Source organism: Drosophila erecta, unplaced genomic scaffold, assembly GCF_003286155.1.
Source record: "Drosophila erecta strain 14021-0224.00,06,07 unplaced genomic scaffold, DereRS2 tig00000021-arrow-pilon, whole genome shotgun sequence".
Taxonomy (NCBI): Eukaryota; Metazoa; Arthropoda; class Insecta; order Diptera; family Drosophilidae; genus Drosophila; species Drosophila erecta.
In genome coordinates, this window is record NW_020825198.1 from 12439 (window position 1) to 81435 (window position 68997).

Consider the following 68997-nt stretch of genomic DNA (forward strand, 5'->3'; position numbering starts at 1 on the left):
TGCGTGTTGCTTTTGCTACAAAATCAATATGATACCCGAGGAATCAGCTACAACAGCTACTAACAAAGATGGAAATCAAAAATTGGGGGAAATAGTGCACCAGAGGATAAAAGAAAATAAACATCAGCCAATTTCTATCCGGTCTCCCTGTAAAGTCAGATATTTAGTTTCCTTTTCGCTTTCTGTTCGCATGGGATTCGGATCGGTTTTTGTATGGATCCAAAGAAAGTTACACCGAACAAACATACGATTATGACACTTGAGCTTGGGATTGCATTTTGTAATAAAATAAATTAAAAGGAAAGCAAAAAAAGTTTTACAATCCAGTGACCGAATCCAAACAATGCTCAGAAGGAAGAGGTGCAATTGGTCGGATACCTCGGGTAAAACTCAAGGAGATTAGCTACTAATAATAACGATGCAAGCCGTATAAACACTATGATCTCGAGACCTGTAAAAGCTAAAAAGCTTATATTAAGCAAGCAGATTCCAAAAAGGTACAGGTCTATTAATATGAAAAATGTTTTTTTTTTTTACTATTTGTCTTGTAAATTGCTATCCCTATGTAAACAAAATGTAGCAATTTCTACCTATTGATCCTATTTTATAGTCAAAGAAATGGACTATATCGTTTTCTTTTCTGTCTGTCATAAAAAATAATTATGTATCATCATTGAATACTCCATTTTATAAACTTTTCCTGGACGACATTCCTGTGGATTGTTTCATCTGGCAGACACTGAAGTCACCGGAAATGGTGCAACAGTTTGAGTTGTTGTTTCCGCTCCGCGGATGTGCGGTCTAGTGGGTGTGCCACTGAAATGTCTAACAATATTGACGGCAAGAACACTAACAGGAGTATTCGATGTGTAACACTCTGAATCTCCTTCATATTACTCTCGATTTTGGCATGGACCCGAAGGAATGGCGTACTGCACAACTCAGAAGGTTTCGCCTTATAAAAATACGTTTTATGGTACTAACAATATTTTCCAAGCCTTTAAATTGTTATGCAATGTTAAGGAATATTTCTAAATATGAAATATGGTTATTAGATATATTCAACAATTTTTTAATTTTACATTTTTTAATTTTCTATGTGAAGTAAAATAAAGCCAGAAAAGAATTCGTTTCAGTTCGGTTTCGGTTGGTTCGCACATAGTTCCTTCAGTCACCATTTATGGTTTTTGGACCATAAAAGGGAAAAGGGCAGCATAAAAGTCACAGCCGAACAAACATATTTCAATCAAAATGCCCGACGGACAGGGACATAGCGATCATGTGGATGACCCCAACGTGGCCAGGAGTTATATTCAGAGGAACTCGAGGGGCGAAGCAGGCAAACCGTCGGTATAACTGGTGCTGAACGTGGACGAGGGCACAATTGCCACAGTGTGGCACTTGCCAGGCAAGTTGGCCTGCCACATGCCAACGCAAGTTGGTGCTGCTGCAAGTGCCACATCTTCATGCCACATGCTACAACATCATGCTTGTATTGCAGCTGAAACTGCAGCCCAACTGATTTTGGCTCTATTCGAAATTAAGACATTCGAAGTGCCTTTTCACTCTGTGACAACTTTGTTCTTGCATTGCCACCTCATACAACATGACAGCATGAGGTTTGACAGGCGAAACAAACCGAAACTGTTTGCAACAATGCAAAAATATTTTGTGGCATTGGAAGAGAAAACGATTAAGTTCATTTCTTTTAGCTCGAGGGTATTTTCACAGCCTTCTCTTTAGCTGGCTTCAGGCAAGTGATTCCTGAGAAAATTTTTGTTATGGATCAAAAATCAAAACGGAAATTTGGAAAGCCAACTCTAAAGCCCACAAACCGCCTAAAATGGTAATTTTATTGCGTTTTATTGTCGTCCGCCTACGATTACATTTGTTTTGTTATTATTTTGTTTTTAGACCAATTTGATCCGATTTGCCAACATTTTTCAATTTCATTTTAGCACTCCCACTCGGAAAGTCGACTATAGCGTTTATTCTTGTTATTATTAAGATTACTGTCATATACATAATTTCTAAACCTACTGCTATGCAAAACTTCAAAATTAGTTTAAGACAATTTAATCAAAATTAAATTCGCTTGGTTTGGTTTCTGCATTCCTGCCGTAAACTATGCCAATGTTTTATTCCTTTGTTTTTTCGCGTTCCGGCAGCAAAAATGTTTAATAAAAATGCATGTGCCTGTCCAGTCACGCCTTTTTCCGACTAAAACCCAAAAACAAACGGTAAAATTTGTAGAACGTACATAATTACGGGGAGCAGAACAAACCGCTTTCTTTGGTTGAATCGTTTATTTTTGGGTTTCCTCGCAATTTTTTGTGGTTAATTTATTTTCATGTTTTAAATTTTGACCATTCCCATTTCCCCTCTCAATTGACTCGTTTCGTTTCATTTTATTATTCAATTCAACATCGAGAATTCTAGTAAAATGCTGGCAATGCAACATGCGGCATTAAAAGCGGATCTCCACTCTCTCTCGCCACATCCCCTCCTTTTCGCCACCTGAGTCTATTTCCACTTTTCATTCGCCACTGATTATTAGTTCCCCATCCCCTGATTTCTGGACTCCGGGCTGCATGGGACACCCAAAAATACATTAAAAGTACTAAAAAGCGCAACTCTTGTAAAAAGGTAACCTTATCCGTCCCATGACTTCGATTCTTTCTCCACCTCTAAGGCCTTGGACAAGAAAAGCACTGCAAAAAATGGTTGAGTTCTTAACTGAAGTTTGACTTGTAAACAGTTTGTGATCACAGACTTATTGCCCGTGAATGCAGCACGTTTTTTGAATATAAATAATCTTTGATATAATTTAATATAATGGTAAGCTTGCTTTTAAGTGAATACCGAGTGCAGAGAGAAATAATGAAAACATTTTTGGCACACGAAAAAAAAAAATAAAACAAGAAATAACGATATAATCGCGTTCTTCGACACTTAAATACCCGTAACTCAGCTAGAGGGATTGCAAACTGACAATCTTAACATTATTTGTGGCATATCAATAAAAATGTACAAATATAATAATAAAATGAAAAAATTAAAAACTTTTTCGAATGTATGGGCGTGGCAGTTTATGGCGGTATGTGGGCGTAATATCAGAAAACAAACTTGGCTGCGTCTATATTTCTGGAATCTGGATGCTTTATTTCAACATTCTAGCTTTTATGGTTCCTGAGATCGAAGCGTTTATACGGACGAACATTATCAGATCGACGGGGCTAGCGATCCTGATCAAGAAAATATATACTTTATAGGGTCGGAAACGCTTCCTTCTACCTTTTACAAACTTTTCAACGAATCTAGTATACCCTCTTAATCAACGTGTGACGGGTATAGGGTATAACAACAGAACGAAAAGCTAAATAAATAGGAATAGAAAACGAGGGAAGAGATGAGAAGACTCTACAGATCTACAGGTACAAGGAGAAACATAGCCTAGCTAAAATATGCAAGTAAACAAAATGCAATTTCCAAGTGCATTATCTCAAACCCCCTTCTTCACATGAGAGCCAGACGGACCGGACGGTGTTCCTGGAACTGCATTCGATGACTGATTTCGATAAGAAGTGTGAGTGTATAGAGCTTGAACTGTAGAAACTGACTGCCAAATATCAAATATCTTTTCAAAATCCAACTGACATTGACTAGCGGGGAACTGTGATCGTATCTTTGTGTCCGCCCCAAGGCCAAAGTGGGACAAATGGAGGTTACACGGTAGTTAGGATCGTGGGAGTAGTTCGGATTTTAGCAATCTGTGTGTGGTATATAAGATATCAGACATTAAAGCTTCCCATTTCGGGATGGTAGCTTACTCCCAATAATTCTCAGAACAACTGCTTACTTGGATTCGTCTTTTTGATGACACACTATTTATTGCTACAGGACCACATTATATAATTTTATAACTTTCCACGATTCGTGTATGGCACAGCATTATTTTCCTAGAATAATGCAACCGTATAGGTGAATCTGCGGTCCCCGAAAAGTGATGGTTTTCCATTCAAACACAGGGTTGGTCCCCGATTTTTACTGCCTTCCATGAACTGCAATACAAGGCATGAAAACTCAGAACGTACAATGGAGCCGATAATCAGAGAATCCGTCGGCCGATTATCACATTTTCAAGTCTCGTGCTGTGCTCTCCAAGCCTCGCCTCTTAGTGACCCCTTGAAGAACCCAACTTGTTAAGCTGTCTGCCTCAACGTGTAATGGAAACTTTTGTAAACTTTTCCATATATTCGCGGCAGGGGAAAACTACCACAAAAGTGACATAAGCCATATCAATTGAACAAAGGTGAAACGAAGAAAAGTATTTGCTCGAAAAGTGCCAAGTGGGTAAAATTCCATTAGACCTCGAGTTCAACAGATATTCGTATTATTTGCGCTGCTCATTAGTAAGCCGTTTATGCCAGTCCTAAGTCACAATAACACATATTTTTTAGTCGCTTAAATGAACATTTAAGCAAATTGAATTGTATTTCAAGACAACTGCGCATTGACGTCAGTACAGTCTGTTTGTATCTGATGGATGCATTCAATGACATTTAGCCGAGACAAGAAACGCACAAATCATAACTTAATGATCAAAACAACCGGTGGGAGAAAGGGCTGAAATCAGAGTTCTATACGAAGACATAATATTTTACCTGTTTACATTTTTTAATACAATAATGCTAATATTTTTAAGTCCAGAAATTCAATTACTCGGCATTATTTTCATTATCCTTTTTTAACTAGTTATCACAGTAGTCCGAGAATTAATAAAAAGAGAATCTAAAACATCGCATAACATAACATATATACATATGTATATATGTATGTATATTTTAGTGGTTGAGTTAAATTTCATATTTATGCCCGTAGAGTAAGTACAAAGATTCGTTGAAAAGAATGTAACAAGTAGAAGAAAGAGTTTCGACCCAATACAAAATATATATAGTGCATTTTATTTTTCAAAATAACTGAACAATTTCTGCCTTGCGTTCCCACTACCTGAATAACGGGTGTCTAATATTCGAGTAACTCGACTATAGTGATCTCTCTTGTTCGTTTCATTTCCTTTTTGACGCGATTTTTTTTTGCGAATTCATTCACCTTAGCAAACCAGTTGCGTCTGTTATTGTTTTCGTCTTTTTCGGGTTCGTTTTCGTTTGGAATTTTAGTCATTGCTAAAATGTGTTTTCCCCGTTTTGTGTGCGCCACAAAATTCGTAAAAACAACGGGAAGTAAAAATAAAAAACAATAAGTAAAACAGTAAGTAAAAATAAAAACAATGCTACGATTAATTTCAGCCAAGAATGCGAGTGACAAAGCAGAATATCTGTACTATAATTGGAAACGGAGAGGGAAATGCTGCATATGCACACAAGTGAATTAGCTGAAGTACATATGTATTGCGTGAATATGTTCAGGCATTAAAAATGCCCGCAAGTTGTTTTAGCTTACAGAAAACTTTTAATGAATGAACCGAACCGAATTTTGTTTGCATTGTACGTCGTTCAGTTTACTTGAATTCGATTCGAATGCGATTGCCCCGCGGCAGGTAACACAAGCAACACCCTATAATGTAAAAACCGCGAAGTGCCTGCCTCTATACGTGTGGGTCTCTCGAGTACGTGGCTTGAATGAAAAGTTATGAATCCATGTTGGTTCCCCTCTTTTAGCCAACATGATTTTTTTTTGCGAAATTATCTCGGACTTCTGATCTACAGAAGCACACAGAAACAAGACAAAGTCAACTCAATGAATGAGCCACGTCAAGTCAAGGAAAAAAATGGTAATACCAAAAAATAATAATTTTGTTTTTGCTTCGCAAGTACAGGAGAAGTTCATACGTTTTCGTTTTTGAATTCGTTATGTTTTTGAATTCAATCTGGTTTTAAAGTGAGCAAAGCTCGAGTACCAGCAATGCAATTCAATGATGAGAAAGTTGATTAGATTTCAATTGATTTAATTTTTTTGATGCTCATTATTAATAGGTAAGTCATTAGGCAGATATCAAAATCATCAATTTTATTCAAAGTGGCATAGTTAGTTTCACATTTAGACGTCTTCATAGCCACATTTAAGACATCATAGTGAACTATATGGGTTAACTCGACTTACCTTCTCCTATCCGCATAGACAATCTACGAGCTGTTGGGCAAGTTTCCGGTTTCTGTTTTTATTGTAAAAGCCAAGCGACGGCATAGACGACAAAAAAGTCTTTGTACGTTTCGGTATTTTTTGTTCACACGTGCTCGGTTAATAAACTTCAAATTACCGAAACTGAATGAAGCTCTCCTCTTCGTAAGCATTAAAGTGGGCAAGTCAAGTGTTGAGGCCAAACACTGCGACATAACACCAACGAGAACAGAACAACAAAAACAAGAGCAAATGTTAAAAACTGCTTTCGTACCCTCTACGCTTCTTACTATTTTTATCGCCTGCCTTGCCTTATTAATGTATCTTTTGTGTTTATCATTGTCGAATTTGAATTAAGCCGAAGTCGGTACATGCGTATGCCTAATGTCTAATGTCCAACAAGTTCAATGCCTTCTCGCCAGCCCTTTTCACCTAGCCTTCGTTATTTAATTGGCCACCGATTTGTTAATTTAAAAATTTAAACCTACTTTTACCGGAAAACTCGAGGTTCCTGAAAGCAATACGGGTGGTGCAAGGATAAACAAAATTGTTGTTCTTAAATTGTGTTAAATTAGTGCTACCGCTCATATGCTGTCCAAAGCTAATAGCAGTAGTGAGAAAGTAGGGCTAATTTTGTAAAAATTTTGGTCACTGTGCGTCAGGTTTCCGTTCCCATTTCTGCCGTTGTGTGATTAGTTGTGAAGTTTGTTTACCATTCGTTTTCGATAATAGACATTACAAATGTTGTAGAATAAGGAAGTTGGAGCCTCAGCCTCCAAAGGTGTTAAGTTTAGTGTTATGGCCATCCAGGGTGAAGGTGTATCATCTACTGGGACATGTCCCGCTACGAACCCCGTTGGACCTACTTAAACTGAAATCAGGTTTTTGGAGCTTTTTTTTTTGCAATTTCCTGCCGCAGACAGCTGTCCTAAAATAAAATGTCTATTTTACTTGGATGCGGAATATTTTTTCGTTTTTGCTCCAAGTTAAATGACGAATGGATGAATGCACGTAAATGTTTCGGTTCTCACTTCAATGTCGGGATGTAAAATTGTATGCACAAGTTTTTCTTCCTACTACTGCTGTTGGGGGCGCATAAAATTTGATGGTCTACTAAAATTTCTATCAAAGTGTATGCATGAAATTTTCCCCCTGATATTATGGAGGTGGCCTTTGTGTTGTGTTGTGTGGAATGAGTATTAAAACTTTATATGCATTATAAAATTGGTTTTTATGTCACTCCTAACGTTGCCATTAGCCGTGGTCCCATGCTTTAAAAGTAGAAAACATAAAATGTTTTTAAAAGTCAATTGCATACCAAGGAAAGTTTCGAATTCGAGTCCTTTTTTCAATTGCATTGAAATATTTTATTTATCTTAAATAAAAAGTATCAAAAAATTAAGAGAGAGAATTTTCCTTAAAAATCGTAAACGACTTACAAATTACCCCTCTAAAATTATTGACTTTAAAATCGGCATAGGATTTTGTGACTTAATTTCTTTTCATTTTTATTTCTATTGCGATGGTCTGAAAAACTTAAGTGCTTTGGTTTCATATCAGTAGATCATATGCACCAAACATTTTTAACAAATATGTATATATTGAAGCAACCCAAACAAAGGACAATTTTTTTTTCCTAGCCTTTCTAGTTCTCATTGGGGGTCAGACCAAAATCTGGTTCATTAAAAGTATTGGGCGTAAGAGTTTTTGGCGGTTTGTGGGCGTGGCAAAAACTATTTTGGCAAATCTGTAAAAATTTACAAGATACATATATTCAAAAATAAAAAAATATAAAAACATTTTTAAAAACTGTGAGCGTGACAGTTTTTTGCGGCTTGTGGGCTTAAGTGTGAGCGTGGCAACATTTGGAAATAAACTTGCGCTGCGTCTATGTCTCTGGAAGCTGCATGCTTAATCTCAACATTCTAGCTTTTGTAGCTGGAGATCGGGGCGCTCATACGGACAGACGGACGGACAGACGGAAATGGCCAGATCGACTGGCCTATTGATCCTGATTAAGATATACTTTATATAGTCGGAAACGCTGCCTTCTGCCTGTTACATACTTTTCAACGAATCTAGTATACCCTTTTACTCTTCGGCTAACGGGTAGAAATATATTAAAAATATCACATTTCAATGTGCAAAATTTGCACAAAAAGTGACATAAATATAAAAACGATATAAGTACAGTAAGAAAAATGCACTTGATAGTAAAGCCTCGTATCAGTGGGCTGAATCATCCCGCATTCGATTTTTTTGTAATTTTTATTGTTTTAAAGAGGCAATAAAATTATCTGCAGCAACATTCTATGCACAAAGGAAGGCAAGTGCGGCATGGAACGACGAATATGAGTACGAAAACAAGTGCAGCGACCATAACTCATGAGAGCACTCAGATAGGCCGGGGCCATTTGAACAAGTCCGAGAACCGGGATGGCACCGAGCATGTGGATGGATATGAGGTTAGAGCTGACTAAATTAAGCACTTTAGCAGACTTCAGTGCCGCCAATTGCAGACCGATAGCATTCCTTTGAATTATGGGGCCGCTCTTGGAAATGGGATCGTGAAGCGTTAGTCGGCGAAGGGAAGTATCGAACAATATAAATACAATACAAATATTACAAAATATTTCCATTTGCTTACAAAAATAATAGTACTAACTCGGTTCCGCATATAAAATATATTAGTCGTGGAGAATCTTAATAATTCTTCATCTTATTCTACTATCGCACAGATCTGTCCATCTCAGTGCGTTTGCCGCATTGCATTGACTGAGTGTGTTGAGGGAAAGAGATGCGGCGGAGTGTTCTATTTATTATGTTTGGTCAGGCCAGCCAAGGCCATAAAATTTGATTACCTTGCCGGCGAAAAAATAAAACCACAAAGTCAGGAGTGGGAAGAGAAGCAGAAGTAGACGCCAGCCATGAGAAAATGAAAACGACGAAAGCGTGCTTCCTATGGGAATACAAACAAACCGTTTTGGTCATATCATTGGCTGCGACCTGTTTTCAGTGCTGAGTTTGCAGACAGGTGCATCGCGGGACGAATATTTTTTATAATATTGTTTGGCTGATGCCGGCTGGCACCCCGCCCTTGCGCCATTGCCCAGAGGCAAAGCGTCGTCATAATAAACCAATAAAACGTTGCTGCTGCCGTCGCTGTAGGCAATTGCAGTTCCAATCAAGTGATTTTTATTAGTAGCCGCGAGTCTAGGGGCACTATGGGGTATAAATGGCCATAGCCATGGTATGTAACCAAAAAGTGAACTACTGCTTGAGAGCCTAAAAAACTAACTTAAGTTTTTTTGCAATGCTTAAAATTAACTCGAATTTTGTTTGCTCTAGGAGGGTATCAGGAAATTTTTTCCAAAATTAAATGAATTGACCCAGAAATAACTGGGTACTACCTATAACCTGAGTACCCAGAACTAGTTTGCTAACATGAGTGCCAGTTTTAGTTGTAACTCAATTTTATTTCTAATTCTTTAAATTTATATACTAACGTTTTAAGCTGTGATTTAGCTTATATCCCATAACAGGCAACAAAAAAACACTTAGTACCAATTCTTGCATGGCCGATAAGTTAGGGTATCACCCCTGATGCAGTAACAACACTAAAAACCACATCGGCAACGTGTAATGAGCCGCTTTCTTCACTCGCGGGTTTCCCCTTTTGCGCTGCTGCTGCATAGTAAAAAGCTTTCGATCGCATGCCTCTTTGTCTAAGTCTCATAACGGAGGCGAAGTTGCGGTAGAGTTCGAGAAGGGGCTGAGGTTTATACACCATATAGGGGGCCGCTGCAACTGCATGTCTGAGATGGTCGCGGCGCGATTGCTTTAGTCATGGTCTGTGGAACACGTGCGATAATTATGGTAATATTTGCATTTGCGTGTGGCTTCGTTAAACAGTTGAGTGAGTTGCTGGGCGCCAAGACGCGACTCGATCGCCGAAGAAGACCACTTCCTAAGAATTGGCCACGTTTTCGAGGCTAGCCTTCCAAATTTCTTCACAGGTGCTCCTTATAAATTGTTCCTGATCCCCTATCGCCGGTTTGTGCTTAATGGTTTCTTAAACAGCCAGCACAGCCCCTTATTTGCCTGATCAGGCTCGCTGATAATATATTTTATTATTATAATTTTATTATTTTACATCAGACCTCGTGAACGCTGTGAGCTCGTGAACTAGATTCTATATCCTCCATTTTTTCCCCTAGCTCAGAAACGTGTATCTGATAGTCTGATAACATAAAAATGGGCCTAGAGTTGAGCATCAATAAAGGTTTTACTCAGTTACTAGTTATTAGTAGAGTAAAAGGATATACTAGATTCGTTAAAAAGTATGTAATAGGCAGTAGAAAGCGTTTCCGTCCATATAAAGTATATATGTATATTCTAGTCAAGTCGAACTTCTATAAAAGCTAGAGACTCTAACACCCACAAGCCGCCCAAAACTAGCACGCCCACACTTTTAAAAAATTGTTAAACTTTTTTCATTTTATTAGTTTTTCCAAATTATTGTGTTACAAAATTTCTCAACATGAAGAGCTAAAAATTAAAAACCTTTAAGGACAAAACAGATGTAAAAAGATGTAAAAATAAACATTTATGTGAAAAATGTCTTTTTTTGAGAAACTTTATAATGCGCCCACTGCCTGGAATTAATATTACATTTGTTAATTGATTTGCTAAATGAAGTATATGATAAATAAAATATAGTTTATGGATTATCGTACAATAATGGTTAATGGTTAATATCTGTTAACTCCGCAATCCTAACACCTTTTCTATTTATTCATCAACAAAGAATGCGCTAAAAATTGCAATTACAGTACAAACGGATCAGAAACTATTCAAAATCTTGGTTGACGCCATTTAAACGCCAACAATCGAAAACGACAATAATTTCAAACGAGAATTCGCGAAATACTTTTCGATTTGGATCCTATTCTACCTGGTCCAGGTCATTGAATGCAGTTCTCCCTGAATTCTCATTCGCAGATTCGCAGCTCTCTGTTGAAGTCCACTTCGATTACGAACTGTTGAATAAATCCACGCTGTCCTCATTTGCTCCCTGCATACAAGTATGAGACGATTCTTGGTTTTAGAACCGAAAAATTCGATTCTGCTTTGATTCGCCGCCATCGGAATTCCAAGAAGGATATCGTCCCTTCTTGTTCGCTTTCTGGCCTCGGGACGCCAAGCTTTTTTTATTGCTCCGTTCTCATTTAAAGCATTTTAAGGCATTTTGTTTAAGTTGCCGCTTTATTATGATTTTTATAGCCACTTTAGCATGGTCCCTCCAAAGGAGTCGCCATCTCTCAATTTTTCAGTCCTAAGGTGGGAGGAGGCATTGTTTAGGCCTCGTTGTGTTTGAATACTCCGAGGAGGTTCAACGTTGTAGCTTGGAGCCGAGACACAAGCTTAAAAACCGCTTTTAAGGCTCGTTATAATTTTAATTTTTTCATTTTTTATTTCTCGTCTTCTTCGCGCGAATTCACTGTGCATCTCGGCCAGGTGATTGCCCTTTCGGGAATCTCTCACGTGGTATTCACTTTAAATCCTTGGGACCCAAAATGGAACTGTTCTTGGCGGCATCACCTTCATTCCATCCTGCATCTGATTTCGACCTTGTTCTATTTTCAACTCGAAATGAAATCGCTCCACTTATTGCAAACCATTAATATGACGCACTATCGCTGATCAATGGTCAGTTGCGGCTCAAAAACCTTAAAGGTTTTGAGCTAATTGGAAAGACGTTTTGAATTTTCATTCGTGCTTCAACTATTTACAAAATAGATAAATATAAATATATAATATTATAATAAATATATATTCCATTAAATTTTACTACAAGTCTGTTCTTGTGCAGTTTAATGAGCTGTTGCAAGATAAGTTTTCCGAAAGCCCAAATTCCTCAGAAACGAGTAAAATCAGATCGCCCCACCGCAGAAACAGAATTAAAAATACATAAATGTCTCTTTCGAATAGCTTTTTGTTTTATGGAGCATCCTTTTCGAACCAAAAGTAAACCCAAAAGAACTGTGGACGAGCCAAGGGTTTCCCCTTTTTGAGGGGCGGCGTCTGAGCCACAAATTTGACGCAAGCGCGACCTATACACATATGAATATATAGACAAAGATACTTCAATGCCAGACGTTGCCCGGTGAACTTGACAATGAACTCGCGGCTGACCAAAAGCAAGCACAGCAAAAGGTTCTTTACCTATTTCCTGTCCTGTCCCCGACTCATTGAGGAACAAAAGATGCCTACTTAACAATGAAGGCCACAGCTTCAAATACAGATACAATCACAGAGCCACACATTTCGGATGAAACTCATTCAGATGCACTTCGCACATCAACGCCCTAAATTTTGGATCTAATTCTGAACCCCTGGATCATGTCCTATATTCTTTATTGTCCGTTCGGTGTGGGAATGTCTACGAAAGAGAGCAATAAATACAGTAGGGCTTCCACGAACTGAACGGCTGCCGGTCCTTCAAAAGGATTCCGTAATCTCTTCCCGATGTCTCTTCCTATGAACCCAGCAGCAATCTCACACAAAATTAATGCACCGTCGTCGGCCTTTATTTATATTTTAATATTTTACACAATATAAATTAACTTAGATTCGGTTAACTGAACTCTGAAGTAAATCCACCGAAGTCCTCCCTTGGTGCCAGATTCCATTCAATTTCACGCACTGACCAGAGAGTCAGATCGAAAAGATGCATACAAAAATCCTTTATAATATCAGTCTAGTTCCAACGACAGCTTCTTGGGCAAGCTTAATTTTCTTGAATCATCTGCCAATGGCTATTACAATGACCCCATCGCATCCAAGTTTGTTTACCAACTACAAAATACGACTTCTGCCGTTGATATATTGGAGCGTTTTGTGTTTTTCGAAAGCCATCATCTAATTTTCAATAACTTCTTTTTTAATGATTCGCGTTTCAAGGGTTCTTGAACTCAACACAACAATCGAACTTATGTGACTATGTTATAAAACAGTGATTTAAAATTGGAAGTTAGACTCTAAAATTTAAAATAAAAAATAAATATTTAATTACCTAATCCAACTACTAAAAAAAATTGTCTTTAATTCTAGTCTATTTTGTGTATCAAAATAGTGCTATAACGGTATATGAAACGTGGAATCGGCCATTCATTTTATCGATACTGACGTCAATGCTGCAACATGGGGAAAAATTAGGGGCAAGAGAATACTTTTCCACCCATTTGGACGCAGCATTATTAGCCAAGTTTACAGACACATTTGTCAATTTTATGGTGCCAACAGGACGATGTATGGCTTTTGAGCTTTCGGGACGAAACGATGCCGCATTGCAATTATTATGAATCATTTCCGGACAGCTGTGGTGAGGGGAGTTCAAGTGGTTGAGAAACTTCATTTTGGAGGGAGACTCAAAAAACTTGAAGGGAGATGTGGCTAAGTTAATTAGCGTCAACTCATCGCGACGATAACTTTTTAATTCATTTGACCAATTTGGCATACATTTTATACATAGTTAATTCTTTTCAGTTGTAAGACATTTTTCCAATGTTTTTGTTTCTATTTGATGGTCGATCACGGCATTGGCTTGACCTCCCTGAGTACGTTTAATTTTTCTTAAAAAAGTTTTCTCAGCGGCACCCTTTTTCACAACACCCTCCGATCCAAAATGTGTAAATCATATTTTATGACCATCATTGTTACATAATTTGTATGCTCTGCGAGGGGAAAATGCGGCTGCAGGATATGAGAAGGAAAACTTGGTCCTGTTCTCTTGAGCGAAAACCTTGTTGCTACATTCGCCAGCCCAGATACATTTTCCTCAACTGCGTTGGCGTTGATAAAAGTTTTTTCCCTAATTCATGTTTTCTCCGCCTTATTCTTCAGTTTTTTACATTTTTTCTAATTATTAATTTGCATTAAAGCGAGCATGACAGACAAAAGCGATTGCTAATTTTTATGTCGGATAATTAATGATATATTGATTGCAACAATCTGGGTTGCAATGGGTTTTATCGCACTTTTTTTTAAACAAGGACGATCTGCAGTTTTTAGTCATTTCAATTTTTTATGCCTGTACATTTTAATCGATTTGCCACGCACACATTATTGAACATAAACATGTATTCACTTTTTATTATATTATTTTTTTCCCCAATTTATATCGATATGCCCAATAAATGTATTTATGAGTCGAAAAGTATAGAATATAACGTCCTCTCTTGTTTTATTTAATTATTTACACAACACTATTACCCATTCTGCTCTAATACCACCAGACCTTCATTAAAGACATTAAATACCTTTATTATTTAATTTCTTTCAATTACTGTGGCCACAGTAAAGTCACTTTACCCAACGTCTGGAAATGGTGACGATAACTTGATCCTTGTTCCTTTCCCACAATTTTAACTTCAAAGTTATAGCCCTGAAAAACAAACTTTCAAACGGTTGAAAGCAAGCTTTCAATTTTGTAATTTTCGTGCGGTATTTTGACCGGGGTCATGGAACTGGCCGGACATACATGTAGTCACGGACATAAAGTAAATACATAATCGGCTAATATATGATTATGGCAAATAGTACTCTAATATCAACACAGGATCAGGAAAGGCGAGGGGGGGTTTTTTAACATTTTGCACATCTGCTTGAATCCCTTTTGGTGGTCTCTTTTTTCGGCCAGACATGGTTGAGGAAAGAAAAAAAAATACATATCGAAATATCAGCAGGAGAAAGGGACAGGGGTGAGACATGTCACCATACTTACAGGGATGAGGCGAGGGGTAAGCAATGGGCAAAGGTTAGTAACACTGCGCGCATATTGACCTTGTTGGCAGACAACGCTGATTTCTAAGCTCTAAGAATCGGAGCTGAAATGTCGCAACCGGACATCAAGAAGGACTCAGGACAATCCAGATAGTACAAATCATATGCAAATTTATTTTTATTGCCAGCCTACCGCATTGTCACATCGAGAGTGAAACACAAAACTGCCAATAATTTGGCCTAACCCATGAGAAGCTAAAGGGCCGTTTACACGATTTAAGTATGTACACCGGTCTATATTTATGTTTGCTCGAAATAAGCGTCTTCAAATATAAAAATAATTTATTTTATCAACCTTATACCACATATAATATATTTTAAATATATTACTATATTACTATTTTAAATAAATAAAAAAAGGAATATATTAAAATTTAAAATATTAAAAACGAATTCAAAATTGGTTGGTCTATATTTACGTTATGCATAATACAAAAATCAAGGTCAATTTCCATTGGATTCACCAGCCCTGAAAGCCAATCGTATGGTTCCGGATGATAATGCTAAATATTCCTCTAAAGAAAAGAAAACACCTAGAATTAAACCTGAACTGATATGACCTATGCACATATCAGTGAGGTGGGCAGTTCAAAACCATCACGATGCTCCAAAATATTATCGCGGTGCAGCAAAAAATTCACAGTCACCGTCGCCAATTGCCAATAAAAATCGGTAATTATACAACAGTAACGCGTTGGAGACGATCAACGAGGTCGTGGGTCTTATCTGCCCCGGAATGATGCGGATGACAGCATCCGAAGATAACGTGGCCCGCTATTTTCGGCTGGGACTGAACCTATGCGACGACCTATGCTGATGACGGGAGTCTGCCGCTGATATGGTGCAATGCAAGGCTCCAGTCGGGGGTATAAAAGACCCAGTTTAGGTGCAGTCTAGACAACAGACTTTAGGTGTTGGTCTTTGAGCGAACCAAAGCCGGAGCAGTTGAAGAAGAAACGAATAGGAGCGAAAGGACCAAGGATGAAGTTGACCCTTGTGATACTGGCCCTCGTGGGCTGTGTAACCGCCTTCAGCGTGCCCACACAGAAGGTGAAGATCGCCGACAAAACCTTCCTGGAGAAGCAGAAGTTCCTTTTCGAGATCGTTTACCGCATCGATGAGCCCCTTATGTTTGAGGAGTGGATAAAGATGGGCCAGAAGCTGATCACCGACAAGGCTCAATACGAGGTGAGTGTATCAAGAACTCCTGTTTCTTTTTTGAAACCATAGTCATGTCCCTGTACTACCCCACAGACTTTCGATTTCTACATGGAGAAATTCTGGGAATCCTACAAGCTTGGAGCCCTGCTGCCCAAGGGAGAGTTTTTCGGAGCTCTGGTCAAAACCCACCACAAGCAGGCATACGGTCTGTTCAATTTCTTCTACTACGCCAAGGATTGGGAGACCTTCGTCCGCAACGTCGCATGGGCCCGTATCCACGTAAACGAGGGTATGTTCGTCTACGCTCTGACCCTGGCCGTCCTCCACAAGCCCGAGTTCGAGGGTCTGATCCTACCCCAGATCTACGAAATCTTCCCCCAGTACTTCTTTAACAGCAAGTTTGTGTACGCGGCTGAGAAGTTCGACTATGAGGTTTTCAGCAAGCTTACCATGTACGAGAAGGAGTACAAGGATATCCTCTACAAAGACTACAGTGAGTTCAGCGGCAACTTCTATTTTTACACCAAGGACTGGAAGACATGGCAGTGGTACAAAATGATGGGTCTGGACCAGGAGTGGTATGTCGAAGACAAGTACTTCCTGCGCGAAAACTTCGCCCAATTTGTGAACGATCCCAAGTACGTTGATGTTGTCAAGGGCCTAAAGAAGTATTACATGCCTGTGGACTACACGCGCGACATCTATTTCTTCAACGATGAAACCAAGATGACCTACTTTACCGAAGATCTTGGCTGGAACGCTTACTGGTACTACCTAAACATGGACTACGCTTTCTTCTTAAACGGCAAGCAGTTCGGATTGGACAAGGACCGTCGCGGCGAGTACTGGATCTACAATGTGCAGCAGATTCTGGCCCGTTACTACCAGGAGCGCCTGGCCAACGGCTTTGGCGAGATCCCTGAATTCTTCTGGTACAAGCAAATAGAGTACGGCTACGATCCCCAGCTGATCTATTACAACGGCATTGGCTACAGCTACCGCAAGAACTACTACGAATTTTACACCTACGGACAATTTGAGATGTACAACCAAATCCAGAACTTCTTCAGCCGCATCTACAAGGCCCTAGAGACAGGATTCTACAAAACTGTCGACGGTCAGGTGTTCGACCTCCACAAGCCCGAGGCCATTCAGATTGTGGGCAATTACCTGCAGGGCAATGCTGACACCTTTGACAAGTACTTCTTTAACTACTACTACATGCTGGCCCATATGTACTTCGCTGATGTGGACTACACCGACATGGAGGTGTTCCCTAACATTTTCCTGAACTTTGAGACCATGCTGCGGGATCCCTTCTTCTACACCTTCTACAAGAAGTTCACCGATGTGTTTTACACATTCAAGTACTACCTGAAGCCGTACACCCAGAAGGATCTCTTCTACGAGGGCATCACCATCAAGGATGTGAGCGTCAGCAAACTGGTAACATACTACGACATTGTGGACTTCGATGTGACCAACTTGCTCAACGACAAGATGACCTTCGTCGACGGCCAGTATGTATGGGACAAGGCTCTGTTGGCTCGTCAGGCCCGCCTTAACCACAAGCCTTTCAACTTTGAGTTCACCATTGAGTCCGAAAAGGTCCAGAAGGGAGTTGTCCGCGTCTTCTTGGGCCCCAAGTTTGACGAATACGGCCGCGTGCTCCCACTGGACTACAACCGAAAGAACTTCGTGCAGATCGACAGCTTTGTGTACCCCTTCATTGCCGGCACCAACACCATCAAGCGCAGCTCCAAGGAGTTCAGCTGGACCGCTGAAGACAGGATTACCTACACCGAGCTCTATAAGTATGTGATGCTGGCCAGTGAGGGCAAATACGACTTCCCCTTGGACATTAGCGAGCCCCACAACGCCTTCCCCGACCGCCTGGTACTGCCCAAGGGATGGGAGCAGGGCATGCCCATGCAGTTCTACTTCTTTGTCTCGCCATTCGCCGAGGAGTATGAACAGTTTTCTAACTTCGATTACACCTACTCCTCGGGAGTTGGCTCTGGCACCCGGTTCGTGGATACCAAACCCTTCGGCTATCCCTTCGACCGCCAAATCGATGAGACAGACTTCTTCGTGCCCAACGGCTTCTTCAAGGACGTCAAAGTCTACTACGTCGACACCTTCGCTAAGTACTTTGAGAAGAAGTACGCCCAGTTTGGCACCTTCGACTACTCCATCGAATACTAAGCAACGCTGGATCTAGCTCTTAGCACACACATTAACTTTAACGAATTGCAAATTTCGCAGGCAAAAAAAAACCAATACAAAAAAAAAAATATGAAAACGAATGAAAAATAAAGATATTCTTAATTATTAACACTTCACTAATTTTTATTTTGCCTTGCATTTTTTTTTTAACGATCTTTAGCTTGTTTGTAACAATAACAATCCGTGTGCAATATTAAAGCGTAAACTGTATTATCCTAAGCAAAGAATTTGCTTTATCAAGATTTGTAATATTTTCGGATCACCTAAAACACAAAATGTATTTCGTACTAAAAACAAAGTAAAACCGCCTAGTGGCATAACATGTAAAGTTGAAACCGAAAACTGGACACTGGAGTTCTATATTTTCTTCAGTTCTTCTTGTGTTTTATTTGGTGGAAAAAAAAGAAAAAGTGTACTAAAACGCTCAGCCCTGGAAGCTAGTGGTAATATACTGAAGGCATAAGGGCGAGGTCCTTGGGCAGAAAACAGCAAGGGTTCGTTAAACTTTCAACGCCAGCTAAGCCTGAAACGAGTCCTGATTCCTGTCTGCCTTATCCTTCTCCGCCTTTGGTCCTTGTCTGCGGCTCTAAGAGGCGTATGGCGATGGAAGAGAGGCCAGAACGTGCGTTGTTTTCTGGCCACGCACAAAATATCGACGCACTTTTGAAAAGTCTCTGGGTCCCCCATTTGTATTTGGTGCGTCATTCCTACCAGCTTGTGGGTATCGTCTGGCGGTGCGACGCAGGAACAACGAAATGTAAAAAAAAGAAACGCAAAAAAAAAACTGCCTGAAGCAGCAACCACCACAAACAACATCAGCATCGAATGGTGAGGAGAGGGGAAGGCTATGAAGTGGTGGCAACCCAGTCAAAAGACCTAAACAAAAAAACCCCAGACTTTACCTCGCCATTTCTCCATCCTCTCAAGAGTTTTGTCTAAACTCCTTGGACTTCCTGGTGCGTAAGCAGGCAGTCGCGCACTTCATTCAATTCAAATTACTTGAGCTTGTCTTGGCCCCAGCTCCCATTTTAATTGCCTGGCGGGTGGAGGTAGCTTAACTCATAAGTTATAAACACTTGCCGAAACTTCTCCCCCGTTTTGTTTCCATTTTTTAAAGTTTAACTTATATTAATCAAACTATAATTAACAAGATAGAACGCTATAGTCGAGTTCCTTGACTCTCAGTTACCCGTTACTCAGCTAGTGAAAGTGCGAAAGCTAGGGGAACTCCACTATAACGTTCTCTCTTGTCAAATTCTCGTCAGTGAAAAATGTTTTTGAAGTTCTTAAAGTAAATATCGTTATATCAACTGCCAGTTCATCACCATCCAGCAACGATTAAGTGTGCAGCACATGTGGCTTCTTCCACTAGAGTCCCCGTATCCCGCTTCGACTTGCTGCGTTACTCTGCACGCATTTTGTGTTTTGTTTGCTTTCCACAAATTAGCAGTCGACGACCCCAATATCAGTTTACGACCTGAGAATGGAAAAGCAGGCAACCACTATCTCAAAAAGCACGAGTCCGGGTTGCAGGGGGTACCGGTCCGATTCCCGTTTTATTCTCACCTGGCTGGCTGGCTGGCCAGACACCAATGAACTTAACTGAAGAGCTGGCGTGCTCAAATACCCCAGAGGGCAGTCCCTCGCTATTCGCCTTCTTGCTCGGAATGATGTTGCTACAGTTTACAATCCTATACGCCACAACCTGGCTCGCATAATTTGCAGCTCAAACAGTTTGAAATAATTGTGCATTCAATATATAATAATTATTCTCCTACTCGTATGCTTTCCCTACTGAAAATTTTAATGATAGTGCTAGTATTTCAACCGCATCTATAGACCCAACGAGAGATTCGCAGCTCCTCTTATTCTCAGGGGCTTCGGATTTCTAGTAGGGGAGTTTATCTGACTTCGGCATCTGGCACTTGGCTTTCCACATCCTGTCGCGTCTGTTAGACTGTTCCTGTAGCCCTGTTCGTTGCCGTTATAATTTTTTTTTTGCACTCTTGCCTGTGGTGCGGCCCCTGGTCGAAGCTTCAGCACCCAATTGGTTCTTGCCCGTTCTGTTTTGCTAACGAAGCTCACAACACAGAGGAGTTTTCCCGCCAAATGCCTTGAAATGGGGGAGCGAAAAGCTAAATAAACCAAAGAGAGCCGAACTCAACTGAGCCGAGCCGACTGCAGCAGACAATGCCACATGGTAAGTCCTAGGTCGGTTACACAAACACTTCTGGCAAATGGTTCATGGCAATAAAACTGACTTACCTCCACCATTAGCAGCGCCACCAGACCAGAGGCTTCGTCGCATTGGAGGGCAGGAGTTCGAAATCCGGGCCCAGACAGATGCGGGCCGAGGATGAGGTTGCGTTGAGGTAGCTCGCTGCCTCATTGTTGTCCTGCTGTTCCGCCGTTTCAATATTAAAATCGACAAACGAAAATCATCAGCAAATTGTGTGCACTGTACAAAATAAGGAATTTGAAACATCATTTTAATTTAGTTTATCTGATGTTATCTTCACATACGTAAAAAACAAAACCATAAAGAAAAAAAAGAACGTCACTGTATAACATATACAATTAAGTGTTTGTTGCTCCGCCACATACAATTTGGATATCAAAAGCATTTACCGCATAATGGTTATACTATGGGAATTTTTGTTTTGCGTGCCTTTCCATCCGTTCCATTCTGCCCCCGCACCGAATCCGTCTCATTCCCATGTTCCCGCTCCATTTTAATGTGAATGAACCCGGCCAAGGACAATGATCTACGACAGCTCAGACTCACAATCAGAACATCGGGGTTTAGAGCTCAGGTCCACTTCGAGGACCACGCCCCTACCCAGCCAAGATTTTCGCTTTTATTTTCGTGTGCGATTTATTTGGCCGAGGGTTGATTTTTTACGACTGCGGCACCGGGTAGCAAAAGAGGAGGAAGCAGCCGACGTCATTGACATTGCAAATTTGACGAGGGCAAAGCGGCAGAAGCAGAGAAAGCACGAACGGCAGACAAAACAAAACAAATCGTAAAATTTGTACCACTCATACCGCTCCACCGCAGTCTGTCTCGAGCTTAGAACTTTGGGTGGAATAGATGTCTGGATGCTGCAGACGGACAGAAGGGGGCACCCAAAACATGGACAACAGCATTGTCAAACGAAAGTGAACGATTCAAGTATTTGCGGCGTTTCTTCAACTGGGTATGGGGTTAGTATTGGGTGTTACAAAAAGCGTGCGGATTACCATCAACATTAAAATTAAAATGTATTTTTTTCATGCTACATACATGACACATACAAAAATTCCGTAATTAATTGTCAGTAACATTTAATGAAAGGATTCAGCTTTTCCAAATTCAAAAGCAGTTCAGACTCTACCTCTCTATAGGATTAGGCGACTGATTTCAATGTCCTACGCCTACCTGCAGCTGGATACTTTACGATACTAAATATTTAGTGACTAGACCGAGCCCGAAAAAAGCACCCCACTCCCACTGGGATCGCAAGAGAGCCTACTTTAACCCCTGTAAACCGATCCATTTAAACGCAAAACATCTACCTCAAAAGGGTACAAATGAGAACAAAGCTAAGCCCTGACTCGTGTGGTTGTTCATTAAATCCGCTGTTTGTTGTAAGACCAGTTAGTGTCTCTCATTCCCGTTGGTCGTATACTTTACTAAAATTTTGCACCTGCCTTCGATGTGTAGTTTTGCACCTGCCCCACTGTAATCATCATGAGCGGCACAGGCGATTTAGTTGAAAGCATCGCCGAACGCCTCTGATTGTTGGTTTGTTTTTCTATTGTCGAGATTATTTAATGTGTGATGACAGGGATGCATTTCCGACTATATAAAGTATATACTCTAGATCAGGGTCAATAGTCGGCTATTGTGATATTTGTGATATTTCTCCTCTAGAGTCTAATTATATTTTAATTTGCATGCTAAACTATGCTTTAAGCAAAAAACAGAGCCAGAAGAAACAATCGCAGACGACTTCCAACAATTTACGCAATGGCACCTTTTAAATTTGCGACGTTTAGCGAGCGATTGCCACAAATCAAAGCGACCCAGCCGCTTCTCCGATCCGAAACACTTCGCGCCCTTACTTTCCAGCCAACGCTTTAGTCGAGTTCTTTGACTATCAGATACCTGTTCATAAGTAAAGGGAGATGTGCAAGGGAGAAATTTCGCTTGGAATAGTATAATAAACCAATTTAGCGTAGGAGTGGGCGTGGCCAATATTTTTTTTCCATATAGAAATTGGAAAGAAACAAACATTCAGCATAGGCGTCAGTAGCGTCTGCATGGCCAATCCTAAATTTTTTTTTAACGAACCTAGTATACGTTTTTACTGTAAGTGTAACGTTTATAAAAATCCCTTGAAATCCCAGAAGCAGTGGAAGCAGTATATGCTCTCCAAACAGGAGCAAGCGAAACAAACGAAGACCAATGACAGACAGGCGAGCACATGCAGAGTGAACCAAATGCCAAGAAGACAAAGACGCAGACAAGTCGCAGCCGAAAGTACTTTAACTACAGCGATAAGAGCTTATTGAAAGGAAAAGTGAGCGATTACGAAGACTTTTATTCCGGATTTAATACACCTTACCAAGCCAAATTTCTTAAGCTGTGAAATATCAATACTGAATTTAACTTTTAATAAATAAGAATCAGTTTGATATCCTTGAAAAAAGCCCGCGTGGGACGCATATTGATGGCTGTTTTACTTATTCGGTGCGTAAAACTAGACGACGACTGTATTTAACTTCTACTCCAAGTGATTTGTGTGGGAGCAAAGTCTTTCTGCCAGACGACAGCCATCAAATTATTGCTCTTTGGCTCCGTCCGACCCATCCACTCAATAAAAGTGCACGTGCCTCTGAACTTCGACCCTTATATGTTGCTGGCCTTGCGGCTATGAATGTGACATTTGCGAAACTGCCCACCGTCGCCTACATGGCACGTTAAATTTTATGGCGCCTGTGTTGTTGGCATTGTTTGGTCGTTTTTATGCGAAATTAATTTAGAAAACTTTTGTTTAAAACCGAAACAAACCCACTCTAAAATAGAACGATACGCAACTTTTATTTCTAGCGATATCGGGAGTGCCACATATGGTTTTAAGGGTTCTCAACGGTCAGAGTTCACACGCAGCGGGTAAAAAACCAAACAAATGCAACAAGACAGAATGCTATAGTCGAGTCCTGGAATACCCGATACCCGTTACTTAAATAAAAAAGTGTTTTAAGTGTTAAGTGTTTTTGTCATATCATGGTACTTTTTACTCAAAACCGTTAGTATATCACTATCGCCTTATCAGCCCTCTTGAAGTAAATCAATAATATATTTAAGGGTTTCCTTGAAAATTTTTACATTCGCTTGGTATGTATTTTTTTGAAATTACTGTACGTTGGTGACTCATAAAAGAAGTAAGTCATGCCTTGGCTGTGTGACCCACCAGCGAAAGTCCATATTTCTCCCATTCCACGATCGCGTACCACAAAAACCTCTCCATTATACCATGTCCGCCTATTGTGACCGTATTCTGATCGCAATAAAGTAGTGGCATTTGTTAGATATAAAACCATCAACACGAGACGCAATTCTTTATCTTCTTCTGCGCGCCCTTCCACTGGAATATCTTCTGGTAGTGAATCGCACTTTGATTCTTATTTCTTCTTGTTGTATTCCGGTTTGCTTGCCAACGTTACCCATATGTATCTAAAAAAAAACATTAATAATTACGACTCTGCTAGATCCCAGTTCGCGATTCCGTATCTTCCTAGCATATTTTTTTGCACATGATTTGGCGGGCGGCGAAAAGAGATAGACAGAGGTTGTGGGACCGAAACGGGGAGACTGGGAACGTGGGATGGCGCAGAGGCGCATAAAAAATACCCAAGCCGCAGACAGTGCAAAAACAACAAGCAGGAGAATGCAGAAGGGATGGGCGAAGAGACGAGAACAGAAGACCTAAGGCAGAGGTCCAAAAAACAAAACCAGATGGAAAATGGAATGGAATCGAAGCGTAGTTAAAGGAAATTCGCTCTGTACGTTTATGTGTGTTTGTTTTTGTGTCTGGGCAACAAACACACTCATAAACAATGATGAACGGGGTGAATGGACGCAAGGTGACGTCGCGACGCAGACGCAGACGAAGCCGCTGCTTCTGCTTCCTCATGGGGTTGGCGAATTTGGGCGCCAACAGCATTCCCTTTCTAAAATAGCTTTTTTGAATTTCCTACCGTAGGATTATAAACTATACATATGTAGATATGATGCAAGTAAAATATTTATTGTTTTACTTTACTTTACTTTAAAATAACAACATAAACACAAAACACAACAAAGAAAATTTAAATACTGATCCATTAAGTAGAATACGTCGAACTGTACCACGTTTTCGCGAAAAGTTTTCTCCATAAGCGCATTAAGCGCCACAATGGGCGTGGCACTTGATGGAAAGTCAGAGGGCGAGAATCGAGAGTTGTGGCATAACAAATGACGAAGGAACGAAGGTACCAAGGAGAGAAATTTTGGTTCAATTCAGTTCATTTCGTTTTATTCTGCTCTACTGGCGTCTTTCAGTGCCTCTTTGGGTTTTTGTTTTTGGCTATATTGCTTTGAGCGCCTCATTCTGTCTGGAGGCACATTCTTCTTGTTTTTGCACTTAATGCCATTGCACTACACTTCGCCCGCCATTTGACATTCCCTTCTCCACGTTCTCAGTACTATTCCATCAAATTCCGCACATAAAAAACAAGAGAGAATGTTGAGTTTCTCGACTATATGATACCCGTTACCCAGCTAGTAGGAGTGCTAGGAAGATATTTTAAAATTTTGTTGGCATAGCGATAGAAATCGAGGAAAGAAATAAGTAAAACAAAATAAATTAAATATTTTCAAAACTTTGGGCGTGGATTAATGCTTTTAGCTATCGATATATATTGGCAAGACTAATAATAAAAAACAAGATACGACAACAACAACGACTATCAGATACACATTGCTCAGCTAGTGGAAGTGCTAAATAGAATTTTCAAAATTTTCTGGAATATCTATAGAAATTAGGGAAAAAATAATAAAATTAAAAACCTTTAAAATGTTTTAAAATTGTGAACGTTACAGTTTTTTACGGGTTGTGGGCGTTAGAGTGGGCGTAGACGGACAGATGGACGGACATGGCCAGATTATATGGTCGGAAACGTTTCCTTCTGTTACATACTTTTCAACGAATCTAGTATACCCTTTTACTCTACGAGTAACGGGTATAATAAAAACGAAACTATACATTTTTCAAAACTGTGGACGTCACAGTTTTGAACGGTTTGTGAGCGTTAGAATGAGCTCGGCAACGATCTTAAACAAATTTGCACAGTACAACCTTTTCCGTATTACGTATTCATAAAACTGTCACTTAAGGAAAAAGTGTACTGCGATTGAATTGAAGTCTGAATATTCCAGTCAGAATTGCGGGATTGCACTTTATTGCATTGAAATTTAACTTGTATTTTTACATTGACTTGCTCTAGTATATTTTTAAATGTGTAAGTGTACTCAGATTCCCTGCAGCCTTTCCGCGTTTTATTTGCTCTTCCCTCTGTATTATGTCCTTTTCCATTTTTCCACGTAATAGTAGAGCACTAATTCCGTATTTTTTACGGCAAGCTCGGTGGATAAACAAGCGCACAGGAATTCAAAATGCGCGGGATTTTTTTTACAGCTTTCCCTTATTTTTGTTATGGTCCGAGTGCGAACGAAAAAAAAATTACGAAAGTATGGTATATCTGCTCTGAATGTAATTTACAAGCTACCGCTATCAATGATATGGCCGCCGAAGATATCATGAGCTGTAATTAATTAATTGCCATTAATTTGGGCTAGGTACAGCATAGTGCATCATCGGATTCAGAATCTGACTCATATTCGTCAACCGAATATGTGTGACAAGAGCCTGAGAAGGTCGACTGCAATTCTGTGAAGAAATAGGTCTGCTCGTCCTCTGTGACTTCCATTTCTACATCTCTGTAGCGCCTAGGTGAACCGAAGTTTTGGAGGTACATGGCTCTATTGACCAGGACCTTCAAATGAATCTCCTCCTGCTCCTGACAGACCCTAAGTCGTTTGTATTCCTGCTTGTCTCCATAAGTCTTGCATTTCTTGCACATCAATCGAGTGGATTTTGCCTTAAGCTCTTTTATAATCGTGTTCTGGACATCAATAGCTTTGACCACGTCCAGATATTCCTTGTACATTGCCTGCTGCTCTTCATCGTCCTCATCGCTCTCATTAAGGATCTCAAAGAGATCCTTCTCCTCCACCTCTAACTCATCTTCTACTTCAACGTCCTGTTCGTCGTCTTCGCCCTCTCCCTCAAGATCTTTAGCGGCTTCTTGTCCTTCATTTTGTTCATCATCAACGTCTATAGGGGCTTCTTCTTCCTCCAAATCAGCCATTGTATCAGGTGTTAGGGGTAAATGGTATTATAAGCGGAGCAGGGGTATTAAATTACATAGTTATGATATACTTTAATGAAACAATTTTGATATATAAATCGAATATAAATTGTTGCTGTAGATTTATCATGTGGTCGACCAAAACGTAAGCCTAAGCTCGCCTCCTCACCGCCAGGCAGTTTGCTGCACATAACATTTTTTGTACCTCTTATTGCACGCATTTCCGTTTCCCTCGTTACTCTCTTTTCGTACATATTTTTTTGGTCTTCTTCACCATGAAAGCTGTTGCGCTGTCAACGCCCCTTTTACTTTCCTTTTACAACCTCCTCTCTGCTATTTCACGCTTTTATTAACACAGTGATTTCTTGTGGCTGAATCCGGTGGATTATGCTTCAGGGCGCACCACTCGGCTGCTCCTCCGCGTTCGCATTAATCGTAGAAATGCTATGCGCCAACTACAGAATGCAATTTAATTTGGCATGAAGTGCATCTCTCAGGGTCGTTTCATCATTCTATCGGTAGTTAAGAGGTTTATAACCGATAGCAACCTGTAAGCCAGTAAATCCACGGTACGTACATATTTGATGACTGGCCCAACGACACAAGTTGCTGTTTTTATGGCGTCATATTTTTATGGCTGCATCCAAAGCAATAGCATCAAACTGGTGCATTGAATGGCATAATAGGTATGCAAAATTTGTACGCAAAATGTTGCTACAAAGTTGGCATTGTGTGCAATGACAGGCAAAAATGTCACGAACAATGTACAGCATAGAAATGGAATAGTTTACGATAAAGAGTTAACCAAGTTTCATTTGAATTTACCGAATTAAGTTATATACCCTAAAATAAGCAGCTTGTTTGGTCCAAACTTAAGCTTCTATCCCAAGCTTGGTTTAAAGTCGGTTTAAGTTTTGTTTGTTAACCCTACGTTTCTGATTTATTTTTGGCGTGATTGGCGCAGCCAATTGCTCGCGAATTCCTGAAAGTGACAGTTGGATTAGGAGCGAACTCATATACATGTCACCATTGTCCGATCCTTATAATCCTGGCCAAGAACGACGTCGAGGGGATACAACATCACTAGCCTCTGGGCTTTCTCGCCCATATCAATGTGTAATGGAACGCTTTTTGATTAGCTCCATGTCAGATTACGCATACGTCACGTTAAACGCTTAAAGACTGCGCCGCCCATTTTAAATTAAATAATGGACACAATTTAATTTACAAAGTTGAAAGAAAGCGTAGGCCACCCCTTTCCCGGTACACACATCCTTCAATTTTTTCGGGACATTTTATTCTTGTTTTCAAGATTTCTTTCAGCCCGTGCAAGTTGCATCAAGTTTTTCTTCCGCTCAGACTTTTGTTTTCTTTTGGCTTGCAGCTTTTTTGTGCTATTGTTAAAACGAAATAGGGGCTGTTTTTTTGTTTACGCTTCTACTGCATAAAATGGTTTCATTAAAAAAGTTGTAAACTTTTTCATTTAATTTAACTGCAGCAAACAACATCTTTTGTGCAGCATTTTTCCTTCTGCGCTTTTACTTGCCCACTCTATCGCCATTTTTCACTGCAACTATTTTTTAGAAAGCATCTGCTGCCAGCAATCAGGCTCAGAGACAATCGACCCGCAGCCCTTTAAATTCCTTTAATTTTTTTTGAATGGGGTTTCAATTAAACTTTTCCATATCTATTTATTGTGAATTTTTCTTCCACATCAGGTGGCAAATAAAAGTCTGATTTGTCACAATAAGGGCCTGACTAAAGTATTGCTGCGTACTGCAACTGCAATTTGTTTCCTTTTCCATGTTGTTGTGTGTTTACCCCCCATTACCTCTATATTTTTTGTTCAACTTTTTCCATTCGTCGAGAAAAAGGGAATACTAGACCCTATACATTATATATACATAGACGAGTCGATCTAGCCATATCCGTTTTCCAGTCCGTATGAACGTCCATTTAAAAGCTCTAAGCCGTATTTTCAAACAACTTTTTAACTTCGTGTCTTCTAGCGGGGCTTGATTTCCCTTTTTGTTCATTTTAAACATTCACAGAACATAATTCAATAAGGGAGATAATAAAAGGCTCGTGTGATATTTGTAATATTTAACACAACAGTTCAGCAGTGATGCATTTTGACATGCACAGGGGAGGAGGTGGAAATGTGGGCGGGGCAGACTCAGAAAGAAATTAAATTTTCGCACAAAGGGGCAAACAAAAAAACAAAGACGTCGGAACAATAATAATAACAACAATTATAAGCTGCTTAGAAGCTAGCGATGCGAAAGTGAAGAAATGCGTTGTAATTCCACATGATGAGCTGGGAGGTTGGGGCCCTCCAGGTGGAAAGGGTAGTTAGGTAGAGGGGTGGCAATAAGCCACTTTGTAGCTTTAACATAAAGGTATGCGGTTGCATGTGCCACAAGCAAGATTGCTCTTTTCCAGAGACGGCATTCCCCGCAAAAAAGCCCTAATACGACATGGCCGCTCACAAAAGAACGGTCTCGTGTTTAAATTGATATATAATATATACATTCGCTAGGCAACATATATAAATATCATCTATTATGATATGTTGAATATTAATAAAAAATAAATTTTTTTTCTGTACTATTTTGGTGAGTGTAAGATAGTCGGTGTGTACCCGTGTGTGTTGCGTATACCTTTCTATGAAATGTGTCATGTTGACTGCTTTGAAATGTCATTCATGCGGCATAGTAATGAGTTTTTGAGCTGAGTGTTGAGATGCAACAAATTCTACAACAACTACAGAAATCCCCCAGAAAGTTGTTACTTTGGTGGCCAACAGAGATGTGCAGAAAAAATTCCTTTGCTACATAGTTTGTCCAATAGGCAAAATGAAATCATAAATGACGTACAAAAATGAGGCTACTTAGAGATGTTAGACCAGAAAAACAATCGGTAATATATCTTAACTTAAGTGACAACTTACTGGATAAATAATTATGATTATATACAAAATCATTGCATCCATACCAGCTCTTTTTTCGATGAATGTAACTTTAATCGTGATGAATCGATGAATCGTAAAATTACATTTTTGCCGAAACATTCGATATTCGAGTACCTCGGCTATCAGATACCCGTTACTGGGCAGGGTGGAGTGCTGGAAAGATTTTCAAAGTTTTGTTGGCATACCGATAAAAATTGGCAATACAATTTTTTTTCTTAATTAAAAATGTAATAATTTTATAAATTGTGGGCTTGAAAGCTTTTTGCGGTTTGTATGCAAATTGGGCAAATTTTAGCCGACATATTGATTGAAAATAGCAAGACAACCAATAAAATGATGAACGGACGTAAAATGTAATAGTAGACATAGACGTAACCGTAGACCGGAACCGATAGGAGAGAAGAATTCCATTGTTGTAGTAAGAGCCCACACAATAATATACAATAGTTGTCCTATGCTCTATTTACTTTTCCGTTTTCGGCTAGAGCGAAACAGCGATGGAGAGAGTGGAAGGCGAGAGTGATATAAAATGTAGTAAGGGAAAAATCGATTGATTTTTAAATGAATTTGGGTCACAGCAACCCCATAGTCCCCAACCATTCAACCATACAATCCCCTCTCCCTGGGGCAACTGCATTCACCCCCGAGGAACGCAGTGTGTAAAAGTGTCTCTGTGTAAGAAATGGGTTTGCATCTGGAGATACAGCCGAAATGAAAATGTCAGCTGCCTTGTGCTCACGTAACTTATTTAATTCAAATCAAATAGGGAAAATAGATTGAAATCCCTCCTATATTTTCGTTTTTCGGCAATAAGTGGGTAGTGTTGAGATACTGAAAGAGCAATTCTGATACGCATTTGGCTTCTTATATTACCATCTCATGGCGGAAGGGGCAAAAATAGTGTACTAAATTGGGGCACAGGATACTACAATATTTGAAATGATGATATACTAAAATTGTAATCGAGTGGAACATATTTAAAATAAATGCACAATGCAGGCTCGAATAAAATGAAAATGCAAAATAAGTTTTAAACCAAAGTGGTTACATTTGGATATTTCCTTTCCTTGGACCCGCAGGCCTCTATCCCCATGGATTGCCGATGCTGGACACGAGTCAACAACATGTGCATTTTACGAGCAAAATGACAACGGGGAATGGGAAGAAAGGGGCGACACATTGTTGATATCTTGGGAAAAATCTAATGTATATTACTAGCTACCGCCGCTGAATGATGATTTTACCCAAACCAAAGTTCAAACCTACGTTGCAACTAATTTTACGTTTTTATTACAGTCCTGCTACGTGACGCGATGGGACATGGGAACATGGGCTAAATCATAGACTGAATTCAATCACGTGTGGCATATAAAATATTGAATACGAATAACGAGATCAGCGCAGTATCCGGCTTAGTTTAGTAACTTTAGAATATACACAGGTTAAATAAATGAAGTTAAAGCGGTCTCAGCAGTGAAAAACCAGCAAAAAAAATTCCTGCCTATGTTTATCCTTCCTCGCAAGAAACCATGCTCGCTTTAAATTTATGTCTTTCCCCACGACTCCAGGGTAAGTGGACACTTTATTCTGTCGTAGAAGCAAAATTCTTAATTTCCTTAATTCCGTAGCTTATAACTTTTTAATTAAGAATTTCTGTATTGATTTTCTGGCGGCAAGTATACGCATCAGGGCCACCTACCTACAGTAGTCACTGTTTTCCCATCCTTCTCTTATGATCCCATTTCATTTGATTCCTATTCTAATTATGCAATATCCTTCAGGGACCCGTAAACTGCACCTGTCACACCTTGAGAAGCCGCCTTTGCTGCATTCGGTAACTGGGTTAACGATAAATTACAAATGATGTCAGGTCCTTGTTAGGGACCTTGCCACGACCCCGCCACCTCAGAGACATCGAAGGCCAGCTGGGTGCATGAGCCCCGCCGAGCTCTAGTTTCGCTCGTCTCTAAGCGCTCGGTGTTCGGTACTCTGGCTGGCCAAGGTCTACTACTGCAAATGCAGTTTCCAATGCTGCCTGCTGCTCAGCCTCCTCTACACGAAATGCAGAGCGCAAAAAACGAATAAAGATCAGGGGCATCGCAAAAACAAGAGAGAACTATCAGATACCCGTTACTAAGCTAGTGGGAGTTTTCTTCAAAAATTGAAAAATTTTCTTGGTATTGCAATTAAAATTTGCCAAGAAATGGTAAAATATAACAAAAATCAGTTAAATTTCAAAATTATGGACAACAGTTTTCTGCTGTTTGTGCGTGTTTAGTTGACAGTCGACTCGTCCAAATTTGGCACATTGATCGAAATTGGTAAGAAAAATAATAAAATAAATAAATAAAAAATAATACAACTTAAACATTTTTTAGTGTGGGCGTGGCAACATTCTGAATCAATCTTGCACGGCGTAGGTGTCACTAAAATCTATATTTGTAAACTCAACTTTCTAGATTTTGTAGGTCCTGAGAACACAGCGGTCGACTTATCTAGTGATTCAGTGAGACTTTATAGCGTCAGAAACGCTTCCTTCTAACTGTGTAGTAGTTATTTACTCTTTTACTATACGAGTAGCGGGTATAATTATAGAAGTCATGCAAAACACTTCCTGGAACAATTAATCATTGGACTAATTTAAAGTACTTTCTTAAACTGAAAATCAATGCAAATGCAATGAAACCGCAACAACACATTTTATAAAAATATTGATATGTCTATCGACTCGCTGTGCACGGGTACTCTTATGCTTACAATATTAACTACGTTGAACGTTGTTCCTCCGTTCCTCTATCTTGAAAGCATTCGGCTGGGGTGAGCCTTACTAACGTCCAATGCCCGGCCAGACCAAACAGAACGCCCTGTCGCCCTACTTTACGATAGCTGGCAAGTTCCGGCCTTGATTTTCAGCAGTGACCCGCTTTCGTGTTTGTTGCTCTTCTTTATACACTTTCAGAGCGTTTATTGATTTCAGTCAGAAGTTTGAAACGCAGTGAAGGAGACATTATAATATAATAAAATTGTTAATATAATTATAAAATCGGTAATAACAGCCAAGTCAAAATAGCCATGCCAGTTTCTACGCAAACTGACCTAGGAGTTTAAAAGGTTTAAAGAATATAGTTGCCATAGCAACAGTCTGAAAATTACTAGCTTATTAATGGAAACGAAATCTTAGTTTCGTTGTTTTTAATACTAAAGTTTATTTTTCCATCGTTTGGGCAACAAAAGACAAACTTCCCTCAAGAACAATACAAAATAATTCCAACTCTAGCCTTCACCACTTATTTGGGGACATTCTTCTCTGGATATAGTCGGTTCTGATAGATAATGCGGCAGGTCGCAAATATATGTATAGGCGCAGGCACAGCACAGTTTAAGACGATGGATCTGGTAACTCCTTTAATCTAGCAATATTTTAGGGTTTTGATTGCTTTAAAATAACTCACGAAAATAAATCTTCTTATTCGCTTCTTATTTGAAATATTTTGCATTAAATAGGTAATAAGATTTGGTTCCGATTTAAGTACGACTACAAATAAATATGCTGATATTACCCTTTAGCGTCAAAGCAAAAAAGATTAAGAACCATTCAAGAACCATTTTCTCCTCAACCACTTTAAAGTGGTTTAAAAATTTAAAGGCCTTAAATAAAGTCTACTTTAAATACTTCATATTTTTCCACTTGATACTCAATCTGGGCTGCCTACAAAGAGTTACATATTCAGTCAAAATATTTTGAGCACTTGGTGAGTCAAATTTCTTTCCAAACAATTACTTTGATTTCGATCTCCCTCTGACTCAGTAAATCACTTGTTTGATTATCTCATTTCTTGGCTATCTTACTGAAAAGTCCTCACACTGCTGGCAATAATGTCCTCAAATGCAGAGACTGCATTTTGGCATTGAATGCCTGAAGGCAGTCCAAAGTGCGTATGAGTAATATCCACAGATAGTACAACTTAGTACAACAAAGTTCAAGGGTTTTTTTTTTTTGGTCGGGAGGGATGACGACTCAGCCGAAAAGCGGGCGGCAGATTGGAACTGTCATGAAGTAAATGCAACGTCGCCAAACGCCAACGCCATCGACCAGTTCCCATCTTCATCATCATTCCAATCATCATCCCTATCAACATCTTGTTTTTTGAAATGTCTTACCCTGTTATTTTATTGGGAGGATATACGCTATGTTGGCATGTAAATGCAAAACAAGGAAAAATTTTGTTTATTCTCATTAAAGAAAACCACACAAAATAAACTAAAAAATATTTTAAGAAACCTAATAATACATTTTTTGATTACTTATAGGATATTATTAGGCGTAACGTTTACCTTTTCGATTGCACTTCTTTTATATATAATTTTTCCAGAAAACACAGACATAACGAGGAGACTGCGCTGAAAAGGGAAAAAGCGGACACGCAAAGTAAATAGTAACATATGTATTACTTGGCATTCATCTCGACTCTGAGCACTCTCCACCCTTAAGCCCCAGCCGCAACCCATGTTTTCCATCTGTTCCACATTTAACGAGAATAATTGCAGCGACAGTTCGGCGCTACTGCACTTACCCCGGCAATGGAAAAGTCAGGCAGTAACATTACCCCACTCCCTGGCGATGGGAAAAGTCTTTGAATCTCTTTGATGAAATATTGAAATTGTTGGATGCTGATGTCGAGTTACTCGGATGGTCGAAATACTTTGGGGTCTGGCCAACATTGAATCTTGATTGGGGGACTGGACTCGGATTCCAAGGGGTCTGTCACGGTGTGCCCATTGGATGGTCCGAACTTTTAGCCCGGCGCTTGTTACGGCGTCAAGCAGATCGTTATAAATTGCTCAATTTTAGGAGAGCAAAGAAAATGCATTTCAGGGTAAATAAATAATGACTGCTTGGTCTCAGGCTCCACATTATCTTGTGATATATGGGCAGTGACATCTAAACAGGAATCAGGCTTGAAAGGCTGTCAATGGTAAAGAGAACAACTAGTCTTAACGTCAGCTAAATGAAGGCTGGCCGAAAATAGGAAAACACGGATTCTGTATTTTTATAAACTGTGTCAACATTGTATGGTTCCATATTTTTGTGGGACATCTCATTTTTGTTGTCGCCTCTTCTTATGCTTTAGTTGTTATTGTTGCTGAGTAAAGAGAGAAAAACTTCGACCTTCTCAAGGGATGTGTTATAGGACAGTATAGTGTGATAGTCTCCAAGGCATTTTTTGATATTTTTTCAAACCACTTTATATTTATTTGTATATACCAATTGACAATGGGAGTCTTCCGTTGAAGAAATTTTAAAATTGGATTTTCACAGTGTAGTGTTATTTAAAGCATATATTTATAGCATATAGTACTCCGGATAGGTGATAACACTGCATACAAAATTTACAATTTGTCAAAATACAAATTTATATAATTTGAGTACTGGTAATTTAGCTATAAATTTATAATTGGAATTATGTAATTCGCACTGTGTGATCTTGTTGATGATGTTGCCGTTTCTTGTTTCCCTTTTTCATTTTCGTTTTAGCTTTTTTGCGAGTGCTGTTTTTTATTATTTTGCTGAGCAGAACCGCCAGAGTCCAAAGTCCATAAAGCATCACATTGTCAGTGTTGGTGCTGCTGGAGCTGGTGGTACTTATTCTTTGCGGCTTTGATTTTGTTGTTTTGGTTTTAGTTTTTTTATGAAAGTGGTAGAGCCACAAACGAAGGTGGAGCTCCCCTTTTCCCCCCGACAAAGTCAAGGGTGTGCTGGTGCGGTTGGTTGTTGCACACAAGACAAACGTCGCAAAACGTGAAAGAATAACAGCAGTAGCAGCAAAAACAGAAGAAATAAAATTTAAAGAATAAAAATAACTGAAAATAAAATACAACGAGTATCGGGTATAAGTAATGAGTTAAGAGAAACCCGTCCGTTTGGTCGTTCATATGGGCAAAACCCTTGAGCTCCATTGGTATTCTTGGGGTTGTTGGCTTTTATCGCCTCTTTTTTAACTGCAGATGTTTGGCTGTTAAGCATTTCCCATTGAAGGTGTCCCCTTTTCAAAAATAATTCAGTGAAAGCAATTGCACGCCTGGTAAAAAAAAACGGTATACTAGATTCGTTGAGAAGTAAGTAACAGGTATAAGAAAGCGTTTCCGATAAAGTTCTATAAAGTGAAGAACCAATTTGCAGTTCACCTCCTTGATAATATATAATAATACTTAAAAATCCATGGTTTGGTAACATAAGTCTCATTCAAAACAAAAAGATTTCAATATAATTTATTAATTAGTTTAGATCCCCGTCTGTGGGGATGCGAATGATAGCGAAAAGTTGTGGATGTGAGAACTTTGAGGGCATTAAAGTGGGCATAGCCAAAATATTTTTTCAAATAGATAGAAACGGGAAGACCGTTTTAGGCGCCTAAACATATACATAGCTTTGTAAATACAGCAAAAGATCGAAATGGATGGAAACAGAAAGCGAATATGGCACGCTTTATATCAACTCCAGAAAGTAGGTTTCTGCCATTGAACGTGACGGAAATTGAATTTCCGGTTCTTGGTTATGACACTTTTGTGACTTTAAAGGCTGAATTGTGTCTTCATATCATTCCATTTCGTATCTCGAAGATATTCGTATCCAATTAATTATTTTTAGTTTAATAATAAAATTTTAGTTTAATATAGTTGTGTTCTAGTTAGGGATGGATTTTTTAAAATCCATTTAGAATGAAGTATCTTTCAATTCTATTTTAGCTTTTTTTTACACGCCCTACTTTTCTCCTCTTTTTGTTCTGCATATCGGGTGCCTCCCACCGTGCTAAAAGTTATATGGGTGTAGGGATTGCGGACGGAGATGGAGAAATGTAGAATTAAAATGAGGTGACGGTCGATAAGTTGTTGTTGTTAGATGTTGGTCGCGTTGGTGGCTACAATTTCCTGGCAACTTCTTTCTTTTCCCCAATCAACCTACACCACCGCATGCTAATGTTATAAACTTTGCAATAATTGCATATACTCTCATTTACCACTGTTTTGAGTTTTTTGTTGTTGCTACCGCTCGTTATTGCCGGCGCACACGGTCGCTTAAAATACGAGGAAAAAACATAAAATCAAGGTGAAGCGAAACGGGAGTGCGAAGGCGAAAGGGCGGAAAAAAAGAATAAGTTGCAATTGAGAACATTCACTCCTGGCACCACGTAGCCCAGCCCTATTCTCAACCACCATTTTCACTTCACAAATCCAATTCACAGTTCCATTCTAATCCCAGATTCGAGAACTGCAGCACCATAAGAGCTAGAGATGTTTAAGAGCATGGAGCATGAATTAGATTACTAAAAGAGAAACTATTACCCTAGGTTAGTAATGGCTTTAAGCCAAAGACTAACGTAGTACTTTAGCTTTTGGAATTCCACCATATTTGCAATTGTTAAAATAGGTGCTTTGAATACTTATCATAAAGTAAAGGTGAAAGAAAAATAAAATAAAATACTGAACCTGCGGAAGCTGAGTCGTGATCTCTAGGCGCCACGTGCCCAACTCCTGGCCATTGTTTGGCACCAGTTCTCCCACTCAATTTCGACAGCCAACACAATTGACTTATTAAAAAGTTATTTGAGTGAAATACTAAAATAAACTCAATTGCAAACATTTTGCTAGCGGAGAACCCAAACATATTATCCGAATCGGATTACCAGGAAATTATCAAGGACTATCCTGAATGTACATAGTTCTTTAAGAATATGAAATAGAAATGTTAGCAAATAGAAAACTACACAGGGATTTGTCAGCGTTGCCAAGAAATCGAAACAAATTTGGCTAGTTTAAAAGAAAGTTTAATTAATTCTATATGAACCAAGTGCATGAACCGTTTTTGTAGATTTCGACATCTATATAACATTTTCAGGAATGTCGAACCTATACTTATCAGTAACAAGATAAATCACTACCTTAATGTTACTCTATTATACTCTAGAAATGAATAGGCAGCGGCCCTAAATATAAAAGCTTCACTAATCCCTGAATGTATTTACAGCGCCCAACTCGGATTCAAGACTCAAATTTATTCAAGAGCCCGCAACTCACCTCCCACCCACATCTACTACTGCTGTTGACAAGTGCAACGGTAAATTACCATTCGATATGCAAATGGCAGCCGCATTCAAAAAACGCTGCGCTTTTCAATTGCGTTTCTTTGCATAGAAATCCATTTAACTTTCTGTTCAATGCCAATCATTGGCACGTTATATACACTCCAGTTCCGGTTTACTGGATAGGTAAGGAAAGAGGATGGGGAGGGAAAAACTGAAAAAACAAACAATCAAAAGCTTACTTTAAAATGCATTTGTAATTTTGTGACAGGCGAACCAATAACGACCTTGAAGAATTATTGGGTGGAAAACTCTTTCACTGCCAAGCCCAAGGCACTTAACCCGAGAGTTTTAGATAAAAATGTTCGGTACAATCATGCCCTGGCTTAACGGAAAACACCCTTTAATCAAGCTCCTTTAAAAAGCATTCCAATATTATATGTTAGGTTATGTAACAGGTAGAAGAAAGCGTTTCCAAACCTATCAGGTATAGTATATATGTATATATTAACGTTAATCTGGATATGTGTTGACTTATTTCGATATTTTTATTTATTGAACTTCGTACAGTGCTGCAGCCTTTTTTTGCACCGGTACATTTTACCGTCATGGACCAGAGCAATCAGGAAGAAACACAACGGTAATAGGAAAAGCATCGACTTTATTGGACTTATTTGCAAAAGCCCTTTCTCTACCACACTTCGTCCAGTTGCTATTTGCTTTAATAGTTCGCCCTACTGTTTTTACGCCTTCCCGCTACGTAGCTTCACCCACAAAAAAAACTTGGTTTAAGAGCGGTATATGTGGGAAGAAAAGGTAATAAATTTTGGAAATTGTGTCAGAAAATGTTTCTCTGTCATACACACAGACAAAAACACCCACACAGAGGGGTCAGGGGGGCCATCTGAAATTAGAGGCAATTCCGTTTGGATATCCTTGTGTGTATGTGCTCGTTTGCTTTTTACGGTTCCTTGTGTGGGTATGCGAAACTAAGTGCTGGAAAGATATGCGTAACAAATTCCAAAAGAACAGTCTGTGGAAGAGCAACCTCCTCTGATTTCAGACCTTGCGAGGGAGTCCCCTTTTTATACACGTTACTCCTAGAGTAAAACGGTATACTAGATTCGTTGAAAAGTATGTCCCAGGCATAAGGAAGCGTTTCCGACCATATAAAGTAAAAAATACAGAAAACCGCCCAAAACTGTCAAGCACACATTTTTGAAAAATGATGCGATATTTTTTGGCTTTTTTATTAGTCTTGTAAATTTCTATCTATTTGCCAAAAATCGTTTTACTACGCCCACTCTATCGCCCACAATCCGCGCAAAACTGTCACGACCATACGTTTGAAAAATTAAAATTTTTTTTTTAATTTTTTTTACTTAATTTCTACCGATATTCCAGAAAATGTTCAAATTTCACGTTTGCACTTTCACTAGCTTAATAATATTTTAATATTTTTGTAATTTTTTTGATATTATAATATCAAAAATTAATTTTGTAAAATTACAAAATGTCCTAAGGCTGAAGTTCTGAACTCCATAACTCAACTTATCCTAATCGGATTTTATAGTCGTATACCTCTAAATTTTTCTGGGATAATTCTTTAAAAATCTGCATTCAAATTTAGAATTTTTTTTTGTTTAATTTTTTTGTAATTTTTCTGATGGTATGATGTTGTAGAAATTTAAAAATGTGCCAAGGCTGAAGTTCTAAAGTCCATAACTCAACTTATCTTAATCGGATTTCGAAGTGGCATACCTCTAAAAGTTTCTAAAGCAATTCTCTAAAAATCTGCATTCAAATTTAAAATTTTATTTTTGTTTAATTTTTTTGACATTTTTCTGATGGTATGATGTAGAAATTTAAAAATGTGCCAAGGCTGAAGTTCTAAAGTCCATAACTCAACTTATCTTAATCGGATATTGAAGTGGCATACCTCTAAATGTTTCTTCTCTTAAAGTCTGCATTCAAATTAGAAAAAATATTTTTTTTTTTAAATTTTTCTGATGTTTTGATGTTTTCAGTCTACATAAATTTTGCGTTTCGTGAAGTTATCTTTTGTGCATTTGTCTTTAGTTTAGCCAAATATATAAATATTTATTTGCCGAATAGATCTCTTGGGTGACCCCGAACTTGGATCCCGCCAAAGTAATCGATCTTCGGCACTTAACAGACCAGTACCGCTTCAACTTGCGACAAAAACTTTTTGCATAGTAAAATCGAAATGCGAAAATTAGCCAATAGCGAATTTAATAAATATTGATGGATTTTTATCCGTTTTGCTTGACTTCTGTCTCCAATAGTTCAGTGACTTGGCGGAGTAAGTAGTCGCTTGGGCCGAAACTCAAAACTATTCAGTACGAATGAAATAGGAAATAAGAATACCGATACGGCTCGAAAATAATCAACAATGGCACAGTTTTGCGAGTGTGCACTGCTTGCTTTGCAGTTTTTATAGATATAGATTATAAATAAAATATAAAAAAAAGAGCTACTCGTTATTTTACAAATTAAATACCACAAAATGTCAAACGAACTAGCAGTCAACATTAGCGAAATAAGCGACAATAACTGAAGAATATACCAACCAAATATAAACAAAGGAAAACCATCTAAAGAACATCTGAGACCATCAATTGAAAGTTCACAGAAAATGTGTGTAACTCAAAGATCACCAATGAAATTAAATAATATTTGTGGTTTAACTTTGCAAATCAAATATGAATACGAAACAATACAAGTTGCCAACAGCGATATTTTTTTATGCCGTCTTTCTCCTTTACTATCATGTATCTTGTATCTGATATAGGTGTTCTATATATGTAGCTATCTGGTATAGGATTCTCTACCTTGCATCTTCTACCCAGTTATTAGACTAATCCATTACTCTGATGACTTCCAATCCCCCGAAAAGAAGGAAAAGAATTTATAAATATGACGGTCGTTCAGCCTATTTTACTTATAGAGTTCAACAAATGTAAATATTGAAATTGAATTCACTTATGAAGTGAATTTACATGAGTGTGGATTTAGTTGCTATCAGAGAATATATCTTATCACCTATATCAATGCCATGACTTACCCACACGCCATAATAAACCCGCTGCCAACCTTTGCTTTTACACTCGCACCCTTTTACACTCGCAATTGATTACGACGCGTACTTCAGTTCCAGATAAGCGCAAATATTAGCACTGAACCATCATCAGCCCCGACCCCTTCTTAAGCACACCCATGCAAGCGATGAACCCTTCCCATTCTCTGGGAATTAGAAATTCCTGCATTTGGGTGCATGAGTAATGTGACGACATTAATTTTCACACTCATTACAACTCCATTAGAAGTTCCGCGAAGCTTGGATTCTGGAGGGGTTTGGATTGGACCTTGGGGTGGTTGTAGGGGGTCCCACCCTAGAATTGTGGAAATAATGAACAAAGAAAAAAAAACAGACACGAAACACCACTAACGATAACCGATTGCACGCACGAGAACGTGACCCACCCTGACTAAACACTCTCCAAAAGAAAAACAAGAACGCTGTAGTCGATTTCCTCGACTATCAGCTACCCATTACTCAGCTAGCAGAAGTAAAATTGTTAGGGTGATAACTATTGCAATTTGTGGGAATGGTCAAGATGTTTTTTACATATTAACCGATATTGGCCAAACAAATGATAAACGGAGAAAACTCAAAGAAAAAAAAACATTACGTTTAAGCAGACTTACACTGGTGGAATAATGAATGTATTAATTGCATGTATTAAGAAAAATCCAAGATAAAAAAAAGTTTAATGAAAATATCTCTCTCTCTCTCTCTCTTCACTTACTCGTTCCTAGTTGTAACGAATATAAATTCTATCCATTATTAATATTCTTTCCTGCCATCAAAGAATTTTCATCTTCTAGCCGACCTTTTCAACAATTTTTTCCATATATTTAATAGCCCGCAAGACCCGGGAGGACAAGGACACTTCAATAAGGGGGAAAATTTAGCGGTCAAGGACCAAAGGATGACAAAGACATATTGGGCCTCTGCGCCGCATGAATTTGAGTGTAGCCACTGCTGTCATTTGGAATTCTGCTCAGAAATTGCCCGAAATTTCCACATTTCGACAAATTCTGTCGGTTTTTATTTTTGAAATGCTGTCACGTATTTTTCTAATTTTCAACAACTCCCGAAAATTTCCCTCCTATGTTATGTTACGTTTTCTCTATAAGTAGAATGCCCGCTGCGCTTATCGTCAGACAAAGCGACGGCATCAATTTGTATCGTTAAATTAATATTCCGCTTCAATTTGCCACGGAAACCAAAAACACTAAGAGCACAAACAACGAAAATTCTTTATACATCGAATCCGGTCAGCGGTCAAAATGGTGAGGTTGATGGTGAATGGGTCTCCAACTTTATGGGGGATCTCAGTTCAGCTAGGGTATCCGTCCACACGCATATGCCGAGGGGTGACTCCCCGATGTCCATCGAATCTCATTTTTCCTTTGGGCAATTATCGCAATAATAATGCATTTTTGTTTCAACATTCGATTCGATCTGAACCAAATCGGATGTCAGGACCCTCATATCAGACATTCACTCCCTCACATTCTCACTCGCCTATGGAAATTAACAGTTAATTTAACTTATAATTGTTTAAATATGCGTTTATCACGATGGTCTTTGTTGTGGCATTTGCTGGCTGTTCTGGTGTCAACACTTCGCGCCAATATTCTGCTGGTTAGTCGGCATCCACTTTTCACCACACATCGTGTCGGAATGAAATTGTGGTTGTCCGGCCAATGTTTGCCCATTTAAAATATGGTTTAGTTTGCGAGAATTTAAAATACTGTATTTTAAGCATATTATCATCATTCAAAATTAAATGACATTAATCCTAGTTACAATTACATCTTCTAAAGCAAACTTTAATCGTACTACCTACATGTTCCTTTAACTTTTCCTTTTATAATATAATATAAGTAATTCCCCAATCCACTCAAGATTTACATTACTCTGGCCACGCTAATTAAACCAATTTTGTGTAATAACGCAATTAACTATCCAATCGTCTGATCCGAAATTTCTCAACCAAGGACACCTGGAGGAAGCATCTGGTTTAAAGCAAGGCTAAGGCCACCTACCTTAACAAAAATCTGTTAGCTCCTCCGGATACTTGAAAACGGCTACAGTAAAAATGAAGCTAAAGTTGCGTCCAAATGGCTTATTATCAGCTTATTTAGTGTCGGGTCAAATTCCACAATTTTCTTTACAATTTCACACACAGAGACCGCAAAGAAAGGATGAGGAATGTGACATCAATTGACACGAAAGTTTAGCGTATATATTTGCCCAGATAAAAAAAACACCCGGGACAAAGAGACATTTATAAATTCCAGCGACCACCCTCTTTCTCCGAGATCTTGTGACTGAGTGTGTAACCATTTAATGACAAAGAATGAAAAAGAACAAGTTGCGAATATGCGACAAACAAATGGAGACATCGCGGCCAGACGCTAATTGTCAATTCCGATCTAGATGCAACAGCAGATACAAATACTGTTTATTCGTAAATAAGGAGGTTAGGTAAGAGGAGTGGGGTTGAGATGATGTGGTCAGGAGATGCTGGTTAATCGCTTGATCAAACTAATTAGTTTTAAATCAGTATTTGATACTTCATTTTAATATATGCTTATAAGCCAATGGCGACCGAAAAGCATCTTACATGTATTAAGTTGCGTCGAAAGTTATGTTTTCAAAAAGGTCCAACCACTCAAAAACTTACAATGTATTTTGAGAGTACGATAATCTGCTAAATGTATTTAATATTAAGTAAATATAAGATAGGAAACATGAATTTCCCCGAGTAAGTCAATGTCCAAGTCCGAGTATTTTAGAAACGTTTATCTTGATATAAGCTTTTTCAGCATCCTTCTGCATTTTATTGATGCTCCAATTATAATTTTTCAACTTAGATTCAATTTATTTATCCACCTTAAAAATTGCATTCGGGTTGATGCTGCTTGTTTGCAAGTGTGATTTTTCTTGCCCCCTTACGCAATTTATCTTGGCACAATGATACGAACGGAGGCGGTAATGCCATTGCGTCATTATTATTATATTATTCCGCGACCAAGGCCGTGCTGAGCCCGAGAAAATTGAGAGGGGAAAGGTTTAGGGAAATGACTTCACAACCTCCCGCCTGGTACGCAAATTGGAAATTGCCGATGTCGCCGCTAATAGATAATAATATATAAAAATAAACAAACAATGCGTTGCAACAAGTTCGGGTGTCCGAAGTAATGCATTCATCAGAGATTTTAGGTATATTCTTTTATAGATTTGTTTTATGATCTAATATGATCGATTTAAGATTATACCCTTCTACATAGAAATCGTTAAATCAAAAAAATATATGCAAACTTGAGCATTTATTTTACTCTTATCAGACCATTATTCATAAAAGCAACCACTAGAAAACCCCTTTCCCTGAAATAAGTATTCGATAGAAAATTATTTGATATAAAAATACGCACACTAAGCTGGAAAATAAGGGTATTCCGGATTTATATCGTTCCACCCCCAAAACGACAACAGACATTGAGTAATAACATTTTAATAGCCATTAAGATTAATTGGATTAGGCATGGAGGCGTGCTGAGGACGGAATCATGCGATCCAAACTATAGCCGCCGAAAGGGACGATAACAAATAGCAAAATATGCAGATTGTTGAGTAAAATTTTAATTGACCACACGAGCGGGTCATAAAAATTCGGAATTTCTTTTGGACATTAGCAAAACAATACGAAAATACAAATTTAGTCGGCATAAAACTTGCATGATAAACTTGCCTTCCCAGTTCCTCGGTCCGACCCACTTAAAATCTACCCCTCATTCCCATTCAGCTGCTAGTCGCACCCGTATATACAATATTTCCTAATACAGATGCAAAGATCAAAAGAATTAGTTCATACCGGTAAAAAATCTTAACCTGGAGTTGAAAATTTTTAATTTTTAAGAAAGTTATTGAAACAAGTTATTACTATTGTTTTATGTAATGTGCTCAATATAAACACTAGCAAAAACTTATACAAGTTTTAAGGTGAGATGTAATATATTTTCATTAGGTCAAAGCGAATTTGATTTTTTTTTTCTAGAAATACATTTCAACACAATTTATCCGTTCGTGAGTTACGCCATGGAATGAATAGAGATTCACCTTCAAATTTGTTTAATTGAGTTAAGTTCACTTAGCGTCGCTTATTCCGCTAGGCGGCGATTTCATTTTAAGTTCTGCAGGCGACGACTTGATTATCTTGGACTCATTCAATAAGCCAGTGTGGGCGGAAAGGACCGAAAGGTTCGAATGAATGAACACACCCTCTGTAGTGCGCTGTCGGAGTCAATAGTGTGTATATTTCGCTGGCAGTCCTATCTCAAAGTATCTCGTATCTTGTAAATGAATGAAAAAAACTGCCAGTGGTGCAGGAAGGAGAAACGATCGGGATGAGGACTGGTCCCATAATAAATTATTCGCGCGACCAAAAAATTTTCATTTTTTTGCAACTTCAACCCCTTTGAAACTATTTAAGCTGAGGAAATTGGCACGTTAATGTAACTTATAAATGGTCCACAACTATTGCGGTTCGCAAGTCAAACAAAAAAAGGGCCTAAGTAAATTTGGAAATATAATGTTTACGTTATGGCCAAATAGGATAAAGGGTATGTGTACATATATGACTTTCTGCGAATTGACTTTCTGCACGCATGTCCGCGGATTCCTATAAAAACAAAACAAAACAGCATGTGCCATGTGTCATGTGCGAAAAAGCAGGCGGTATGACTGTCATTAAATTTCGTGCCATGAACAGCAGAGGAAATGCTTGCAACTGCAACAGCACCAACTACAAACGATAACTTAGTCAGTCGTGTGTCTGCTCCACCCACTTAAGCCACGACGGACGGGGTAGGACGGCTAGCACACATGACATTTTATTATTACAAAACAAGCATTTACCCGACACATATGACAGTTAATAACAGCACCAGCAGTAACAAAATGCAAAAATTTCCACAACATCCGGTTGAGAGCAGACCAACGGCGAGAGTAGCAACACAACAAAAATAAATAAAGTGAGACGGAACAAATAAAACTCAGACCGAGAAACGACAAACATTTGCGGCACAGTGGTTTAATGGACCGGGAATAATGCATTAACTCGCGATGCATTTAAATGTTGCAATACTACTCAATAATAAGTGTGAAGTTGTCCAGTTTCCTTAGCGATAGTGCTTTCTTATAAATCTTGAACAGGGACAAGTACTTATGACCAGTTTAACTTAGGTTTCACACCGAGTCGGTAGGCGCAAATAGCGTCCACGTAAGTTGCGGATTGAATCCTGGTGTATATGGTGGGCTGTTGGATTCGAGTTGAAGACACTGTGTCACCATGGCTGCCGACGCAGTTCGGATGCGAAAAGCAGCAGCTGCGTGAGTCAGCTGCCGTGGAATGTGATTGGCATACAAAATGTCGCATGCGGACCAGTTCAGCGAGTGATGAAAAAATACAGCCCAGAAAAATAAAACACTCAAAATGCAGAGGCAGTGAAGGAGCGAATTGATATGGCGTAGCTGGGAGTAATATTTTTGCAGTTGCAGTGCCAGTGGTGCCAATGCAAACAAGTCGCCGCCGGTCAGGAGAGCGTGACAGGGAAGTCTGGTATGTCATCATGTCTGTGGGTGTCGCACCGCCACCAGCTCTTTATCTGGATTCCCAGTTCACCGGCCATTCCGACGTATTCTGCCTTGCACCGGTTTTGGGCAAGTGATGCTGGCAGCAACAAGTTTCAGTGACTAAAGTGGTATTTGAGAAACTTAATCTCAAACTGTTGCCCCAACTGTATTCAGTCATCTTACATCGGAAAATTCTAAAATTTATAACATACTGTTATTAATTTGCAAAAATATAGATGATAACTATTGGTTGTCATAATTTTTTTGTAAACTTAAACACGAGGCCTGAGCGTGTATCTTTTTTCACCATTTATTTTCTTGAACCTGTAGAAGTCAACCTACATTCCATAGATTTCTCCACGTGTCAGTAAGTGAGCAGCGAAAATCCATTTACACTATCATTAATCTTCTCCAGCCCTGACGATGCGATGCGATACGATATTATGCTGCTGCTGGCTTAATGATCTGTTGACCGCTCCGCGATTTGTCCGGCAATTAAAGAGTCCAAAGATCAATCAATGGTAAGACTAATCATTTGCATTTTAAAGCTGTAACATAAGCCTACCGTGTTACATATATAGTCCTCGTTATTTACATACATATTTATACATTTTTTCTCTCGTCTAGTCAAACCGCCACAAAGCACCCAGTTCCGGACTTGAGTAGCTACTACAACCATGTATGTTTGCACTTTTTGAATGGGCCTCTCTGGTCCGATGATAATAATAATAATAAAAGCGCCGCTGATGACTTTGATGAATGGAGGGGCGGAGATGGAAAACAGATTCGAGAGTAAGACAGAGCTTCACTTGGCCCATTCACAAATCGGACACAGTGGGCCGCTAAATTTCATATAACCGCAAGCAAACAAAACCGAAAACAGGAGAAAACGTTATAGTCGAGTTTCGGAACTATCAGATACCTGTTACAAAGAAGTTCGAGGAGGAAATCTTTTGACGGATCGATAGAAATTGATAGAAAGAAAAATAATAAAATAAAAAACTTTTGGGAGGCAACGTTTGGAAAGAAACTTGTGCTGCGTCTATGCTCCTAGAGTTGAATATCTAATTCTAGCAATTATAGTTCCCGAGATCTCAACGTTCATACTTGATCAAGAATAAATATACTTTATAGAGTCGGAAACGCTATATTGTCCCTATTACATAATTTACAACCAATCTATTACATCATAAATATTAATTATCATTTGACGGGGAAATGAAATCGCCGCCGCTCCCGCTGCCACCGCCGCTGGTTCAATCGTCGTCAACCATCGCTCAATCACTTGCTTACGAATCCCCAAACCGAATGCAAAAAATTTGGGCATTTGTCGCAGTCGCTGCCATAGTTCCAACTTCGATTTCATGAATGAAAAAGTAGCAAACGTTGCCGTAGCCGAGGCAGCCATGGTATTGCCATTTATAGGCAAGGTGCAGGTGAGTAGAAGCTCGAATAGATCGGATTGTATCGGATCGGAAAAATTTTAAACGATACTCGGTGGCAGATTCGGTGGCTGCCAAGTGAATTTATAATCATTATATGTTAATGCCAAGGATTGTTTAATAGAAAGGGCGAAGACGGAATTTAAAAGTCTTATGACATTTCTTGCCCACCTGTAAGTGAGCAGTACACATTTACGATTATGTATGTTATGTATGTTTTAAATAAATAATTTGAATTTCGATTGGAAATTGGGATAAAGACCGGTTCTTCTCGAAAGCGAGATTGGTTCTTAACCAAAGTGAGAAGATATTATCTATTATTATTAATAATTTGCAAGCTGACAATGACACCATCTTGAAGATCGAGATGATATTAATTTTGAGATCAAGAATACTTAAGCCTCATCTACTCCCACGAGAATGAGAAGGACTAATTTTCATACACCTTCGCCTTTCTTGAACAAGCATCAAAGTGCGAAGACAGGAGTCAATTCTAGTTTCGATGACTATTCGACTGTTTTACTAAAAACATTGGTTGTTCCACTCGTTTGCCTTTGTGTGTCATTGCCATGTAAATTGGAATGAGATTTGCGTGCGTATTTGTTTGTTTTTATTCAGTCGTGACCGTGAGTGTCATGTTAGAAGCCCTTACAAACGTACATCCGCCCGCTTCTGTCCTTATTGCTGCTGCCACGTATGATTGCCATTTGGCCGTCGAATCAATTGACAATTTATCCTTCCTTTTTAACCGGCCAACACAAATCGCATTCAATTTGGAGCGACAGAACGTTATCGTTTAAAGTGCATTTTAAAGTCAAAACTCGATTTGATTTCTCAACATCATCAGCCATTAAAAATATGGGCCGAGTCATCACTATATCGTCATCCTCATAATCGGCCAAATTGACAGACAATTGAGTCCAACCAATGATTGAAATGCGGCCCAAAAACATCTGTGGGCGCACATATAGTCATGTTTTTTGTTTTACAAGAATTGCTAACAATTATATTTTCAATTTCCAACGCATGTCGATAATTTCAATCGTTTTTTTTGCGTGCTTTGTCATTCGAGGGCATCTCCGCTTACAGCTGCTTTTTTGACACTCGTGAAATTGTAAAATGCCATTGTTAACTTTGAAATCACATTTCAATAAACTGCGCAGGGGAAATGATAAAAAATTTAAAAAAAAAAACACTGACTTTACTGTAGATCAATAAGAGTTTACTTTATTTCCAACGAGTATAATTTGATTACTGACTTGGATTGGAGTAATTCTATTGTCTTTAAAAAACTCTACTTATTATATTTTTTCCACATGCAAACTAATTTAATAAAGCAATTAGCTGGATTATCTTTGCCATCACAAATAATGCAGATATACATTTATACTGAAAGATACTAAAGAGCCCCATACATAGAATGGGGTAAGAAAGTGTAAGTTTGTTTCAGAGCGTTGGTACGCCCACTCTACCGCTCATGAATCAATCACAATTGGCAGTTTTAAAAAATGTTTTAATTTTTTCCATTTTTAAATCATTCTTGTAAATTTCTATCGCCCACAAAGCGGTAAAACGAATGTTTTACAAAGGAACGAATGTGTTTGTATTGGCAAACGGAGGAGGAAATTTTCCCTTGTCACTTGATCGGTTAAGAAAAATTTTAAATTTCTCGCATTTCTCACATTCCCCCTAGGAACGGGATCTGATAGTCGTGCAACTCGACTACAGCGCTTTCTCTGGTTTGTCTCATGTCTTTTAAAAATATTTGTTATTTGAAAGAAGCGTAGAGTCCAGCAACTACAATAGTACCCTTTATGATAACTAACGTATCTGAAGAAACCAACGATAAGAAGTAATGACAAGGTGGAGAAGAAACGAATGTGTTTGGATTGGCAGACGGAGGAGGAAATTGTCACTTTGTTGCAAAAAGAACACGTGCCGCTGATTAGTAAACTAAGAAGGCCAAACGAGCAACTGAAAGATTGAGTGGTTGACTTTTTCTTGCTGTTATTTATGTGTGTGTACTCACCACCCAACCACCCCTCTTCACAAAAATTATTTAACGCTATCGCACATTTGTCATTGTGCCGCGTTTGTTCTTTTACGTGTCTTTGCCTTTTATTATTATTTTTTGTTGTGGTCGTCGACTTTGTTTTCGTTTTAAATTTTCTTTTCTTTGGCATGCGCTTTTGTTTTTACGATTAATAAATTCCCTCAAAAAGAAATGAAAAACAAGATAGCTATTGTCGAGTACCTCGACTATCAGGTACCCGTTACTGAGCTAATGAGAGTGCGAACAAGAAATTTCAACAAATTTTTTAGCATATCGATAGAAAGACTTATTGGCAAGACATATAAAAAAAATAGAGAAATCAACTAATTTTAGTGACACTTTTAAAAAATTTAAAGTGACACTTTTGGACAAGACAAATGATAAAATGAAAATAAAATAAAAACATTTTTTAAAGTGTACGCGTGCATGTTTTGGGCGGTTTGTGGGCGTTAGACTGGACGTGGCAACATCAGGAAATAAACTTGCGCTGCGTCTAATTTTTATAATTCCTGAGATCTCGATTTTCATACGGACGCAAAAATGGAAAAGGGTCGAATACGTTTCCTTCTACCTGTAACTTTTTCTTCAATGAATCTAGTATACCCTTTTACTCTACAAGTAGCGGGTATAAAAATGCCAAGAAATTTTCGGCTCTGGCGTAATAACATGACAGTGAATTATGAGTGAAGCGAATGAAAAGGAAGCAAGTTCTTATTTGTACGTGATTTCTTTTGTATCTAATTTTCGTTTGATTAGGCCAAAACTGAATTAAGATTGGGTACACAGGGAAAGATCTCAATAAATATATATATCTACATATATATATATATATATATATATATATAAGTTCATACAAAATTACTTTACATAAACTGTGATGACTCTACTTTTCAACTAATCAGTCGTATTTTGTAGCTCTACTGTAGCCGAACGATTATACAGTCAACCAACACATTCGGGGAACTTCCCAAGTCCAAAAGAGACTTCCAGCAACTCTGATGAAATTAATAACGTAACCATAATATGAACTCGTGATCAATGTTCGTGTGACTTGATTAAATCACAATTTTTCCCACTTCATGCGCCTCATAATATGCGAATTTAAACAATCATATCGCGATGGTAATCTGTAAAAGTTTACTTTGGTACATTTTTTGGTGTGTCACCGTTCCTTTTTGGCAAATCCCAGAAGTATCACAAAAGTTTTGAAGAACATTGCACTGACGTCAGATTAGAGAGATGACGAAACAGAAAATTAAATTATTCAACCTTTTGTCTATTAAACAGCAATGACAGTCGCTCAAAACACTTTCGGTTGATTTGGTTTGTCAATACGCAAAGGGGTCGATAGTATTTTGAGCGATGGCACGTGTCTGATCGGACAGTAAACAAACCAATAACGAAAACAAACAAAGTTAAACAATAAATGAATGACAAAACCAACGATGAGAAACAAAAAGAAAAAGAAGTGGTAAACTATTAACGCTTTTGTTTACGCGTCACAACAGCCACAAAATCATTTAAATGATGGTCATACATTTTAGTTTAGCACAAGGCAAAAATTAAAAATGTAACAACTGCCTAAGACCGGTGGCAGCATTCTTACATTACAAGAAATTACTTTACATCTGTTTACACAATTCAGTTGCTGACGTAGTTCAAAAAGCTGGACTCTAAGCTGATATGGTATGAATTTTGCTTTTAAAACTAGCCGACGCTTAAAAGCAATCAATATTATCAACATAAAAAAAAATGAATTTAAATTTGCTATAGGTAATATAACAATTTACAATTATTCCTAATTGTTGGATATGACGTGATATTAGACACTTCTATAAATCAGATCACTGACCAAACAAATTTACTCGAATATAAACTAGTTCAACTTTTGACCAACTCCGGTGAAATTTATGATGATTTGTAAATAAAATGTACAAAGCCGCGCCAAATTGGCAAAATCGTGGATGTGATAATCATCACCGACTGCCCGTCCCCTGCACACGCCTCCAGCCAGACAATGTAGACAAAGTCAGCAAATAAATCAAACAACCTGCACACGCGCTACAGAAAAAGAAAAAAAAAACAGCGCTGATGGGTAAGCAGAATACGATACCTTGTATGCCCAAAAGGGGGCGACGGCCTCCGAACTAGATATTGCATTGTATTGTATTGGAATGGAATTCGCGTAAACACCAGATCGCCAGACTGAGCCAGCGCACAGTAGTCTAGGGAAATCAGAGTAGCCGAAAGGGAACAGCGTTCTGTATGCAGTCTAAAAATGGAACGAAATGCTATTTTAAACGCCCACCGCTGGCAAAAATCATCGCCATCAGCGCCAAAGATGCCTTCATCCAGTATCCAACGGATCATCTCGGATTGCCCATGGCCGGCCCATTAATTCGCTTGATGTCTTGCATATGGCAGCAAAGTTTTGCGCGTGCGGTCAAACAAAGGCACGTGGAAGGAAATCAGCACTAGTAGAAAAATGTTAATAAATATACGATAAAGAAGTCAGGCAAACTTATTTTTAAATTTGGCCACTGACTTTCTTAGAAACGCGGTATAAAATGGGATTTATTTGATAGTGCAATTCAAGTTGGATATTTAATTGAAGACCAACATATGTAATCAAAATGTGGCGTGGGCGTGCATTTTGTGCTGTGTGCATCTATGTTTGTCCACGAGTGTTTATGTCGGCCCATCCGCTTATGTTCACATCGGACATCAAAACAGATGGCCACACTTTGTAGCCCACGCGATGAAAGTATTGCTTGTTGGGTGGGTGGTGCATATACAACCGGTTATTCAGCTTGGGCATCGGCGTTTGACGCTTTCTATTGATCAGCAAGCGTCATACGAAATTCGATATGGGAACACACTGATGGTTTCTAGGGAACACTTTGAAAGGAAGTCTGGCCGTGCGTCCAACATGACGTATGAGTGATGGTTGGAATGCCTTGAATCAAGCACCCACGAGGCATACTAGTGATTTCGTCTCACGATTGCGTACTTATGGAAAAAAATAAATATAGCTGATTTTGTTTTACTTTTCTCTTTCGCACTTTTTATAAACTGGGTACATAATTTTTGGGTCGACGCGTGTAGGAAGTAGTTTTCGAAAATATAAATAAAAATAGATTAGGTTCTAGTACCATTACTAAAGTATTATCTTTAAAAACATATTAAGCTGGCATTTTACTACAATGATGAAGAGAAAAGCAAAATACTTAAAAAAAAAAAACAAGATCATCGTTTAAATAGGTAAAAATATTTAAAAAGTTTCAGCAGCAGCAAAAAGGGGAACAATTGACAACCCAGAAATACAAATAAATTTTCGACTGCAATAGCTAAAATAGCTGAGATCTGCTGTTGCATTCAAATGTTTGACTAAGCGCAAACCGAAATGCAATAATACACCGCACACACGCTGAAAACAGAGCGCAATTCTCCACAATCATTGAAAACTCATGAGCAAAAAGCCAGCGAGCGGGCAGAAAAGATTTATGCAAATATAACAAGCGCCTGGCAGCCCGATTCGATTAAGTTCTCTGAAGTGGATTTTCTCTATTTCGCGATTGCGTCGAAAGCCTTCAAAAGGCGTTCACGTGTGATCAAGTGATCGCTCCATGTGCCATGTGCCAGTCACCGGATGACAAAACACAGACCACCTCCTCCGCACCGCGACAAATCGGCGGAATCGGTGGAACTGGCGGTGCCACTCACTGAAATTGAGAAAGCCCAATGAGTTGAACAAAAATACTACGGCCAGACTTGGATCTAATTTTTCGCCTTCTTCTCAGAAGTGATAAAAATCGGAATATTTTCTCGTGCAACGTCCACGGGTGTTCTAGCTAAAAGCTTTGAGACAGAGCTATGAGATAAATATATTATTATTATATAATTTTAAAAAATATGTAGTATATTTTAAGAAATCAGGGAACAAAATGGAAAACGAATCGAACTTATCTAGTGGAGACAAGCTTTTTTTATTTGGGCAGGTAATTATTTTTAGTGGGTTTCTAAACGGAGCTTCCCCCTAACAGAGCGCATGATCGGCAGTCTCATACAGCCGCGAAAAGTTCTTTCACCTCGAATCAGTTCTAGTTTCACGTTTTTGTTCGTTAATCGTAAACGATCGTCAGCGACTTCGGAAAGTTTTAATGCCAGCGATAGATAAGGGCGTTGATAAGTGGCGAGGCGCCAAAGCGAATTATAAACAATTTTATTCGCGCGTGTCAAAGAGAAAGAGCAAGGAAGGAGAATCGCAAGTTAGTCTACAAAAGCATAAACTGAACAGGTGCTATGCTATCAGCGTTAGCAATCGGTTTTTTAAGCTCTTTTTGCTGTCAATACAAAAGCAGTAGGCACTTATTTATAGCATCCTATTTTTGTTCACAATTATATAAAAGAAAATATTTAACAATAATTGTATTGGTTTTGGCTTTTTGCAATTAGACACAAAACATGATTGGGGCACTGATGATGACTTCAGTTTGCCTTGATTAGGACTGCGAAAACATTTATATCAGATATACAACGATTGGCCAAACATTTATTTCAGATAACCAAAAAACGATATATTTATGAACAAAAATAAATTTAATACAATTTTAATTGAAACTGGTGACACTAATAAGTTTAAAAACACAAAAATATTTAATAAAATCAAGAAGCCATCAAGACATTAACAAGAAATAAATTTGAAAAGTTAATAATAATAAGCAATAATTGATTATACCTGTCAAATAAACAATTATTGTTTTAATGCTTATAAACAGACTAGGTAAACTAATACACTTAAGTGCGTCGTTGAATCATAAACAAATGGCAAATAATCCAGCACAAAATAAACTCAATTGGCAAAAACTAGTTCAAGAGTTGAGAATTCTACAAAAGAAGTCTGCTACATAGATTGCCATTCAGACATCTCCTATCAGTCTTTAACCGTTTCTTGGGTGGAATTGCCGCTGCTGTCGAGCTGCTGTTTATGTTATAAATACAAAAAAAAACCACTTAGCTTAAAAATGATTTCAAGCATTTGGCGGGGTTTAAAAATAAACATCAAAGTGAGAAGCGGCGACGGAAGCGCGAGTAAATAAAGTATCGGGTATGGGGCCAAAGGGGCCAGATAGACTAAAAATAAATATTGAGATGGCTATTATTAAACCAAAAAGCCCCGTACCCGCTGTTTTTCAATTGCACGACCGCAAATTGAAGTTTCTAAATGGGGATCGGATCATATTGGACCGCGCACTCACCCTGTTAATTGGCACCGCTCGAGCGAATCACTTTTCGAGTCTTCCCTCGAGACAAATTGTTTTGAATTAGATCTTTAGACAAGAGTGTCTGGGACCATTGACTTTATATTTTCGTTCAGCTTCCCATTTGTAACATTCACTTTTCTTTCATATTATTAATTATGCAGCCGAAATTACAGTTAAAAAATTGTTCTACTCAATCGAGCACCATAAACTAAGCGAGTAACTTTAAACGTCACTTATGCTATTGTCATCGCTGCATTCCGCAGTTCATAAATCATGCGCCATAGCAATAGTATCTGACAGATACAAATTGCGAAAGGCAAATAGTCACATTTACGTTTATTTACACTTCATTAATTGTGTTGTGCGAGTGCGAAACGAAAAAGGTCTCATCTACACATTGTACGCAATATCGGCAAACAATATTAAATACTACTTGTAAGGCTAGCAGCAGAGCGAACGCATGATTATAATGACGTAAATTTAAGTAAACATGCTTCTTTCGTGACCAAAACTAAGCAAGCTGCTATATACAATCGATCGGGAATTCTGCAAAATTGTGTATTTATAGGTATAAATAAAACTATACTTAAAAAAAATTAAATTACATTTTCTTCCCGTTCGGAATTAAAATTGTTCTCATTTCAACACTAACCCTTGCCTTCTATATTCCAAAGTCATTAGAGTGTTAATTAGTCCAAAACTAATTACGCTCAACCTATATTGGAAATACACACTCAAATATATTTGGAAAAATCCAACGACTTACTAAGGCACAGAAGTCCGTATGACTGTAAATATGAGGAAAATGTATTCATATTGACAGTTGATAGTAGCACGTACTACTACTACTTTTTCGTACTTAGTTTCAGTTTGGTAAAGAACGCAATTCGGTTTTGCTAATGCGCACTTTTAGGAAAGATTAGACCAAAGCTAATGGCTGCTCATATTTATAAAGGCCATAGAAATTTGTGTTTATATCTGTCAGGTACATCATGCATATGTACACATATGTATCAGTCGCGATAAGTCCTACTCAGATACATGTGAATGCCCAATAAACTCATGTGAGTGCGATTTGTTAATGTTTTACGACTGATTTGGTGAATATCTTATGACTGTCTGGGACGGGACTGGATAGGGTCCAAGAGCCGATTGGCGATAGCCCATAGAAAGCATTATGGTCTGTAATACCGAGCTGTCTTCTTCATGTATCTCGTATGCAATATATTGGCAAAATCAATTTGCGAAGGCAGGAAACGAGCATAAATCAAGAGTAGTGCAAGTTGTGGGAATTTGGGTCTTGCCTCGCAGAACTAATACTTGAGAAACTGAATCCGCCAGGAAATCTTAGCAGTTGATCAATTTCGATGACTTGCCACTGGATATACACGATTCCCGACACCAAACGCAGCACGGCTATCGCAATCGCGAATGGAAATAAACATAAATCAGGTCGGGCCAGTGCTCTCCTGTTTTCCCTAACACTGCCTCACTGTGCAGCAATCGTTATTGGCAATTATATCAACACCCCTCACACGTGACGACTCTGAAGTTCACCGCCGAAGGAAGGCCCCAGTGCTGGCAAGAGGGTGGGGAGGTGAAGGAATTCTTATCTTCAAGGGGGTTTGGCCAGACAGGTGAGCTTACACACCGTGTCCCATGTCAAGGACAGTAATGCAGCGCAAAGTTCTGTTCCCATATTAAAATAGAACACAATTTACATAAGTGTTGGGTAATTTCTGTTACCTTTAGGAGGGTCTATGCACTTCTAGAAGAACAATGACATACATGTCAATGCTAGAGACTTTACCCAGCTTGCAACTCGTAACAATGATTTTTTGTACTACATAAGAAGCTCGTCATTGACCGAATTAGTAACTCAATAAAATGTTTATTTTAAATAATACTTTTGGTATAATTACAGGAAAAGGAAAATTTATAACTACAATAACTTGCTCATCCGCATATTTTCACGGATTTTCTCGTGCTACATCAGTAAAACCCTTTACCTACACAGCATGTGCAAACAAAAGCAACCAAACCAATTCCTCTATTTCACCATTTAAAAATTGCTGTTGTTGCTGGAGTCGGTGCCTGACATATTTTATTTATTTATTGATCACTTGATTTATGTGGAAATTCTTTTTGATATTTTTAAATTCGCTCATGAGTTTTCTATTTCCGTTTTTGCCTCCAGGCGCACACCTGCGATACAATCGGTGTATTTCATAAAAGGGCATTAAATGGATTTTAAACTGCCAAAGCGATTCGTATTTGATTTGTTTCGCATTTATTTGAAGTGAGCCGATTTTTGGAATGGGTGTGACCATTAAGTGGCGACGCACCGCATTTTCAAATCAATTATGACACTGGCCTCCCCAAAAAAAATCTGGCGCCGACAAGTGTGCGGAGTGTGTGATAAACTAAATTTGACATTATTTCACAACCAGTGGTAATTAATTACAAGCTCTGCAGTGACGGCCCTCTTTTTCCCGGAATTATTTCCCCCAATGCACAAGTGTTAGCGGCCAGAACAAGTAGCAAAGCAAGCTTGTGAAATGTCAAACGGAAGGGCGTCTCTAGCGTCTACCGACAGCTCCTCCGGCACGTGCACTGGCACTCACCTCGGCGCCCGCCCCAATGCCGGCGTCCATTTCAGCTCCAGGCCCACCCTCAACGGCTTTGGACGCTCCGCCGCCGTGGGCTCCAAGTTGTCCGCCCGCCCCTGCCGCTGCGGCCAGGCCCTCTTGGGCGGCAGCTATAGCCTCGGGTTGACCTGGCACTTGAGCCTCTGCGATGCACTAATAGAAAGGGGCGTGGTTAACAGACAATAAATCACTTGGTATTTTTAATAATTCCCAAGAGGATCGGCTTAAACCAAAAAGTTCTGACCTCACGTTTTTCCATGGTTAGCTCTACTCCTCTCGGAAAATGTAGTAGCAGATTTCAAATCTCACCCAAAACATCGCCCAAAATATCCAGGACAACATTGCGAGTTTCATTTTTAGTAGAGTTCCTTTCGAATGCAGGTTTTAGTAAACTATATGTGGGCTTCAGCAAGCTCTTTTTCATTTTATACTATCATAACGCTCACAAAATCTCGTGGAAACTCCTACTTAGTATTATCCAAACACAAATCTTTAGCAGCCTTGTCCCGATAGCATCTATCGTAACGCGACTTGGTTGTTAGCTTTCAATTATATATTATTAATCAATTGTATTGTTGACAATCGCTTAATTGCTCCCGTGCGCAGTGCATGCTTCTGATGCGAGTCTATTTATAAATAACTAAATAATTAAACAACCAGTTCAGTCGTCAACCAAATAGTGATATGATGACATCGTGACCAATAGTTGTTATTGCGGGAAAAATATTGAGTAATAGCGCGCAATACAAGGTCAATATTAAACAAAACCAAAAGATTGGGGAACAACAAAATACTACCCACACATTCAAATAAAGGCAAATCAATTTTATTTATTTAATTCAAAGGAATTTAACTTTATAATATAATTTATTTATAGAATTTAAATAAAATGATTTGAACGGAACTTAAACAAATTTTTTAATGAAATAGGATACAACTGATTTAAGTTCTGAATTTATTTTTTAGTCTGATGACGTAGAGCTTGAAACTAAGATAATTAATCTATTATTAATTCATTCACAGACACGCCGTGTGCACACCCTCCAATAAACTGTAATATTCCAGCACAACAATATACGACAATGATAAACACACACACACAGTCATTTGCAATTACGAATTCAATGATTTTTTCATTTAATTTGTTTATTTGCAATGCCGGAGAGCTATCATAATAAATAATAAATAAAGAAGCCGTTTTCCAATTTTTGAAAAGCAACTGCATTGAACGAAACAAAAGTGAACGCTATAATTGAGATCCTCGACTATCAGATACCCGTTACTAATTTTTTGGGCATATCTGTAAAAATTGGATTGTAAACAAAAAAAAAAACAATTAAATCATTTTTAAAAATTGTGAGAATGACAGTTTTTTTCCGGCTTGCAAAAAAATAATAAAATGAAAAATATCGAGACATTTTTCAAAAGTACGGACGAATTAAGTATACCATTTTACTTTACATGTATAAGTACCGTGTACTATTACCATTTTAAAAAAATATAGCACCTACAAAATATTACAAATTTCACAAATAGATCCCATATAATCAAACATATATGAACATCGTTTGTCATTGTTATATGCTCGTCTGTGGGTGACTGCGGCTAATGGGCAATATTCCCGATTATCACGTAGTCGACACAGAACCATGAAGCGGGGAATGCTGGTTGTGGTATCATAAAAATTAAATCAAAATAAAATGTTAATCAAATGCAATAAAAGCGTTGGCGCATGCTATTTTTATACACATTGTTGTGGTTTGTACATGTGCGTTTTGTTTTATTATAGATATGTACATACATATGTACATCTATGTATTTTCATGGGGATAACCGCTTTCATCCTGTAGCTGTATTGAGGAAGTTTATATGAAGCTTCGGAACAATCATATTTATGTTTTTGTTTACTCGTTTTGGATGTGGAGAAAACAATTTTGTTGTATTTTTTTATTAATATATAAAATATATTCAAGAATTCCCAATTTGAAAATTAACGGCATTAAATAGTTTTTAAATATTATTTTCGATTATGAAAATGGAGTTTGTTGATTATTTTTTGTTGATTGCTTATATTTTCATATTATTGAAATTTAAATTGCTTATTAGGACGACCAATATCGCATAACCACCTATGGTGCCACCCCGTATTATAGTATCATATCAGTCGCATCATGCTGATTTCGCGGTTTCTTTTCTGGGAAATTTTTGACGCATACGTGTGACATATTTTCTGGAGGCGCCGCCGATAAGGCGCTCCAGACGACAGTAATAACCACACGAAATCCAGACATAAACACAGGGAACAAAAACGAAGGCAGCAACTGCAGAAACTCTAAGAAAACAATCCCACATACATATGTATACATACATACATACACACACATACATACATATATGCATACACATAAGTAGATTATACAAACTGACAGTTGTCGTAGGTACTATATACATACATACGCCGCATTGGCATTCAAGTCGACTCGTCAACACAATCTTCAATGTAAAGAAATACATCGATCTCGGAAAAAACGCAAATTCTGTCTAATAGCGACGCAGGTTAGCCCATTTTGAAGCATTAATAATTTATTTAATTTCGAAGCTAGAAAGATACTTATTATACCATTTTTTGTTTATTTATCAGGGGCAATGAAATTAAAAAAAAAAATCAAAAGCTTTATCGACAACCAAGTATTACTTGATTTTTTCGTCGGTTATTGGTTCTCAATGAACTCCGGATAAAGGTCTGTTGTACATGTATTCCACGCTCGCCTAAACGGATAATTAGGTTTCTGGTGGGCGAAATAATTCGCTCAGCCAAAAGCAGGACCTTAAGGGGAGGGGGTGCAGTTTGTGTTTATAAGGCGTAAAATGAAATTATCATCGCACATATTTAATTATCCTGTAATAAAGTTCGGCTGAGAAGGCGGGTCATCGAACTTCATAAGCCGAGGATACGTAGCAGCTGTTTGTGGTCAGTTTGATGTCGCATGTCCCTACCACTTCGTTATTTGAAAAAGAGATTGAACTCGACTGCCACAAAATATTTCTTAGACTGCTGAAGCATGATCAAAGACATTAGAACTATCTGGTAATACATAAAAACTGAACTTTATATATCACTTTACCACGTACATATGTATTTGAATTTATTGAATTAAAATATATAAACAAATACATACATATGTATGTATGTACATATAATGGTTTTCAAAAGAAACTTGTTTTTCTTAAATCAAATAAAGGTGTATATAGAAAATCATATGAATACTAGGTAAAAAAATGTAATCATATACAATTACATTTTATTTTAATTTAAAAAAATTAATTTTGATCACAACTGTATGACCGCTTACTCCACTCTCTGATTTACACACACACTAGGATAGGAAAGTGGAATTGGTGAGAGGCAATAGACTGACGAAATATTAATAAATAAAAATAAAACTTACATATTTCGATAAATATTCGTATGCAACGAGTTTGCCCTACTTTTATATTACAAATATAAATAAAAAGAGTTTCCCCCACTTTTATATTAACGTTTTACGACTTATCCGTTATTTCCATGACCTAATTACCACGAAAAACAACCATTTTCTATAGCGGCGAAAGAAAGACACAGATGGCTATACACAGAAACTAATCCTAATTCTACTGAACCGACAAAAAATATTTTAAAACTGTATATGTACATATGTACATACATATGTAAATAACATTACTCTTTTGAAGCCGTCTAGACGATCACTTATTCCACTCTATTATATTCCATATGATTTGCACACACACACACACACACACACTAGGATAGAGAAGTGGAATTGGCGTGAAGCAATGAATTGACGAATGCTTACATTTATAAATAAAACTTACATACATATTTTGATGAATATCCGTATGCAACGAGATTCCCCTTCTTTTGTTATCACTTTTCACGACTTTTCCGTTTTTTCTGTGACCTAATTACCACGAAAAACAACAAATTTCTTTAGCGGCGAAATAAAGATGCACAGGTGGCTGAACATGCCCGACGCTTATCGAAACGCAATTGTTTTTCTTAGGAAGCTGAATGCTAATTCATCCATGTTAGAGGCCACGTAAGCAATGTACTGACAAAATGCGAAATAACTCTAGATCGTCCGTGTTAGAGGTATACGCTTTGCGAAACTAATCCTAATTCTGCTGAATCGACAAAAAATATATTAAAACTGTATATGTACATACATACATATGTAAATAACATTACTCTTTTGAAGATTGCTTGTTCCACTTATTTTCACACACACTCACATACTAGGATACGAAAGTGGAATTGGCGAGAGGCAATGAACTGACGAAATACGACATCGAAATGCTTACAAATATAAATTAAACTGACATATATCGATGTATATCCGTGTGCAACGAGTTTCCCCTACTTTTATAATCACTTTTCAATACTTTTCCGTTTTTTCCGTGACCTAATTACCGCGAAAAACTACAATTTTCTTTAGCGACGAAAGAAATATGCACAGATGGCTTAACACGACCGCATGTTCGATACGTATGTTCGATATGTATGTTCGATATTCGATAGGCTCTCTCTCTCCCCGCTCCTGCCCACACCCTTGTTAACCCTTCAGAAAGCTGGATGCTACATCATCTATTTTGGCGTTACCCGTTCAGCGAAAGTATACCCAATCAACAAAAATTACAATAAAAAAATATATAAATATGATTTATAATTTGAGACAGTGTCCTCTGCAGCTTTCAATCTTCCTTAATACGTAGTGTAATCATTATCTGTTAATTTAAAAAGTTTACTCATTATTTTTAATTTACTCGACTTTGGATTTGTTTTGTTTTCTTAGCTTGTTCACTTGGGCCGGCTGTTTTAATCAACGTTGCAAATTCCACATAAACGTAACTGAAAATTAGCTCGAAGTGTCATCAACTTTTATGTACTTATGTATGTATGTATGTACATATTACATAAAAAGAAGAATCGCAAGAAATAATACTTGTACGGTTATGTGTACAAATGTATGTATGTACATATGTACCTGCCGGTTGGTAGGTTTCAACGGGTAAATGAGTGGGGAACATAACGATGCATTACAGAAGGCGAGTTCAGTCGGTCACTTCCCGACACCGCACTCCCCTCATCTATCATCAACCTAGCACGGTCATTCCACCAATGCGTTGCCCTGTCTAGACGCTTTTAATTTGCGTAATCAAAACACAAAGAGCCACGGCGACTGTCAATGAGAACAGAGCTAAAACCAAAACAGAAACAAACAGCCCTAAGCCCTAACACGTCGGTCAATTAAAAATAATTTCGTCGACAGAGCAACAAAAAATTTTGTATAAATAATGAAGAAAAGGCTGAAATTACGAGAAACAACATGATTGCAAATTAAAATGTGTAATAGATGTCAAGAGCAATGAGAAAAATACTGGCGAAAAGGAGAGCGTAAGCCAAGGCGCCCACTTTTCATCTTCGCCTTGCGAATAATTTCAAACAATATTAAAACAAAATACTGACCGTTCAAAGAAACTATTTTAAAACCTTGTTTTTAAATAATAAAAAACCATAGGCCAAAGCTAGACTGTAAATGTACCCGCCAATGGATAGCATATTAGTGAAAAATGCATTCCAGTAGAAAATAAGCGGGAACTGTAGTCCAAAAGGTGCCAATTAATAATACATGGTATTGCATCATACCTGCTCAGCCCAACCAGCAGCGTTTACACCGAATCATCAATTTGGTAACCCCTTCATAGGCCATTTCTTTTATATTTCTCTTTATATTAAGAGTAGTAATTAAGTAGTACAATCAGAAAACTTTTTAGACTGACTCAATATTATGTAAGTTCAGTTTCAAAAGCATATTATTTGTCTATATTGCGCAACATTGTACTTTACCAGTGTCGGGAACACTAAACGAATATAATGCAGTTTCTTAATTAATATAATTGTTGTTTGGAATTTCTGTTTTGCGAGAGGACGCTATTTTTACCCATATCACTATATTATTCTCGGAACTGGCTGACGTCGTCGACTTATTCGTCATCGGTACAAGTCGCAAGCCTACGACGTCCCGATATCGCAAAGGGGTCCACAGATTTAAGTCGGAGCTGTAGTTTTCTATAGACGCAAAGAAGCATCAGAGATACATTTGTGTTAATAATAAACCAAATTTGTTTTGGTTTCCTCGTCTGTCAGCGGATATCGCTATATTTGTATCAATGTATGTATATATGCGACAATAGTTGAATATTGCACCTTGGCACGAATCGCAGTCAACAATATAGTTAACTTCATTAACAAGTGCACTGCGAATTGCTCTTCACCTCTTTTGGTTTGTTTTTGCGGTCTTTGTAGCCGGAATGTGCGGGATTTCATCGCAATTTATCTTTACGGCTGGCGATTTGCATGCGAATCAATAATGAGCTCGAAGGTCGTACAGGTATCTGGTATCTGTCAAATACATTCGCCTTGAATGTAAAAAGATGTTTATTCAAAGGTCGACGTCCTCTCACGCATTTATCAAAATTTGTTTTTTTCGTAATTTATGAGCTTCACTCCGAGGCAACACAGTTTTTGTGTATGTATGAGAATGCAAAGGTAATATACACGCCGGATATACTTAAAAGTAAATAAATACGTATGTATGTATTTGCCGCCATTAATATGTTTTTAATTAGTCTAGAATTGATTTATTCCACACCATTGTCGCGTTGCACATTCCAGTGTTATTTTTAACCGAAATTCTTTGGAACGTTTTTAAAATAAATTTGCGCGCTTTTTGCGAGATGAATCTCCGATGTTGAAACCGGCGAAGAAATGTGTTTATATGTACGTATGCGCTTAATCGAATGTATTAATATTCCGAGACATGCGGATCGCTCGGTTTCGGGTTGCACTTGACAGCAAGATGAATGTGTTGATAGCAGAGGAGAAAGATTTACGAGAGGTGATGGAATTTAAACGTTTGTTTAATGTGTTGCTGCATTGCACTCAAGGGTTTTTAAATATGGAAATGTAGGCTTTATTTTATATTTATACTAAGAGTAATGTACCAATGTACCCCTATGAAGAGTAAAGATGCCCTCGATACGAGCAGAAAGTGTATGAGATCTCGTACAGCTAGAAAAGTGTTCTCGACCCGTGAGTCAAACACTTGGAATGGCATTACGATGGGTTGGGCTGGCAATCAATAGCCCCAACTGTTAATTGCAAAATCAAATTGAGCTGCCACAATGTTGCCGTCGGAGAAGATTACCTCATCATCGAAAAGTATTGGTGTCGAAATCACCAGCGTCTCCCAAAATGGCAATGAGCGAATGTTTCCTGGAAGAACGCAGGGTCTGCCTCACAACGGGTCTGACTCTCCCCCGGCTAATTACACGCAAACGCATTTTAATTTTCATAAAAATAATCATAACATGTGCCGCGCACAAAGGTCTTGCTCACACTTCCTCCGGCACTAGATAAAATAAACTGGCTGTGAAACAATTGAACCATAGCAACGAAATGTTCGATTGTGATAAATGAATTCCGCGAATCTGTCGAGGCCGACAACTACGAAATTCGGAACTTCAAGTGTAAAATAAAAATAGCTCGGCCAGTTTAAAACTTTATTTCCACAGCAAACAAAACAAACCCTATAACAACGCGTAATGATCCAAATTGACATCAACAAACAAATCGATCACAACAACCGCTTTCTTTTCAAATATTCGTTTTTTCGAAAACAAAGTCAAATTGACGTCAATCGATTATGATAATTCTCGAAGTCCAAATACCGCAGCCGGCGAAGTCTTTTTAATATGTAAATTAAATATTACGATTTACTGGCTGACAGAGATATTGAAAGTCAGCAAAAATAAATTAATAAGTTTGATTTGTAATACCCGATTAACTGTAAGAAGTATTAAAACATACGACCTTTGAAACAAAGCCGAGTCGTTTCTTTCTTGTAAATCTACAATCTCATTATTAATTTGTCTGAAATAATTTGTAAAATTAAAAGAATGGACGTGCCTTACAATACACAAAGTATACCTAACTTTGCTCGGCCCATATGTCCCATAAGTCATTTGTCTGTATACATCTTTGAGTCACCCCCTTGTATTGATTGCAAATTTAAATCCAATGTAGGTATTAGTAAACTTATCCGAGGCTTAACCAAATGGTTTGACAATGGTTTGTAATTGATTCCAAATATATCAGCAAATAATGGTAAGCCTGAACACATATGCATTCTAAAACCGGCTGGACTTATCGCATCCGTTTTGATACCGATATGGTAAAAATGTAAACAACTATTTTTACCCAGAACTCGGAACATAGCCGCAATGTATTTGTTGGACCGATAAATCGACACCAGATATTTGAGTATTTACACCGAACGTTGATAAGCACTGAGTGTAAATTTACCATTTGGGGAGAAACCGCATAACCGCATGTCAAGTGGATGTATCACTCAGCTCGATTTATCGTATCCCAGGAATCTTACTTGGATAAAACAAAGCTTATTTACTTTGATTAAACATTCCTCACAATCGATTTTCATAAACATAATTGATGTCAAATTTCATAGTAGGGGACCGCTCATTTTTAAAAGCTACCTTACTGAGATTTTAAGCGAATGTAGAACCCATCGATAAGCCGTACCGAAAAGCTACGTACATACATATATATACGACGGTAGCGATCGACGCGCGGGCCTTGTGCTGATGAAATTCGCCCTATTTCAAAGCTCATTTCTCATACGCCCCGTTGCCTTAATTGAGTCGCTGCCATTCGTATTAAAATGTTAATCTAGCATGGCCAAAAGTCAGCAAGATATTAACAGCGAACAGTCTACAGGCAGTGGGTAATTATGCCTCCATTGACCTCTGAACATGACATTCCTCGTTCTCCTCCCCTGCACGCCAATCTAAAGTGCACTTAGCCAAATGCAAATGCAAAAAAATCGTAAAGTCCAGAAAAGTAATTAAATGTCAGTCGCAGCAAAGCTGGCGTCCAAATGAGCCGTAAGCGAAAATTAATAAAAACAGAGCTAAAATAAAAATAATAATAATAACAGTGGTGCAAAGCTATTCGTTGGCACTCTCTTAGGTTTGGTCACTAAAACAAACAACAACAAAATAAATGTTTGTACGCGAATACATATACATATATACATCTATGTGTGTTTGAAAAAACATTGCCATAATTAATGCAGTGCAGTTTCCGGTAACGAACATAGCCTTGGTCATTGCTTGTCCACGTAGCAAAAATAAATTGGTCATAAAACTTGAAAAATAGCGTCGTTTAAAGAATTTGAACGGCTTAAATGAATGCAATATAAATAAATAAAATAATAATGCGGAAGGCCAGAATCACATATGAGCTATAGGTTATAATTCATTGTAATTTAAAAATAATATAAAAATATATATATGAAACCCATTTCTAAGGAATTTTTGAATTTATTGCCTGAGTTGCTGTTGCAAAAGGGTTGTGCGTTATCACCCAAAGGAGCAACTCCTTAAATGCACTAGGAAAAATATTCTTTCTGCTTTTCTTATATAAAAAGAAAATTCCAGTGCACTGTAGTTAATTCCAAGCAACCCTTCTGGATTCTGGAAATATCCTCTATGTACATATGTTATACCCATTACTCGTAGATCAAATATACTGATTCGTTGAAAATTAATAGCCGAAAACATTTTCGCGCACGCCAACTGTAACGCCCACAAGTCGCCAAAAGCTGTCACGCCCACAATTTTTAAAATTTTAAAATATTTTCTTGCCAATTTCAACCTGTTTAAACTTCTTTCTGCGTAACGACTATCTGATCTCTCAATAGTTGAGTCGATCTGGTCATGTTCATCTGCCAATTTTTGTCCATATTTCAAAAGAATTTTAAAATTTCTTTCTGAGTAAAGCATATTGTTAAAGCAATCTCTCTTGTTTTATTTATAATATTTTCATCTTCGATATTGCAGCATACATACTTTTGTGTGCCGCCGCTTTGGTTCCGCCGTCAATTTGTTTTTATTCGTATTTATTTACGGCTGGCTTTTTACGGCTCTGTGGGAGTCGCCCTCCAGCATGTCTTCTGTGTGTTTCGTCCTTGTTGTCCTTCCAATAAATTGTAAGTAATAAACTGGAAAAAGGTTCGGAGCGGGCCGAAACCATTTTTTGTTCCGCCCTTCGCTTCCTTGAAATCGAAGCCATGCAATGTCTGCTTCTGTCTGCGGCTCTGGCAGCATTTGCAGAACGGGGATTCCCCGTTTGACACTCGACGTTTGGTGGCTTGAACCCGACTTATCGACGTATACATGGTGTGACAGCTTTTATGGCGTGTTAACAAGGACATGATTTTCTTGTTGCAACAGACGCTCCACAATCCAGACGAAGAAGCTGTAGGAAGCGGTTCAGAACGGCGGAAGAGGAACGACTAATGTGATACTGTTTATAATTGGACATATGTATTTAGGAATTGTTTTTAGTTCTAAAAGTAAATATTTTCAAGATCTTTGTTTGGGTTGCATATCGTCAATATTTTAATAGAATATATGTTCCTATTATTTCATAGAGGATCATCACCAAATATAGCTTGTATTTTCACATGGTATCGTTGGTTCCAGTTATGGCTCTTAGCATCCAGATTCCCTCTGTAGAATCCTCGGGAACAACTGTTAAGCAACGGTCCCCATAAAATGGAATTTTCTATGGACGAAAAATTTAAATCATGTAAGACACAGTCAAGTCCTGGCACATCCTTGCTGATTATCTGTCGGATAGAACATGCGCTGCAGACTTCAAAAAGTTAAAAGGGAAATGAAGTTGACCGTGTCGGTGCTCCAGCATGTTCAGGTCCCAGACAGCTTCGATTTTGCTGAAAATAAATAGTTCATTTGAGGGCAAATCTATAAGTAATCTGATTTTTTGTAATGGACAAACGCGTAGTTCTTAACTATTAAATAACCTGTATGCTAATGAGAATCA

General features: G+C 38.3%; 3 protein-coding genes and 1 long non-coding RNA gene across 4 annotated transcripts; 2 read left to right on the forward strand and 2 right to left on the reverse strand.

Annotated features, from left to right (window-relative positions):
* The first annotated feature begins 15890 nt into the window (after positions 1-15890).
* On the forward strand, positions 15891-18418 carry LOC6546347 (larval serum protein 1 gamma chain). The gene is made up of 2 exons (XM_001970930.3): positions 15891-16173; positions 16240-18418. The coding sequence occupies exons 1-2, from the start codon at positions 15967-15969 to the stop codon at positions 18349-18351; spliced, it is 2319 nt and encodes a 772-aa protein (XP_001970966.1). The 5' UTR covers positions 15891-15966; the 3' UTR covers positions 18352-18418.
* Positions 18419-26126: 7708 nt separating this feature from the next.
* LOC6544716 lies at positions 26127-26943 on the reverse strand. The gene has a single exon (XM_001970931.3). It carries the CDS (start codon positions 26824-26826, stop codon positions 26251-26253), a length of 576 nt encoding a protein of 191 aa, XP_001970967.1. The 5' UTR covers positions 26827-26943; the 3' UTR covers positions 26127-26250.
* A 19186-nt stretch (positions 26944-46129) lies between these two features.
* On the forward strand, positions 46130-48061 carry LOC113563935. The gene is made up of 3 exons (XR_003407706.1): positions 46130-46253; positions 47022-47127; positions 47234-48061. It is a non-coding gene; the product is annotated as an uncharacterized LOC113563935 (long non-coding RNA).
* Positions 48062-57454: 9393 nt separating this feature from the next.
* Positions 57455-58388, reverse strand: LOC6543749 (glycine-rich protein 1). Its single transcript, XM_001970932.3, has 2 exons — positions 58323-58388; positions 57455-58166 (listed from the first exon to the last, which is right to left on the reverse strand). Exons 1-2 carry the CDS (start codon positions 58365-58367, stop codon positions 57945-57947), a joined length of 267 nt encoding a protein of 88 aa, XP_001970968.1. The 5' UTR covers positions 58368-58388; the 3' UTR covers positions 57455-57944.
* Positions 58389-68997: the final 10609 nt, after the last annotated feature.

Excerpts from the sequence above, each read along its gene's own strand:
- LOC6543749 (XM_001970932.3), bottom strand. The coding sequence starts at position 58,367 with ATGAAACTCGCAATGTTGTCCTGGATATTTTGGGCGATGTTTTGG. Across the intron at positions 58,167-58,322 it reads TATTTTGGGCGATGTTTTGG|TGCATCGCAGAGGCTCAAGT; the intron begins GTGAGATTTGAA and ends CCTTTCTATTAG.
- LOC6544716 (XM_001970931.3), bottom strand. The coding sequence starts at position 26,826 with ATGGCTGATTTGGAGGAAGAAGAAGCCCCTATAGACGTTGATGATGAA.
- LOC6546347 (XM_001970930.3), top strand. The coding sequence starts at position 15,967 with ATGAAGTTGACCCTTGTGATACTGGCCCTCGTGGGCTGTGTAACCGCC. Across the intron at positions 16,174-16,239 it reads CCGACAAGGCTCAATACGAG|ACTTTCGATTTCTACATGGA; the intron begins GTGAGTGTATCA and ends ACTACCCCACAG.